Below are 72,089 nucleotides of genomic sequence, written 5' to 3'. Positions count from 1 at the left end.
AGTTTGTCAGTTTAATAAACTCTGGGCTTAAGTTTCACCAGTTTATCTCCTTATTACAGCAATTAACAACTGAAAAGAAACCTGTTAACCTTTACAAATGGTCTGTCACAACCCCATATGTGGCACTCCTTTTTTTTTAGTAACATATGTAAATTGTGCTACAGGAGGTGGATTATGTGGCAAGCACAGCAAACCCATAATTATGCAGTCAATGAAAAATTGCATAATTCCAGTGTAGTTATGGAGTGGGAAGTTGCAAACCATTTCTCCTACAAACTTCCTGTAACTCTTGCAATAGTGTAGTTTACAAAGCTTTCTGCATTTGTTTTTTTTTCACATTTAAATCAGTGCTTTCATACCCCTTACCAGTTATGAGTCAAAAAAGATTACCAGCGTCCATTTACTTTTAAAGTTGTGCGGAAAACAGATTTACAGTTAACTTGTGAAAAAAACATAATTTCCACGTCCAGCCCGAATTGGCATTAATGAAGAAATATGCCACTTTACGGACAATTATGCCAGGATGTGAACAATGGAAGTTGAGGAAACGCTGAGATTTAGATGCAGGTCAGTAATCAGGAACTATGCAAGACTGTCCTTGCGTAAGAAATACTTCACACCGCCCTGATTGTAATAAGTGTTTTACAGCTTGTGCAGTAAGTGCTTTCCAGAGGCTCCTTCGGGGATCAATCAACTGGACCTTGCAACTGGTACAATGTGAAGTACTTAGGGGCCTTTTAAACTGGAGAAGGTCATTGGTCTGCCTCAGGCTACAATGGAGCCCATTCCTCAATCTAGCACTCCAGATCCAAATGGAAAGCCCTCCCGAACCTTGCATGGGGCTGTTTGATTCTGGACATCTTGCAAGTGACAGCTCCTTCAAACCACAAACAAAATGCAGACTTATGCCCTGGTGTCCCAGAGGCACTTAGGTCCTATCCCATTAGCTCCGTTGGGGGCAATTGATAGGACTGTGAGCTGGACTCGTACCTTGACTGTAGCCAACCAGTTAGGGCTTTAATAAGCCTGCAAAATGTGTGGTGGTCACTAAAAGAAGCCTAACTAGGATTTTTTCCCTGTGGCTTGGTCTATGTAAGTAAGGGTGTGGCTTAAATCATTAGAACTAGACTCTTGTACTTCACACAGTATACTACCTGGCACGTGTGTGGGTGTGTGTGTGTGTTGGTTTTCAGTTGTTGCGTTCAGATACATCACACAACAACAACAATACGCTTAAAAGAAGCCAGACCTATTGGTTTTGCAAGTACTTGTAAGCAGTATCAGATAAATGAGTAACAACAATGGCAATGCTGTCAATAATTAGAATGTAAAATGCTTACATTCTAAATACATGAGACTGTAAATGGAAAATTAGAAATGAGTGTTGGGGTGTTGTCTTCTGAGAGTGTTGATGGCCTCCTATTTTCCACTCCACGCCACTTTCCTTTGTTAGCTCTCACTCTGTTGGATACTTGTGCCACTTTTCTCATCACTTATTTCTGAAATCTTCCAAGTGCACGGTGCTTAATTTGAGTTGGTGGTTGCAGGTGAAGCCTACCAGCAATCATTTTTTGGTGACAGATACGTATTTTTCCTTGAACCAGAAAAAGAGAGGGAAAACTCACAAGGATGAAAGACGGAGGAAGCAAAAGTCAGAAAAGCTGTGACAAAGGGGGAACCTGCAAGAGTAAGATAAGGGGCAGAGAGTGTCTGGTGGTGGATTAAAGAGGCATGAGGTGGAAATAAGACCCTATGCTTGGTATTCAGCACACTGACGTACAATAGTGTAGGCCATGGGTATCTGAACAAAACATTGGGCCCAGTTTTGCTAAAAAAGTTTTTACAAATTAACCACTTCACTTGCATGCCGCACACATGATGTCCCTGCTCTTCATCAATGTTTTCATTTTGCCCATCCGCATATTCTTCCATATGTCACCTTCCCTTCGCTAATTTTTCTCCCCCCACTTGTAAACACAACATTTTATTTTCCTTTGGTACTATCAATATTTCAACAGCTGTGCATACTTACGTAACATACTTTCAGATAGAATGGTAAATACAATTGGCACAGACATGACCATCGTTCTTGTGTGCTCTGGAGAGAGGCATGGGTTAGAAGCTCATTTAGTCTGAACACCTTTATAACCCACAAACAGGCAATGTAAGAAACGTGCACTGCCCTCAGCCTGAACTCCAGAGCATTCAGTTGTGCCCTTCATGAACACACCATCCACTACCGGTACTTACCCAGACACTAACTGGTGACAATATACGGTATGCACTATACACAGTGCTTGAAATGGAAAAATTAAAGTGCAGGTACTCTGTGCCAGAGTACCTGCTTGTTTCTGAGAAGTGTCGGTACTCTCCAATTAAAAGTATTACGTTTTTCTTGAGATCTGCCGGTACTCTCCCTCTCAAAATAAAAAAGTGCCGGTACTCAGTCCCGGACAGTACTGGCCCATTTAAAGCACTGACTATACAAGAGTAATAGGTTGCTTGAAAATTAAGCATTTGAAGAGCCAAAAGGTCTCGTGTTTGGGGCCTTTTGGCTTTGGCATTGCCATTTGGTGATGCTGTGCAGCATTGCAAGATGCCACCGAAGCATGATTAAAAAATCTATGATGCAACTGCATCCTTTTTTAGGGACATGCATGCCTAATGGCAATTTCGCACCTACAAAATGATGTGGTGCCACTTATTTACTGATCTGAGATGGATTAGTACATTTAAGAAGATGAAAAATTAGTAGCACAAAACTATTTTTTTGTTTTTTAAGCAGAAGGGCTGGCAGCAATTTTCTGCCTGGTCCTCCCCACTTCAGAGAAAATATATTTTTTTTAAAGATAGTGGGCATGGGGGAAACGGCCAAAAGCAGCACCCGAGGGAGTGAAACAAAGGGCCAGAGACACACGAGCATGAAAACAACAAATAAGCACAGGTGAGGGAGTGAACTTGAATGGGAAGACGCACAATGGGGAGGCAGTTGGAAAACACATGCACACCTATGGAGTGTTTAAGCAAAAAGAAAAAAGTAGCTCTCTAAAGGTGAGCAGTGGAAGGACAGAAGCCAGCTAATCAGCAAAATGGTAAGGAAGATTTGCTTCAGGGGACAAACATGAACTGGGCAACCCAGGACAAACAATGCCATCAGTTAAGAAGCAAGCAAATAAAAGTGACAATAAAGCCAACCAACTGTAAGCATGAGTGAGCTGTAAACCCCCTGTAAGTTCTTGGTAAGTCCACAATAGGTCTGTTGCAACAAGACAGTTTGCGCTGTCTGGTAGGCTGGACCTGAAAACCTACAGAAACACATCTGGAAAAAGCTAATTCTTCTACGGAATGCAAGATAAAGTAAAATGTGAAATGTAAACAAGAGCTTCGAGGCTGATGTGAATTAATTACCTTAACAGTTTTAATAATTATGGAGAAATTGATCATTGAATTTGTATGTACAGTTAAGAACACAAATATAGGGACCTGTTTCGTTGTTTTTATTCATTTAGTGCTGGGTCTGAACCCTGTCACAACCCGCTCCACTTACGGCCCTGCAGCTAATAAAGACTGGCCTTGACTGGCAGTGACTGGCAGTGACTGGCCTTGCCTGGCAGCCAGTGAAGCCGGGTCACGTCTGTTCTGTCAGACACACACAATCTAATGGGAGGAATTGGTTTGGATGCTACCCTGGTGGTTAGACAAACCGAAAGCATTCCTCTCATTGTGTTGTGCCTTTCACTGTAGTGGCCATGTGCAAGTTCCTAGTTCTCCATTCTGAAATGAACAGCATAGTACAGGGCTCCCCCCACCCAGGTCTCAGAGCCTTATTGATTAGAGTGTAAAGAAGGTTAAGATAATTCATGTCGTTCCTGCTTATATTTCACATGTTTTACTTAATCTTGCGTTCCCTGTGTCCCAAGATGTGGGACGGTTTTTTCAGGCTGCAAATTAGACTGCCAAGTGCATAATCTGAATTGAGTCGAGCCCAGGTATTTATAACGATGCACCAGTGAGTTGTGGCTGAAGGCAGTGCACGTTTCTCTCAGTGCCTGTCAGTGGGGCTAAAAGATGTCCAGGATACATGGACATCCAATCCTTGGCCTATCTGCAAAGTGCACAGAGCAGCAGTCATGTGTGCCAGTTGAGATTCTATGCAAATGAGTGCGTAGGGTGGTACTCTCTGAGAATTGTAGTGTTTATGTTTGTCACACCGGTAGTGATACAGGCCCCCACCCTTTTCAGGGACCTACCTCACCCTTTTTTCATCCCATTCGCAGTACGAATTGTTATGGCGCGCAGTACCTCAAAGAACAGAGAGAGTAGAGACGTTTATTTTCGTTTGGAATGCACGTTTGGTTCAAAGGTGATGGGTCGTCACCTTCTGCAAACAAGCACGTGCTGTATTCATCACGAGCAGCACCAGTGTGCGTGCAGCAACATTCTTTCCACTTTTACCAATACTGTGAGAAGGTCACATTTTCTAGTATGTACATCGCCTCAGGGGCGTAGGAGACACTAAATTTCTGGGGGGGACAGGGACAACCTTGAGGTGGGCCCCCTGCACAAAGTTTGCACCCAGAAGGGTTGCCGTGGTGGGGGGAGATGGGGAAGACGGTCATTTCCAGTCGAGTCCTGTGTGGCCTGCAATACCCTGTCTGCTGGGCCCTTTGCTGCCTGTTAGGCAGCGACAGGCTCTGTGATGCTGTTCGCCTGTGTGAAGTCCTAAGAGGCCTGTACTGCCTGCTGGGCGCAGTGCTTCCTGATGATTCCTGTGCTGCCTGCCATGCACTTTGCTGCCTGTTGGGAGCTTTCTTACTAGTCAGGCTGTGTCAGTCTCTGCGCCTTCGCCTGCCTATGAAGGCCAGTGAGGCCTATGATTGCTGCTAGGTCCTTGTCTGACTGTCAAGTGGCAGTCTCTGTGCTGCTGCGTTCCTGTGAACTGCTGTGCTGTCTGACAGGGCTGTCCTTAGTGCTGGTGACGCCCTGTGCAACATTGTTTGTTGGTGCCCCCCAGTGACCACCTCTGCCACGGATTCCCTCACTACTATCCATCCCCACTCTCTCTCAGATGCATTTCATTCGTTTTATAGCACCACTCATACCGGGAAATATCCCTTACAAAGCAATCAATGCAATGCAATGCATTTACCACGCTGCCATTACCACAAATATGGGTCTAGCACACATGCCTTTACCACACATATCTTTACCACACATATGCGTGGTTACAGCATAGAGAGTGGTCTAGCTGTCCGGGTGGAACAGGAAGAAGCAGAGGAGAGAGAGGTAAGTAGGGCTGTGGTCGGGTTTAGAGTAGGAGGTTGGGGTCATTTTTAGGGCAGGGTAGGGTTGGGGTAGTTTTTAGGACAGGGTGGGGTAGGTTTTAGGGGTCAGGGGGAGTGCATGGAGTTCAAGTAGTTTTAGGACAGTGTGGGGTAGGTTTTAGGGTACAGGGTGGGGGTCATGTAGTATTTAGGACAGAGCAGGTAGGTTTTAGGGTTCGGGGTGGGGGCAGGGGCATCAAGGTAGTTTTTAGAGCAGTTCAGGGTAGGTTTTAGGGTTCAGAGTGGGGGTCGGGTAGTTTTTAGGACAGGGCAGGGTTACTTTTAGGGCTCAGGGCAGGGGGGTTTAGGGCTCAGGGCAGGGGCAGTTTTAAGTGCTTGGATGGGTGGAGTATGGTATCAGGTGTAAGGGGGCAGGGTAGGGAGAATTTACCACGCATGTTCCTTTACCAAACATGCTTTTACAATGAAATTCGTTGTAAAGGCATGCGTAGTAAAGACACGGTCATTGTTGAGACCGCAATGTTAAGGCATGCATGATATACGCATGTGTTGTTCCATCATTCATCACTCATACCAGTCTATGGTGTCAAAGCACTTTACATCACACAGACATTACGCAGAGACAATCATCATATATGTGTAAATCAGTGTATATGAAATGTTACATAAGACAGAGGACTACAAGGTGTAGGTGTCACAGGTCATCCATACTGGTAGCAGGTATAGTTTCAGAGTGCTTTAACTGGAGAAGCGCAAACTCAGAATTTAAAACATAACACCATGGTTGGGGGCTCTCTTTAATAATAAGAACAGATTTGCGCTCAAATCAACTTGTTTTGCAACATTAAGTTAATGAAAAAGTGGGGGGAAATCATAACGCTCTAATCTATACCTTGATGTTTGCATGTAGCTCTTTGATGAGTTCATTGCTCACTGTTCTATATTCAGTTTTCATTTATAAATTGCAGGGGACAAAAAAGGAGCTCTCTGGTGTAGGAAGCTGGCCTTGTGTGTGGTGAGTACCTATGGTATTATCACCTTATACCAGGTCCAGGTATCCCCTTATTAGTGAAGTGTAGGCAGTGTCTAGAAGCCAGGCTCTCTAGAGGTAGCTGTGGATGAGCAGCCAAGACTTATCTAGGACACATGCAAAAATCATGCAATACCACTGTAGTCACACAGCACTTACACACATGAAAGAAACACGTGTTACGAAAATAAAGGTTCTTTATTACAGTAACACAAACACTAAAACACTAGATAGGCAATACTCCAATAGGATGTAAGTAACACACTATTGTATGTACAGCAGCAATCACAAATTGGCATAAAAAGCAATAGAAAACAGTGAAAAGCAGTAGGCAATACTGAAGGCCTAGAGGGGACCAGACCATATATAAGAAAGTGAAATGCAAAAGCTGGGTCCCCACCGAAGGACGTGGAAATGGTAGAGGGGAGCTGGAGGAACTAGGAAATCCCAAAGGTAAGTACCAGAGTGCCCCCCAGCGGCCAGGAGAAAAGAGGTAAGTTACTGTTTTTTCCCTGACCCACCAAAAGGACTACAGAGAAGGATATTGCAAAACGCAGACAAGACTGCAAGAAACTAGAGGTGGATCCTGGAAGAGTAAGACCTGGAAAAGAAGGGCACCAAGTCCAGTTTACGTAGGATGGTCCGGTCATGGCAGGAGCCACTACCCACCCATCTGTGGATGCAGGAGTTGGTCGACGGGGAGACTAAGATGGTCAGCAATGCAGCACTGGAGCAGATGAAGAGTTCCTAGGTGATGCAGTTGACAACCCATGCCAGATGAAGAACTGCAGTCAGTCTGTGGTGTGGAAAACCCACCAACAAGCCTTGGCAAAAGCAAATGTCGCAGTAGGAGAAAAGTGGAGCTGCCGGGGACCAGCAAGGTCCAGGTGACTATCAGCAAGGCAGAGAGTCTGGAGGAGGAGAGGCAGCCCCCACAGAAGACCTACAGGCAAGGAGCCCAGGAGCCCAGGAGCTGTAGAGAGGCCCACAGCACACATGAACAGAGGTCCCACTTCACAGATGAAGCACGTTGAGGGCTGGGCTTCACAGAGAAGAGTGCCAGGTGCTGAGGCTACACCGAGCCTGAAGATCCCTTGGAGGAGGTAACAACAAGCCTTGGTAGCTGCAAGAGATGCGGTGCATGGGGGTACTGTCCTGCATGGGAAGGCAAGGACCTACCTACCCCAAAGTTGGGCAGCTGGTAGAGAGGACCAAGGAGACCACTCCAGACTACCACCCCTGATGCAGGATCCACGCAGCTCAGGAGGAGAGGAGATCCACGCAGCCGGTTGTTGTTGCAGTTGGTGCCTGCGGATGCAGGTAAGTGACTCCTTCACTCCAAGGAATTTTCCTTCTTTCTTCTCATGCAGACCGAAGACTTGCTGCCCTCAGAGGAAGCACAGCTGGGCAAATGTTGCAGTTGCTGGAAGGAGTCAGAGAAACAATGTTGCGTGGCGAAGTCGTCACTGGAGCTGCAGATTGTAGGTTTCTGTGAAGTCCAGTTGCGGTTCCAGTGGCCAGAAGTCAAAGTAAACATTGCAGAGGAGTCCTGCTGGAATCTTGCACGTCAAATCTGAGGACCCACCCAAGAGGGAAACCCAAAATAGCCCAGAAAGGGGGATTGGTCACCTAGCCTGGTGACCACCTAGGAAGGGGCTGTGATGTCACCTCCCTGACCTGGCCACTCAGATTCTCACAGAGGCCTCTGCCAACCTTGGATTCAAGATGTAAGAATCAAGTGGCCACCTGGAGGAGCTCTGGGCACCACCCCTGGGGTGGTGATGGACAGGGGAGTGGTTACGCCATTTCCATTGTCCAGTTTCACGTCAGAGTAGGGGCTGAGGTCCCTGAACTGGTACAGACTGGTTTATGCAAGGAGGGCACCAAATGTGCCCTTCAGAGCATACTAGTAGCTTGGCGAGGCTACCTCTCCCAAGCCTTGTAACGGAGAAGGTGTTGCCTCCCTCTTCCAAAGGAAATCCTTTGTTCTGCCTTCCTGGGCATGATCTGCTCAAGCAGCAGAAGGAGGGCAGAAATCTGTCTGAGGGGTGGAAGCAGCGTGGGCTGTCCGGAAGACCCCATAAAGCTGGTAGGAGCAATGCTGGGGATCCTCTAAGGAGCCCCCAAAGTGCATGGAATCATACAATCAATACTGACAATAGTATTGGGGTATGATTCTGACATGTTTGTTACCAAACATGCCCAGGTTCGGAGTTACCATTATGTAGCTGGACATAGGTGGTGACCTATGTCCAGTACAAGCGTAAAATGGCGTCTCCGCACTCACGAGGTCCAGGAAAATGGAGCTGGAGTTCGTGGGGGCACCTCTGCTCCTGCAGAGGTGACCTCACACACAGGTACTTGCACCCTGCCCTCTGGGCTAGGAGGGCCTGCCATAGGGGTGACATACAGTGACCTGGTGCAGTGACCTGAAGTGAAAGGGTGCATGCACCTTTTTCACGCAGGCTGCAATGGCAGGCCTGCAGACACAGTTTACATGGGCTCCTATGGATGGCATAATACATAATAAATGCTGCAGCCCATGGGGAACCTCTGATCCCCCAATGCCCTGGGTACCTGGGTACCATATACTAGGGACTTATAAGGGGCGCCAGTATGCCAAGTGTGGGGTGTGTGTGGTCCAAGCAACCAAATTTAATGGGAGAGAGCACTGGGGTCCTGGTTAGCAGGATCCCAGTGAACACAGTCAAAACATACTGACAACAGGCAAAAAGTGGGGTAACCATGCCAAAAAGAGGGTACTTTTCTGCATCTGACAAAAGCAGTAACCCACTAACCTATTCACATTATATACACTTTGTGATCTGCATGTAGACGGCCTTTGTAGCAGGCATAGTAACCCTGTACGGTATGATGAGTCAAAACTTCCACTAGACAAAACTTCAATCTCTCTCCAGAATGACCATTAATCACCGGAATTATCTTAAGATTTTTATTGTTGCCTGAAAACTGTTGGTGGCAAGGAACATCCAGCAGGTGCTTTTAAAGTCACAATATACTTGCAAACACAGCACCCCCATCCTAAGTCAGCACCCAGTGTGGCAGCACCGGTCGCATCGCCCTAGCTGCCTTACCTAGTCCTGTGCATCTCTCAGGCCATACGGTTCTTTCTGGGACCCATGCTGTGTGCTGGTCTCTCCGCTGTCCATCCAGCAGTGTCAGGCTCTGTTCCACCACAGCCTGTGAAGTCCTGTAAAGCCTGTGAGCTGCACAGTGCTGGCTTCGCATGCACAGGCCATTGGCAGGAAATGAGGTTTACAGACAGCCCTTGGCCTTCAGAGCAGGCTTTCACAAATACCAGGAAGGCTGAGGGAGAGACAGGGGACCAAAATGTTGGGGGGGGCAGGATGTCAATTTAGGGGACAATAATTAGCACTGGGGCAGGCAAGCTGGAGACAGAGGAGGGAACAGAGTGAGAGAGAGGCAAAAAAAAGGGGAGCCCTAACAAACATTGGCGCACAGGGTGCCACTAGCACGCTAAAGCCTGCCCTGCTCATATCTCACAGTAACTCAACAATACTGTTTTAAGAAAGGGAGATACTCTGCAACACAACACTGTATTTAAAAAGAAAGGGAGTTACTTGGCAATACTTTATTTAATTACACAAACCTCCTTACCTTCTTCAAATCCTGCTGCTGTCTTCAGGGTTCGATCTTCAAGGGAAGGGAAGGGTAGAGCTCAGGAGGGACGGGATTCAGACAGCAATCAACAAAGGGCCTCTCTTCTCCCTTTGTTCTCAGAAGTGCAGACTGCTGAGGGGCAAGGTGAGAAAGAATCCCTTGTGTGCTGCAGCACAACAAAAGGGCAGAGGGCGAGTGTCCTGGAGCCAGGTCACAGGTCAAGTGTAGGGCCAGTATAGGTAGCGCTTTCATGCGCTAATGGCCCTGCGAATTACAGGAGAAGGGAAAATTCTTCTGTCCCCTCGTCCCCCCCACCCTTGTAACCCGTGTCCCCCCCACTCCAAAATCTGGGGGGGACATATCCCCCGCGTCCCCCACACTTCCTACGCCCATGCATCGCCTCGTTGGGCGTCATCACCGTCGTGCAGTTTATATCTTTGGAACTGGTCGGTTTTGTTATTCCCTTACAAGCACCGCTTACCTGCGGTGAAGGGACCATCACGCACCTTGGCACATATTCCATTACGACCTTGCGTAGCTTGTTCGGCTGCACCTCGCCTTAGGCGATCACTGGATGAGGGGGGGTGTAGGATAGAGAGATCGGGCGGCCAAGCTGTGGGATGGACATCTGCGGTGGGGGAGCCTCACTTGCATAAGCCTGGTCCTTGCGTAGAACGCATCATGTCGGAGAGTTGTAATGTTTAAGTAAAGTCACCTTTTCTTATTCAGTTCAGGAGGCAGTAATTTGTAACTCTAGGCCTAGGGTAACCAGATTTTGAGGAGCAAAAACCGGGACAGGTCAGACATAAAAGAAGTACTAAAGACTTACTCTCACTTTTATATCTGGCCTGTCCCGTTTTTTTGCATTGATTTGTGAATGTGTGTCTATACATGTGTATATATGTATATATATATATATATATATATATATATATATATATATATATATATATACATATATACACACACACACACACATTTACAAGACTACATATATAAAATTAGCTATGGCTTGACCTCCCACCCTGCATCCCCAACCTGCCCCCACCCACCCTTCACTGCTCCCCACTCGTCTTTCTGTTGGGAGCAGACAAGGGACTGGGTTCCCTGACAGTAACAGATAAAATACTTTAATTATTTCATACTTTTAGGCCTCTATCTTATGCTTCCCTAGATGATCTGACCTTTGTCCCAAAAACTGGGACACTTATATAATAATATAACCTTTGTCCCAAAAACCGGGACATTTGTTTAAAATTAGAAGAAGCGTCGGGACACCGAGACAGTCCAAGGAAATCCGGGACATCTGGTCACCCTATCTAGGCCCCCTCACTCCCTGTGCCGAGGTAACTTCGTTTCGCAGGTACCCAGGACGCTTCAGCTGAAAACATCTGGGCGGTGATGGAGGATTGCTTGTTTTAGATTCCCTGATGGGCGCATCATCAAGGGATCAGTGCTATCTTCGGGGTACGGGAGTGAGATGTCACTCTGCATCGAAATCCTATAAATACTAATACCCTGTCTATGAACGGATAGCCTCTGTACATTTGCCAGTGAGGCAAGATCTCATAGTGCCACCTCTATAGACACCGAGGGTGAGCAACCGCTTGTATCAAACTGATAAATACACATTGTACAATGATGAATCAGACGAACCATCACAAAGGTGACATATCACACTGTATCATCCTCATACACTCAATCCCATAAATACATTGGGCGTCAATGGATACAATTTATCACAGGGGAGCTGAGGATGTGAGATGCCACTCTGCACTGAACCCCTAGAAATACACTGCCCATGAATGGATAACATGGGCACATTGTCCATGAATGGATGGACAATGGATGTCCCACAAGATGAGCATCAATCACACATGCATTCTGCATCAGTGGGTAAGAGATATCTATCACCTGATGCAAGATGTCACATAGTGTCAACTTCATATGCACCTTCTTCATCAGTGCAGAAGAGCCATGCCAACGGTGTGCTACGCTTCTATCAAACTCATATAACACATTGTACATCAATGGATGAGACGAATCCCCAGAAAGGTGGAATATCACACTGTATTGACCTCGTACCTGTAGAGCACTTCAATGGATGCACTCCATTTCTGGAGTGATATAACCTATGAGGGATCTCATGCACACATTGTGTCTCAATGGATGATAGCCAACACTCAGGTGAGCTGTCACACTTGATCGACTTAAATTGTGACTCAATGGATAAGAGTCACCACAGAAGTAAGATAGTACACTAGTCAAACTCATACACTCATTGTACATCAGTGGATAAGACCCATTGCCGAGGTGGGATATCACACAACATCAACTTCGTACACACATTGTGCGTCTGTGGAAGAGAGGTGACACTGACGTGGCACATCACACAGCATCAAACTTACAGATAGATGTATTTGGTACAATGTTAGGTTATGGCTTCTGTAAATATCATAGGAACACCTTGAATGGTTACTTGGTGCTAAAGGCCATGGGTACTGTAGGAGTAAAGACAGCGGCTTGGGATTGATCTCAATGTTCATTCTACTGTAGGTTATCTTTTCAGTTGATATGGCTCGTGTTCAATCATTGGGCATCAGTGGATGACACTAGCCCATGCATCAGATGTTACATAGTTCAATCTCTTAGAAACGTGCTCTTTGAAGGACATAACCACTCCCCGGGGTGAACAATCACACTATATTGATAGATCATATGACCATGTGTGAGATATCACTTCATATCTACCTCAAACAAAAACATAATATATTGATGGATATCACCTGCTCATTGATCAGGTTATCACTACTTACCATATATAAATTGTACATCAATGCGTAGGTCAAGCCCAGGTGTGGGGATATCACCTTTAACCCATCTTATCAAAGAACATTTACAATGGCTCACACTAGTCCACAAGTAAACACTCATGTGTAAACCTCATTTTTACAGACCAAGATTGGCCAACACCAACTGAGGTGGAATATCACTCCATTTCGACCTCATACATACAGAGTTGCCAAAAAAAGGTGATAATATTTCTGGAAAAGTGAATTAACTTAATTATCTAGGAGCTACCTCTTCCCACTCTCTGGCCACAATGAACCGGTGTAACAGCAACGTATTTTTCCACCTAAAAAACTCCATTGTTAGGAGGGGCAAGTCAACCTTAGTATGGAGCCAAAAAGGATGACCATGCACAATTATAACTGGCCCGCCCGATTATCACTGTTGGTACCTTCTAAAGGATATCTCCTTTAAAATCTACCAATAACATAAAAAGTCAATACCTTCTTTTAGTTCTGGCACCGTACCCATCTTTTACATTGTCCAGCTCTCTAGAAGGTGTTGGGGTTACCTACTTCTAAAAACGCCATTCCTGGATCGGGCAGACTTTCCCACATGCTGTCCATTCTCAATCATCCAATTCATGGTCAAACACTCTGGGCAAGCAGTGGGTACTCATTACCCAACCAAGTGGTCACCTTGACTTTAATAATATTTTAGATGACCTCTGTCTTGGCTTTATCACTCCAAATTGCTGAGAGCGCAGACACAGGCCACCTGCTCTACCACGGGTCTACTGCCCCCAGCATGGTCACTTACAATCTGTAGAAGTTCATGAGACCTCCAAAGGACCATCAAAGGGTACAAGTCATCTATTTATCACAGGCCTTCTTGAAGTATGATGATACTTTTTTAACATATACCCGCCCTTGACATTCCTGAATGCCATCTATGATCTGGCGCCTATGAGTATGCTTGTAGTGGTGAACCTCACGGCTGTATGCTACAGTTGTTGCACTCTGTGTTTTTTGATCCCCTCTGCATCCCATACTTTCCCTGTCTTTGGGTATTAATTGACCCCAAATCCGAGGGATACCAACTCCAGTGGTCCCCCGGAGAGCACAGGGTTGCTTTTGTTCGGAGAAGAGGGGCAGAGATGTCCTCGCTGCAGCCCATATAAGGCGACCGCCTGGTTAGTGGGCGGCATTTTGGATAGCCTGAGCGAACATCACGAATCCCCTCATAATCTAGGCTGCTGCGCCCCACTTCTGGTGAAGGGGAGGATGGTATTAAGACGGTGAAAAGGGCTTTTTGTAATAGAGGATGTAGGTGGTGTGAAATCACTACCTTCCTTTCCCCTCCCCCATAAATCACGTGGGTGGGGGAATCCACGTTACTTCCCGTCCAGCCATTTCTCTTCAAAAAATCCGGGAAGGGCCTATGATTTTGGCCAGGAAGGAACTCCTCCTTACAGGGTGCTAAATTGGGCAGCGTCCAGACCTCAGTGCATGTCCCACGAGGGTTTTGTGACTTAGTCCAGCCAGGTCTGAGTCCTCAGGATTACTACATCCTCTCCAGGAGCCTGACTTTGACCTCAAGGTCACAGGCTCAAATTCTGACGCGTCCACCCAGCATTTCCGAGTTTGATAAAAATGAACCTAAAGGAAGATGGTGTGCTTTCCAGTCGAATTACTGAACTAGCAGGAAATAGTCCCACAGTCTCTTATACTAGGGACTAGAAGATATTTTTATACAAGTAATTTACGAGGAAATCTTAAATTGAACCACGTTCAGCTTTACGAGCACAATTCCAACCGTGTTTTACAGAAAGAAACTGCAAATTCCAGGTAAGACCGAAGTTAAGACATTGAATATTGTACTGAAGCATCAATATTTAAAATGAAAAACATCTGATCCCAGAGGTCTCCCGCACAGGCTTTGATTTTCCCTCATATACTCTACATTTATTCCATGTATTAAAAAGTTTCATGTGGTGCCCCTTCACTGACTAAAACAGGATGTTTTACACTTGAACACAGTGCTTAATTTGTAAATAAAAACGTGTTGGTGCCCAAAGCCCTCCTCTGAAACACGTAGCTGCTGCATTTAAATGTGCGAGCACAGAATATTGAGGCAGCGTAGTCCTGAAGCCATCTCGGGCCTCTTTAATACATTTATAGCCACTCCCTGCCCCTTCAACCCAGTCTTGCAGCTTTCTGCTTTCTCCCTTTGTGACGCTTTTTTTGTTTTTTATTTCCTCCGTCTTTCCCATATGTGCCTTTTGCTCGCAGTAAATGCTTAAGGCAGAAAAATAAGTGCAGGCCCTCAAAAATAAGTGTCGGTGCCCCGCACCGGAAACCACAGACTCAAATTAAGCACTGCTTGAACAGTAGATACTTAAATTCATGCCAACAGCAGCAAGAATATGGAATGGTAAGAATAACCGAAGACAGACATATTTCTTTATTTGTGTGTATTTGTTTATGTAAAGCCCCAATAAGAGACAAATAAGGAGATGGTACGAAGGGGTTTTAAATGGCACTAATCAAGAAATTATCTTCGCTCCATTCGAAATGGAGAAGTTCCAAGGTGTGCACCTTCAGCTTAGACGTCTCGGCCTCCCATTCGCGCATTCTTACCTATTGCACTGAGCAGAACTCGAGATCTTTTCTCTGATGGAGAACCTAGGCCGGGTGCGTAACACTAGTGATATGTGATTTCTGTACTAGGGCCAAAAGGACAAGCTCTGCACATTCTGTACTCCCTTGAAGTTATTCAGCTGGCAGCAGAGTATGGTCAGATATGCCCCATTGTCATAAGGTAGTCTAGAACACATAACTGCCTTAAGCATTTAGTCTCTAGAGGGAAAGGACAGCATTGAGAGAGCTGTATTTGAAGGTAAACAGATGGAAGAATCTTTAAAGAGCCTAACCCTTTTAGTGGCAAGTCCACCTTTAAAAATAATCTTAAGACCTTTCTTTTTATCTAATTCTTGTAACTTGGATTCTTCCACTCTGTAATTACTGGACTATCTGCTTGTCGCAGGCATTGGGGCTCTTCTTTGGAAGCAGCTGTGCACTCTACAAATTGGATTGGATTGGAAGTGATAATTCTATGTCAATCATAAGCCCCAGTCTGTCACCTGTGATGGGCTTAAGTGAATACCCAACTCCTTTAGTTGGATGTCTTGAAACTAGAATTTGTATGGAGCTCCCTGAAGTGAAATTCACATCTGTCTAATTGCATGAGAACTGTTTTGCCCCATGCAGCAATCTATGGAACGGAGTCAATTATGAAGTTCTGGGTTCCTATCTGCTACTCCGCTACAACTTTAAGATCAGTTGCATATCATCAAAGTGGTTATAAAAACATGTCAACAGAGTTAATTAGTCTGATTAGAGGCACAAGCAAGAGATTAAGACAAGTGGTAGATATTCATATCTCTAAGCCGCTGGGGATTTCATTGGATGTGGTGGTGAGAGATATGATGCCAAACTAACGGAGTGGACTGGATTCTGCAAAAATGCTGACTTTAAGTTCCTTGTCCCCAGTGATGATCTCATTCAGTGTAGAATGGAGAATTTGAGTGGCATATGGTGTTAAAAGACCTGGCCTAGCAGTTCGGGCTGGACTGTTCCCATGGGGAACAGGGTCAAGACTGATTTGCATACGGCTGGGTCCAAACTGGAATGGCATGGGCAGCAAATAAAAGGATGGATTTAGGCCCAGATCACTGTACTGGGGGTGAATGTTTGACAATGTTCAGCATTCCGTCCATCACTTGTTGTTTTTGCTTTGTCGCCCTAAGTGGGAAGGGTATGCCCAGACGTGGGTCCCGTGCTTCCCCATGCCACTGGATTCAAGCTAGCCTGGCTGATGAGGGGTGATACCCCGAAACCGGTCCCAGGATGCTTGTTTCCGGTCAAGGAAAGACCTGGCCTAGCAGTTCAGGCTGGACTGTTCCCATGGGGAACAGGGTCAAGACTGATTTGCATACGGCTGGGTCCAAACTGGAATGGCATGGGCAGCAAAAAAATGATGGATTTAGGCCCAGATCACTGTACTGGGGGTGAATGTTTGACAATGTTCAGCATTCCGTCCATCACTTGTTGTTTTTGCTTTGTCGCCCTAAGTGGGAAGGGTATGCCCAGACGTGGGTCCCGTGCTTCCCATGCCACTGGATTCAAGCTAGCCTGGATGATGAGGGGTGAAACCCCGAAACCGGTCCCAGGATGCTTGTTTCCAGTCCAGGAAAGACCTGGCCTAGCAGTTCGGGCTGGACTGTTCCCATGGGGAACAGGGTCAAGACTGATTTGCATATGGCTGGGTCCAAACTGGAATGGCATGGCAGCAAAAAAATGATGGATTTAGGCCCAGATCACTGTACTGGGGGTGAATGTTTGACAATGTTCAGCATTCCGTCCAACACTTGTTGTTTTTGCTTTGTCGCCCTAAGTGGGAAGGTTATGCCCAGACGTGGGTCCCGTGCTTCCCATGCCACTGGATTCAAGCTAGCTTGGCTGATGAGGGGTGAAACCCCGAAACCGGTCCCAGGATGCTTGTTTCCAGTCCAGGAAAGACCTGGCCTAGCAGTCCGGGCTGGACTGTTCCCATGGGGAAGAGGGTCAAGACTGATTTGCATACGGCTGGGTCCAAACTGGAATGGCATGGGCAGCAAAAAAATGATGGATTTAGGCCCAGATCACTGTACTGGGGGTGAATGTTTTACAATGTTCAGCATTCCGTCCATCACTTGTTGTTTTTGCGTTAAAAGATGCCAACAGATCTTACAAGATCAGGGTCCAACATGGTAGTGTTTCACTCCAGATCCTCCAGGATAGAGATAGTTACTTACATGGTGCTTTGTACTAGTCTATAAGCAGACTTCAACCACATCCAGAAATCAGTTTTCCTCAAAATGTAATCAGTTGGCTCACTGCATTTTGCTCCAATAGCTTTAGGGGAGACAGTACATTTATTACTCGTCTGTATTTAGCTAGGTTGTCAATATCTGAACCTGTCTTTTTCTACCAAGGGATAATGGAGCTGATTTCACTTTTACCGGCATCACTCCCCCCTTCAGCATTTGTGCATCACTTACCAAATTGTATCTGCTGGACATGATAAAAAAAGCCATTCTTTGAAAGCAGTGAGGAATACATAGTGTGGAGTAGAATCGTTGCAATTTGTTACCAAATTCAAAAATGTTTTCAATTACTTTGATGAAAGGGAGGTTGAGAATTATTATTTGTAACTTCATCACTGACACACCACCAACTCGTATCTTGTTTTTGGATTCTTCTCGTTTTGTCTCAATTGCATACCCACATTTATGGTCACTATTTTCTCATTAGAGGAACATGGGATACCACTGTAAAGGTCCTATCATTTTTCAGAATTATTTTGGAGTGAAAGAAAGCCTTCTTGTCTTGTTAGACAATCAAGACATATTAACTTATAAAGTGAGAGCCTTAGCTGTCTGCTTCAGCTCTATTGTAAAATAAACAGAGAGCGGCTTTGGGTCAGCCCCATTAAGTGCTAGTTTGATTAGATCTGCCCTGTCAGGAGTCAGCTTTGTCCATCCGCCCCACCTTTCTAATTTTCCCCTCTGTGGTTCCTCAGAACTCTGAACTCTTTGCCTATTATAAGTGGTGCTGGAACAATTATCAGGATGGGTATACTGGCCATCAACATCACCTGACTTAAGGCCCTCTGTTGTGTTTCCCTATGACTTCTTTGATCCAGAACTGTTCCATGCTACTGAGGGTTGGGTTTCATCACCCAGGAGGAGTACCCGTTTTTGAGAACTGATCATCCATTTTTGCCGATTTTTTTACCTCATCCCGAAAGTACACAAAGATCTTACCAATCCCCCAGGGCATCCCATTATCTATGCTCAGGGTGGGACTTTTTAACATAGCTCAAGGTTCATTGATTATTTTTTACAACCATTAGTGAAAAATCTGCCCTTTTACATCCAAGATGCAGGGGATTTCTTGAGGAGAATCTATGACATCGGGTTGGAGAATGATTTTGTGTTAATGAATCTTGATGTGACCTCCCTGTGCTCCAGCTTTAGGGATGAAGATGGGTTGAGGGCACTTTCTGAATATTAGATATATCTCCCTACACAAGCACACCCAGATTGTGTTAGAGATGGTACACTGCTGCATAGACAATATTTTTGTTTCTATTTGGCAAGAAGGTTTACAAGCTGCTGAGAGGTGCCACAATGGGCACCTGCTTTGCCTGCAGCTATGCTAATTTGCATATGGGCTGGTGGGAGGAGCAGGTGCTCGCGGTTGAGTATGAGTCTGAAAGTACGGATAATATTGTCTTACGGACGTGCTTCATCAACAACATTTTTGTCATATGGAAGGGGACTGAGCAGTCAGCTCATTGTTTCATAGAGCAAATCAATCAGAACAATTTGAATCTTCAATTTTCTGCCCGTTTGAGTAAAGAAACTGTATGTTTTTTAAACCTCACTATTTTTGTGAGGCAGGGTAAGATACATACTAAAACATACTACAAGGCAACAGTGGGAAGTACCATATTACACGCAAGCAGCTTTTGTCCGAATAAATTGAAACACAGCATTTCATATGCTGAGAACCTACGAATGCGTAGGAATTGCAGTGATGCAGAGCAACTCAAGATTTCTCAGGATAAGCTGGCTTTTAGATTCGCTGAGAGAATATACAATGAAACAGTGATTGCAGGAGCTAAAGTAAGAGCTAACCAGAAACCAAGAGAGGAGCTCCTGTTTGGCAGAAGGCATACAGAGCAGACAGAAAACCAACCTCTGCGGATGATCACGGGGTAGAGTATGCAACAGAATCAATTGAGAGCCATCCTTAATAGAAATTGATATTTGATTAAGAATGAATCAGTGATAGGAGACACCTAATAGACCATGATTGACTTTTCTCAAAGCCAAGTCCATGAGACAGGACCTAGTAGTGAGAAGTCCTAGAGAGGGTACTTGGTTTGCTCCCAGTCCAGGGTTTAAGAAATGACACATGCACAAGGCTTGTGAGTTTGGTGTCAATACTGCGTTTGTGTCTTCACCATTATTAGACTATCCCATATGCTTTAATAATAGTCTGCAATGTAAGACTGAATTTGCCATTTATGTATTCAGATGCCCTTGTCCTAAGTTGTATGTAGAAAGAACGATGCTGAAAGTCCACCTTTGCATCCTACAACACATTAGAGCAATCAGTAATAGGGACTCCAAATATCCTGTAGCCCGTCATTTTGAAGAAGTCCACAATGGATGAGAGATTGAGCTTAGGTACTTTGTGCTCTACACTGTTCCCAAAAGAAGGCGAGGAGGTAACAGAGAACAGCAGTTGAGGAGGATAGAATCCAAGTACATCCTCATGTGGGAAACAAAGGGCCCGAGGGGACTCAATATTGATGAAGATCTGTATGTTCATTTGTAGTGAGAGTTTCAATTTTAAACATCCTTGGATACTGACCGTGTGTCAGGCAATTTTGTTGTAGTATTGCATAACTGTGTCCCACTTTCGTATTTCTCAAATTTAGATTTACCGTCCGACCAAGCAATCACCCACTGATGTGCAAAACAGAGAATTTTATTTTTAATCTGTGTTGTAACTTTATTTTATTATTATTTCTATATATTTTTTGTCTTAGATTCCTTTGTTTGTTTATTGTGATACATGAGTTATTGTACAGGAAGTACACATTTGTTGCACTTTAGCACTGCAGTAGTCATTGAAGCACCTCCGGTGATTGACTCATCAGGTAATTACCCACTGGGGCTGTTGGTTTCAGGGAAGAGGGGTGCTGTGGATGAAATTGCATTACAGTATTGGACAACTTCAATTGGATGTTTGTTTCTATTTATAAGACGTTTTGTTAATAATTCTTCCAATAAAGGACAATGGCAAGTGTTATAAATATTGTGATGATTTCGAGTCAATACAAATCAGTTTTTGTTTTCATGTACAGCAGCAGTACCGGGCTGAGCCTGGATATGTATACTTTGTTTATGTTCATTGGTCAGGCAGAAGTCAGGCAAAACATCATCCAGGTGGGACACAGCTGGTCAATATAATGAATTGATTGTTAACTATGGTGGTATTGAGAAAGTCTGTATTGTCGTCTGAAACGTGTCACCCCTTTACTGTTTGCACCATGAACTGGAATAAAGACTGAGCTGTTATGACCTCGAGCGTGCCAGTGCTTGTCTGTTATTGTCAAGAATGAGTGCTTTGATGCATATATATATATATATATATATATATATATATATATATATATATATATATATATATATATATAAGTAAAGATATATAGATATAATTTGAGATACATGTTCATAACTTTGCAAAGCAAGCATGCATATTTATTCGTATATGACTCTGGAAAACCCATAGAATATTTTCATCTGTAGCTCAGCAATAGTTTAATTAGCTAAAATTATAAGATGCGCTGAATTCACAATCAGAAAAAGCATCAGAAACACAAATCTCCATGTTCAAGGAATCATTTATAGAATCTCATTGGTGCACTCTCATATGTTGATAGACATACAGAGCAGTACAATGTTTCTTCCGCTGAACTTGTAATCACTATATTTATATGATTCAAATTAGCGTTTTAATAGAATAGTTATATGCCGTGTATCACATACTTCAGTTTCGTAAAAACACATGTCGACATTCATATAGTTCATTCTCATTCAACATGAAGTCTGTTGTTACACTTTCATATCTTTATCATTTGGAACTACAACTCCTAATATTTGTGACAAAGAGTGAGTTTGGTGCATACCTTGATTTTCTGCTCAAGGATGGTTGATATTTTCACAGTGTGTCATTGGAGACGATAACTAGCCTTTGTAACAAACAATACGCGTGTCTCACACTTTGATTTCCTTGTGAAGGATGGTTGGTATTATGACATCAGGTTGTGGGAGAAGAGAAGCAGCTAATATGTCTTTGGTCCATCGACCTTTGTCGAGACTATTAAACTACTCCGTAGACTGGAACGCAGTGAGGTTGGAAATTCAGGTGTGGGGGTTGTTCTGTTGTTGTTCAGTTCTGTGTAAATCCGATAGATTATATATTCTATTTGTTGACAAACACGACTGAGAAGCAGGCAGCTACTTTTGATAAGTTTTCAGTTTCCATACACTGGGGCCATATCGATCACAAAGAACTGTGATTGAACCAACTAGAGTTATACTTTATACACGTGCCACCTACCAACGCTACATATTGGGAATGGCTGTGTACACAACCACTCCAACCACATCTACGCGTGGCAAGATACACTGGTGGGAGAGCACCACACACTTACCAATGGTGGAAACAGTCATATACAATAGCTGAACTATTTCTGTTACCTCAGGGAACAATTGCCTGGGTGTGCAGCGTTTGTGTCATAAGCCACCTCTGTGATAGTTGACATATTCGAAGAATTAGAAGCCCTTTGTCAAATGAAGTGCCTGGACCTGAGTGCACAGTGAACGCTCCAAGACTGATGAACAGTGGCCTCTTTACAGGTAACCCCTACCACCATCGCCACTGAATGTTCTGCTGACTTTGCTCGGGGTTCTGCTTTGGATTTGTGGTACTGCTGTGTTTCCCCTTTCCTATTGCCTGCTAAGAAGAGCCCTGACCCGCTTCTTGCGCTTTGGGCCAACCGGGTTCGCTCTCACTTGGCTGACATTCACTGTGTCTCCCTTTTCCAAAGCCAGTGACTATACATGCTCATTGTGTGTTTATTGTGAATATTACGTGCTCTTCATTAATACCAAAACGCTGCATGCACTTTTCCTGATTCGTGCGTAGTTCTGTTGCTGGAGAGTCTCTGTGCACACTGGGGCTGCAACTAGAGACAAAACACCAGAGAAAGTTGTCCTGAAGAGTATCTAAACATCCTGTGTCTCTTTCTCAAACTGAGTCCCCCTCTGGTGTTGACTCTGTCTGGTACACCCTCCTTGGTAGGGACAGACACCACACTCTGGGAAGAGATGCTGACTGTCCTCAGGACTTGTTGGATACCATTCCCAAAACTTGACAGCCCTCCACTCTTTGCATCAATACAGCGCCTTGAATCAGCCCAGAAGGGTATTTGTCTCACCATCATGCCGTTGGTTATTGGGCATGTTATTCCACCTCGTGTTAATAAGCTTGTAAGAGGCGTATGTTTGTTCTGTTTTATCATTTTCAAGAAAGTCATTTTTGAGCACTACAGAACTCCACATACAAAATCTGAAAACCAATCATTGGTTTTCTAAAATAACATATGGCAATCCGTATGCACCATCAATCTTGTATTAAAACCCCTGTTTTGCTTGTGTTGCCCTAAACACGCCCCTTCCAAATACTGAATCGGTATTTGGTTGCAAACACAAATTGCATTCGGTAACGTTTGACCGAATTGTAATTTGTGTTTTGCACATACCCAAGTGCCTCTTTGTGATTGCAAACGGCCTGATTGTATGAAGTGGGCAATTTGCAAATGCAAAAACGCTTGATACCTCTGGCTCATAATTCTGTATTCAGGCTCTGTCATTTGCCAGAGGATTTCTGTCAGTGTATATTTTTCTCCATGGCTTTCCTTGGTTCTGTTTATTTGGGTCAGCAGTTTGGGGTTCGCTGTCCTTCCATCATCCGCAGTGGTATTTCGGCTCCGCACTATATTCATCAATTCGGTTCACAAATGGAACTAGCACACAAGTTAGGTATGTTGTTAATACCTTGGAACCTTGCTAAGATTATGGAAACCCTATGCTCAATAAAGTAAGCCTGAGTTGGTCATGGTGACAACTCAATGATTAAATATATCAGATTCAATTGGTCTGATATGATAACTATGAAGTTATAACAATGGCTGTAGACTGGACCTATTGTGAAAAGCATATGGTAAAGCCAATAGGCATTCAAAAATGGATTGTGATTATACTGTGTTAAAACTTGTATACAGTTTTACAAGCGTTTCACATGGTCTCTCCCAGATTATTGTAGTAGGCTAGAGTTTTGGTGTTAGTTACCTCCTATGACAAGCCTTGAGAGTATAAGATTTGCACTTCGATAGTCCTTTTGGGGGGGGGGGGTTGTATATTGTTTTGCTAGTGTAATTTTTGTACATATTTGTGATTATGCATAGTATCCAGCAGTGTGTGTACTGAAGACATTTTTAGATCTGACCTGACACTTTAGCTGTCTGTCAGGCTTTTTAAATAGAAAAAGTCATAAAAACACATGCTTACCTAAAAATACATAGAGGGGCTTTCAGTCAAACCTCTTCGATCATTGGTCTGTTCGTGTGTCATTTGAAGCCTGATTTAAAGTCTGGTGGGCTTACTTCCTTGCTCCTTTGAAAGAGCCTTATCAATTTCTACAACTGCACCACCACACCCACCACCTTGATTAGCATGGGGAGTAGGCGGCTAGCCTAACTTTAAGCAAAGGGAATCTAGTAGGCCAATGTCTTTTTTACAACCATGACAAATAAATATTTTAAGTCTGTAATTCCCTTAACCCAAGTCAAGGGCCACTCCAGTCGTTTCATCTCAACCGACTCCTATTGTCTACTGCAAGTTCCTAGACGACCCTAACAGTCCCTCAGGGCACCATACGTTTTTGCCCCATCCATGTGAAAATAAGATATGTCCATTTTTATTTATTTTTGGTTTCAAGGGTAAAGCCTTGGCTTAGTCCATACAATAAAATGAAAACCAAAATAAACCAAAATGATGGAGGACATAAAAACACCATGCAGTCAGAATCCTTCTCCCCCTAACTTTGTGACTGTGAACAACCTTATCTACATAGAATTCCCACCCGTTAAAATTGTTGAGTACTGTGGATAATTTTAGAGTTATCCATATTACTGAACTCTCATAGAGTAACATTGACAAACTACACCCTCTTAGAGGTATTGCGCGAAGCCAGGATCAAAACCAAGTCAGACTGGCCAGCGAACTTAAAGTGTGGCTATACATTCATTCTAAGGTGTTTATTGTAGCATTATTTCTGACAACATTCAAGTTTATCACACCTTAGGAAGAGGCAACGAGAACTAACCGACCTCCCTCTTTGTGTGCTAAAAATGTCTAAACTTATAAACCAAATCCGGCTGTGCCTATTTTCAATAAAATAATTTATATATGCTGGAGCCCCCTCTTATTGTATGATCTCCTGGCCTTGGCTTCCTGCCTCCCTGATCCCCAACAATGTTGTACCAAAACCTGAGCATCAACCCTTGAATTGCCCAATCATGAAACCTAAAATGAGCTCAATGAGCACAACTATCATCTTGAAAGTGTCACGGTATGGTCTGAGCAGTCGGGGTGCAGGCATTGTCCTGCACAATCATGAACTTTAATATCTCAGAAAAAGTAGTCAACAAGATACAGATGACAATGATCTACGCTGCCCACATGGTGCCCGCGCGCTGCTTACCTCCAAGTGCCCCAGGAGGCTATTCACTGTCGCCACCCTTCACCTTGATCTATTGGACCACAAAGTTCCTCCTGCTGCTGCCCAGTAAACTGGCCCCCAAGGTCAAACAGCGACCTCACTCAATGGCACTCATGCTATTATGCCAACCCAACAACCACACCGACCAGTTCAAAGCCCTGACCTTCCACCAGAAGTGATGTACCAACCTGGAGGAGCTGCACTCCAAACCCCTAAAGATAATCTAATAGAGACCAAACATATTCACCGTTCTCCATCCTTGCAATTCAGAAATAACCAGCATATCAGAGGAATTCTGGCTACTCTGAACCAGGCAACTCACCTCTGTGCCCCACTGTGCGCGACTCTAGTACATCCTCAGTCAGGTCAGAGCCGCAAGTAGTTACATATCTCTTAGGTCGCCTGAGGATCAGATCAGCCTTGCAATCAGTCATCCTGCCAAACTCTTAAGCACAAGCGGGGACAGTATGATCCTTCCTGCTTAGGGTGCAGGCCTAGCTCATTGAGTTGAACCTTGGCCCGGCTACCAGGTCTTGACCGGCAGCTCAAGAGTTCAAATCCCAGCAAGGTGGGCTCACCCTTCCATCATCCGGATGGATCTCCTTCTACACCCCGACCCAGCATCTCCGCTCTGCCGACCTCACCCTCGCAACCGTCCCACGCGCCCATAAAACTACAACTGGCAGCAGATCATTCTCGCACCTCGCCTCCAAGACGTGGAACGCTCTTCCCACCCATCTGCGTCAGACCAAAGACCTCCTTACCTTCAGGAAACTTCTCAAGACCTGGCTGTTCGAGCAGTAGCAGCACCTATCCCCGCCACGTCAGCGCCTTGAGACCCTCACGGGTGAGTAGTGCGCTTTACAAATTTCTAAATGATTGGTTGATTGATCCTGAAGACTGGTGAACTGAGTATCCTCAAACAGCATCTGTGTATCTATAGCAGTGGCATATGAGGCGCTGTATATATTGATATTATGCAGTCATCCAGCATCATCCTCTGTTGAGACATGCAGGAAATTCCTTTGAGCATTTCTTAAGAACCACTCACATTGCATATGATAACTCTCCTACAGTTAACTCTTTCACCAGGACTAATCTGGAGTCAGCACAGCAGGGCTTAATTTGTAAGTGAATGAGTGCCGGAGCCCAAAGCTCTGCTCAGCAGCCCAGGCTGGTGCAATTAAATGTCTGCCCGCCGAATTCCAACGCTCTGTAGCCTTCAGTGCACTTTCGTTCTCTTTAATGTACTAACAGTCACTACCTCCCCCTTAACTCTATCTAGCAGGTCCCTGCTTTTCCTCTTGTGACCGTTTTTGCGTCTTTTCCCTCCTTCTTTCCCATGTGTGTGTTTTTCCTGCTCTTGCTATCGGTAAATGTTTGATGCCCAAAAATAAATGCCGGTGACCCCTGTCGGCAATCACCTGCTCAAATTAAGCACTGCGATAGCGTCGCAGTGATGATTCTTAAGGACCACTACAGCTCATCGCATGTGCACCTTTAATTTATCACAAATACGGGGCTATTTAAAGTCACGTCGCATTTGTGATGCATTACAGGCACTTATGGATAGTCCTTCGCAGCCCGTGTGTCCAAATTTTCAATGAACGCAACTTTAAGGCACGCCCCGCTCCGGAAGCGTGAGCACAGAGACCATTAAAAATATCACAATTAAACATCAGGCCTCTGACGCCCTTTGTGGCCAAATTTGGAATTACAAAAATGCACTCGTTCATTTGGTGCTGAACAGCGACACAGCTGTTGCCAGGGACTTGGTGCTGAGACACAGGGCGGCACAACGGATAGTGGAGGATAGGAGGTCCAGGGGGTAACAAAGGCCCCCGCAACCCCCGGGGTGCACCCCTCCCCCCAAGCTCCGGGGCGGCCTCTCAGCGCATAACACTGTGCACGGGCGGCAGGCCTCTCACTGCGTCCAGGTGGAAGGGGGAGGGAGAGGGGGTCACATATAGGTATTTTGCAGGGGGGTCCTTTAAGTTTTGTTACGCTACTAAGGAGCTCAGCCTGTCCACAACATGTGTTCACGGCACCCAAAATGCTATCCAGATATAAAACACACACCAAGGCCCATGGTGCTCAGCTCGAGGCCTGAAAGTCTGCCTGAGGCAAGATGGGACCCACTATAAGACCTCTTTCCGCTCTTGTGTTTCTGCATTCAAAAGATACCCATACTGCAGGAAAATTCTAAAATGTCTAAAAGCGGCTGTAAATATAAAAAATGTTAAAAAGCTGCGCTTGATTTTCAAAATGTCTCACATTTGGTGGTAATTAAGAAATCTAGGATTTCAGAAAAAAAAATAGTGTACTGCACATTTGGACTATCCCTGGTTATAGCGTTGGCAGCCTGCAGGACTCGCTTTTGGGAGCTGTCCCACTGAATATCAACCTCCAGAATATTGTGGTCCAATAACCCCAAGGACAGAATATCGAGGAACAAACTATCGAAAGTTATGTTCATACGGGGGAAATATAGATTTACTATTCCGAACTCCATATCTACCTACTTCAAAGATATGTGTACTGCATAGGTACCTATATATTATGTTATATAATTGGTGTTTTTATAGCGCACCAATAACCTGTGAGGCTGTCTAGCTGCTCAGAATAGTACTTAATTTGTAAATTAAGATAAGTGGCAGGGCCCTTGTCAGGAGGCCCCTGCAACTTGCACCACCCATTGCCCCCACTTCCGCTGCCAGTGACAGCCCGTCACAACCAGGGTTGGATTGGGATGAAAAATAGGCCGGGGCCCAAAACTGCAGATTATGCCTTTTCAGATAGCACTGCTTCAAGTGTTTGAAGTAGTATCAAAATAAGGAGTTGGGTTCGATAAGAGGCATGTCCAAAAAACAGAATGATCTCAGTTTAGCTGTTAAGATCTCTGAGTATAACTTTTGTTTGCTTAACTCCACTGATATTTTAAAAAAATAGCAAACATTGCAAGCACTCCTTGTGCATGGATTAGCTCACACTAGTGAACCAGAGCTGAATATCAGTAAGGCCACTCCAGTCCAGGCCCCCCGCCCGGCTTAATCTACATTCATTAATGTGCCCGCCCAAGTTAGCTTTTTTTTATCCATGGGCCGGCCCAGCGGGGGGCTGGGATTGTGACTCCTGTCCTGTTTATAAAGGAGAGGTAACAAACACCCATCTACCTTCTGATACAGACGTCCAGAAAGGCTGCTTAGGCCTACACTGGGCCGCTGGTAGCATCTGAACAGCACAGGTCTATCTCAAATCAGCCACCACTAAACAGGGTCCAACAGCTGCATCTCAGACACTGGCCCATCGGCCATTGCCCAAGTGCCCGCCTTACCAATCCGACCCTGGTCACAAGTAGCCATCACACTCACAGGAGTGTGGCAATTCAGACTTTAAATGTACCTTAAAATTACTACAATGCCTACCAAGCTATTCTTATAGCTTTGGGTGGCAGTTATTAGTGATTTTAATGTGTATTTAATTACTAAACAACTGTTGTGTTCCTGACAAAATCACATAAACAGCATCACCATGTGGCAGGCTGTTATAAGACCCAGTGTTAAAAAATAAAGTGCTGGTGCACCAGAAACCACCGGCTCAAATAATGAGCTGTCTCTGAAGCAGATGTTTAAGGCAAGCCCTACGGGCTTATTTGAAAAGCATGATAGCTTCTTGCAAAGTTCAAGAAGGGAGGAGGAGGCTCTGATGTGTAGTGGGAATGCCCGGCCCGTGTTCTGCTTTTGTGTATGCGTAGGGTGTGTGCTAGGAGATCCGCAGAGCAGAGCTCTCTGGAAGGTCGGTTGAAGTGATTGCGTCCGTTCAGGCAGGCAGGGCCAGTGTTGTGGAGAGTTTGTAGTTGTGGGTGAAGAGCTTAAAGTGTGTGCACTTGTGTATTGGGAGTCAGTGGAGTTCCCCAAGGGGTGGTGTGAAATCAGCTTGACATGGGAGATTGAGAACTAGTCTGGCGTCTGTGTTTTTTATGGTCTGAAGTATTCTTGTAATCTGGCTCTAATCTCTGCATACAGGGTATTTCCATAGTCTAGTCTGTTGCTGATGAGGACTTGGGTGATTATTTTCCTGGTGTTGTCTAGTAGCCAATTGAAGATTGTCTTTAGCATCCTTAGTCTGTTGGAGCAGGCTGAGACCACCGTGTTGACTTGAATGGTCAGGCCCAGTTTGTTGTCAGTGATGATTCAGAGGTTTATTGGTTGTGAGCAGGGCATGGGGTGGGTCCAAGGTCTGTGGACCACCAGGTGGAGTCCCATGGCAAGGCATTCTTCTCAAACACTACCTTGGTCTTCTCTGAGTTCAAGTTGAGGCAACTAGATTTCATCCAGATAACTACTTCTGTCATGCATGTGGTGAACTTGTTCCTGGTGTTGGGTGTTTTGTCCAAGAGGGGCAGTATCAGTTCTGTGTTGTCAGTGTGAGGATGTTTTTGTTGTGCACTCGTATGATGTTGGTAAGCAAGATCCTGTAGATGTTGAAGAGCGTTGGGCTGAGCGAGGAGCTCTGCACGGCTCCACAAATAAGATCCTGTGCATCAGAAGCATAGTGGTTCATGTTGACGGTTTGGGTTCTTGCTGTGAGAAAGGAGCAGATCTATTTGAGGGCGAGTCCCTGGATGCCTCCTTCATGGAAATGTTGGAATAGGATAGGGTGGGAGATGGTGTTGAAGGCTACTGACAGGTCTAAAAGGATGAGGGCTGTGGTTTCACTTCTGTAGAGGATCATCCGGGTGTCATCTGCTCCTGCTATAAGGGCGGGTTCCGTGCTGTGGTTGGGTCTGAATCCTGAATGTGTAGTGTTGAGAAGCTGGTGTTTGGCGAGATGGTCGGAGAGGCACTTGTTGATGGCTTTTTCCAGGACTTTGGCTGGGTAGTGAAGGAGGGATATTGGTGAGTAATTGGCGAATTTGTTCGGATCAGTCGAGGATTTCTTTAGTAGGGGGTTGAAGGCTATGTGATCCATAATTTTAGGAAGGTGGCTGTACTGATGGAGGTGTTGGGAATAAGGATGAGGGCCTCGCTGATAGGAATTGCTCCTTTGTCAAAGGAATAGTGGGAGCAGAGGTCCGCTGGGGGTCCCATAGCGAATTATATAGAAAATCTATATCTACTTACCTGTCAATATTTTATTTTTGATATTTTGGCTTCAATATTGTGTGCCATTGATAGTCTGGTGTCGATACTCAGGATGCTCATCCTTTTGGGGATATTGCTGGATAGGCGGGTAGCGCTTGGGTGCATGCGCATATGCTACCTTTATGTTACATTTTGTAGTGCTTAGAATCATTTTAATACTTTGTCCAGTTGCTTTACTTTAAATACATTGTTAAATATTTGTATAATTGTATAATAATTCAGCTTTAGTGCCTGCTGCAGAGGACAATAATTAAAAGCCCCAAGCTCAAGTTAGAGGCCCAAGCCACAGGCAAGGATCTATTACAAAGGTGAGGGCCTTTAACAACTTTTTCAGCCTGACGCAGAAGGGCTGTAAACCTGTTAGAACGCTCCAGCCACTGAGGGTAGAATGTTCTAAATTTAAAAAAGGAAGAAACAGATACACAAACATTGGAATGCTGAAGCAAAATGTTTGTCCCAGCCATTGCTGGCTCTGAGCCACTCCATTGTCTTGAATGCACTTCTCAACATTCCAATGTTCTAATTTTGTTTTGTTATCAAGCATCCTTAAGTGCAGCAAGCAATGTCAGGATAAAATCAACACTTTGGTCATCAAGCATGACACCAAAACACTTCCCACCAAGGCCTCGCTTCAACTCACCAGTCCTCCAACTAAGTACCCTTTAGGGTGTAGCCATGTGCCAGTCAGCTAATGTGCTTTGGCACATCGTCAGGGATTAGAAGTGCAATCTAAATGCAAATACAATACAGTGCTAAAGTAGGGAGTTTTCTAAGCACAAATCCAAAAAGACACAACAGCTTAGATGTAGTAAAGTTTTGCCTGGGTATTCATGTGACACAAAGCGACATGCACAATATTGTTGATTGACTTTTGGGCACCAGTTGTTTTTTTGCCCTAAATTCTCCACAAGTGCATTATTAAATGACATTAGTCACATAGGAAGAATCCCTTGACAATGTATGCAGAGTAGGATTTACAGAGCAGTAGGCTCAAACAATAAGCCGAAGTTTGGGTGGGCGACACTGCATGTTTTTTCAATGTGTAACTATCATGAAAACAACTAAAATTTCTTGATGTACCCTTGAACAGCCATCTGCGTGAAGATACTTGTAGGGGTGGGCAAAAAAATCTGCTTAGCCGGCAGACTTCGCAGAGTTCTGCCCACTCTTCATTCTGATTGGAGCATGGAGTTCTGGCAAAAATCCCCCAACCGCCATGTGGTGGAGTTTTTTTCTCACGCATAGCTTGCCAACGATAAGTGCGCAAATGAGAATTTGTGTTCCCTTGCTCGATTTTCAGGCAGTAGACTGGCTCCCAGTAAGGTTTCTCAATGCAGGCAATTGCGCAGCTCGCGACCGTTTTTATTAAGAAAGCTGCTACTCAAGTGACAAAAAGAAGCCGCACTCTGTATTGCCCCGTGTGGTGCAGTTCACTCTGATTTTACAGCGCGGAACAAGCATCCTGTGCTAAAAATCATTGTGAGCAGTGGAACGGGCCCCAATTCCATCGCTTACGGAACGCCACGGAATCTCACAGAGTTTTTTTATGTAACTCCACAGAATTCCATAGAGTGAAACTCCGTGAATTCCCCCCAGGCCCACAATATACCATTTAATATCCTTTGCGCAGTGCTGCAGCGCTAATCTCTTTTTGCATTGCATGGGCATGGCATTTTTTGCATTAGTGAAGTCGTGAACATCACATAACACGTGATAAATATGACGCTCTAAATTTGTCAGTTCCCACGAAGCAATGCATTGAGTTTACACGCAGCGTTCTAACTGCAAATCTTGGTAAATCTCCCCCTCAGATTTTGAATAGCACAGAGATTGTCTGCGTTTCTTAAAGCATATCCCCGGATTCCTACATGAATTATATGATTTCCTCACAGTATTAGCCCTAACATACATGCCACCGGGTCCTATTCAGGCGGGAGACTGCCAATTTGTGAAACCCAAATTAGCTTTATTTCTCAGAACGCTGAAGAACGAAAGACTCCCCCCTACTGGTGAAATGTGGAATGGGACACCAAATAAGGCTGCTGGGCCTCAGATCTCTCAGCTTATTCCCTCCTTATTATTCTGTTTACCCTCCAGGTACACTCCTCAATGCCTTCTTCAAAGGAAATAGAAACTTGCATTGATGCTTCTAGTTGACATTATTTGATGTCATAAATACTGCAGAGCTCCAAAAAGAAGGTATATAGATAAATAAAATAGAGGCCTAACTAGACTGTTTTCTGCCCTCTGTTGGTCGGTGGACCAATATTCTAAATATTTTTGTTGGCCCTGGGTTAACGAGCCAAACTTCACTCATTTGCAATTTTAATTTCCCCTGGAGATTAAGAGGGTCATCCTGACCCGACCACGGGAGCACCGCCAACAGGCTGGCGGTGCTCCAACGAGCATTCTGACCGCGGCGGTGCAGCCGCGGTCAGAAGCGGAAAGTCAGCGGTCTCCCGCTGACTTTCCGCTGCTCGTGTGAATCCTCCATGGCTGCGGAGCGCGCTCCGCAGCCATGAGGATTCTGACCCCCCTACCGCCATCCTGTTCATGGCGGGAAAGCCGCCATGAACAGGATGGCGGTAGGGGGGGTCGCGGGGCCCCTGGGGGCCCCTGCCGTGCCCATGCCAATGGCATGGGCACGGCAGGGGCCCCCGTAAGAGGGCCCCGCAAAGTATTTCAGTGTCTGCCTTGCAGACACTGAAATACGCGACGGGTGCCACTGCACCCGTCGCACCTTCCCACTCCGCCGGCTCGATTACGAGCCGGCATCCTCGTGGGAAGGTCGTTTTCCCCTGGGCTGGCGGGCGGTTTTTCAGCAACCGCCCGCCAGCCCAGGGGAAAACTTGTAATACCCGCCGCGGTCTTTTGACCGCGGCGCGGTATTTTGGAGGGCGGCATCCGGGCGGGCGGCCTCCGCCGCCCGCCAGGGTCATAATGAGGCCCTAAGTGTCATTTAAGTTTAAGTTAATTTTATTAAAACTTCTCAGGAAAATTGGATTTAAAATGCTGCAGTTTCCTTGATCGAACGTGGAATAACGTTGAACAAATCTTCTGTGTCTTGTTAACACGCCACATATTTGGGACAAAAGTGATTTTCCAGTACTTCAAAGGAGGCTGCTGGTGTAATGAGCAAGCAAGAGCCGAGTGAAGGTTTCTACCGATGAAGTGGTTTCTTCAAGACATCTGTTACATTGTACAATAAAACAAATACATCTCCCGGTCTTGCAAGAGCAATAGGCAAATTGTGCTGCTCAATGTTGCACCTTTGGTGAGATTACTTCATTTTTTGTTAGTTTTACACATGTTAACACTGCCCATTAATACCAGTTTAACACCCTTGCACTGCCCAGCAACATGTGTTGATGTGTTTTTATTAACTTTTGATCCATTTGAACTAGAATCATTTTTTGTTAAAATCTGCAGCTTATACAAGAGATAATGCATTATGTGGCAAACAGTGGTGGCTGCCACTCAACGGGTGGGGGGGCGGGACAGGGCAGGGGGGGGTGAAAGAAAAAAAAAAGTTTAAAAAACGCTTACCTTAGGGTGAGACACGTTCCTCTGCCCTCCATCTTCGTCCTCTTCCCAGCTGCATACAGGCTCTCAGCCAATCATACCGCTGCTGTCACAAGCATGACTGATCTGAGCGGCCTGCTTCACCGCTCAGACCTTGAGTGGGAGCCTGCGCATGTTTTACACTCAGCTGTTCAATACAGCCGGGTAGAAAACATGCAAACTGCGCATGTCTGTTTGACAGGCCCAAAATGGCCGGCCAAACAGATATGCGCACTTTGTGCTGCAAAACCCCTCCGACAGCCTCCTCCGGCCCCCTCCCTCCAGCCCAACCCTGCTCCGCTCCTTACTCCCAGGAAAAATAAAATTGATAATAACATCGCGTTATTATCATTTTATTTTTCCTTTCCCCACAATCCAGTGGGGTGATGCTCCTCCACCATAAGTATGCAGAAAAAATTCCAGTGACCCTGCTCATAATCCAATGTTGAGTGGCAGAAAAAGAACATGCAACTCATTTAGAAAACTTCAGAAAAATGTGTGGAAAAAGCATTTTAATAATTACGTTTCTCCACTTGTTAATTGTGGTATTATACGAATGTTTTAAATAGGGATTAACACATGAAAGCAATGTAAACTGATGGCAATGACCACACCTTTTCTGTGCAGTAAAGTGATATTACCACATCTGTAAGGTGGTAATATCACATTGTTTTAAATAGGAGAATCGTGTTAAATGAGTCGGAATCCATTCACTGCAAATTTAAAACACTTTGTTTCCTTCCAACCTTCTGTAAATTAGGTTCTCAGCCGTATTAAATTGGGAATAACATGCAGAATTGTGTTTGTATTTATTTTGCATTTAAACCTGCGGAGTCAATGCCAGTATAATATTTATGATAGTGAGCAAAGCTCTTCTGTACAGTAAAGGGGTATTACCATGTCTATAATATATTAAACAACAGAATGCAGTTCAACGCATGGTAATCACATCACTGCAAATTTAACATAACTGTTCATCCTACCACCCTTCCCTAATGAAGGGTCTATACTGCAATAAATGGCCAGTTATCTGCAGAAACTCTGTCCCTGTGTGTTTTATGCATTTAAAGTTGTAGAGCCAGCTTCAGCTTTTTGTTGGGAGCAATAACTGCAACTTTAGTATGAAGTAAATTGGTTTTACTGCACATATGAAATGGTAATACAGGTTGTCTTCAACAGCAGAATGGGTGGCAATCCGCGTACCGCAAATTTAAAACAACTACTTGCCCTGGTGCGTATATGTTGCCTTATATGTCTCTTAGGAACCTGCTATATCATGAATTTGCTTAGTTGCTCACTGAGGCCTTAGTTGTTACTCATTTGCAAGATCTTATTTATTATTTTCATTACTGTGCGGAGTGTATATTTCATTTATTGTGTAATTTGATTGTGGCTTCTAGCTCATATATTCATTTGAATAGCTGCTGCTTAGGAAGGTTTCGTTTTTTTCTCAATATAAATGTTTCAGGTGGTATAACTGAGCTCTTCACATCCCTCTCCGTGAAACACAGTGGGCTCCAATATTCCGAGACATCAGTGAGCAGAGTGGTTTCTCGTAGAGATGCGCCGAGGCAGTTGTTCCACAAACAGTTCTTCTACAAAGGAGGACTGGCCAACAGAGTAAAAAAATCAGATGGAGTTCAGAAAGGCATGTGGGATGTCTTTATTGGGATACTGAACCCTGGTGTCAGTGTACCTTTGATGCTCAATGATTAGGCATGCAGTGGTCCTTCGAAGTTAGGGTGACCAGGCGTCCCGGATTTGCCCGGACAGTCCCGGTTTCCTGATGACAGTCCCGGTGTCCCGACACCTGTTTCAAAAAGACACAAATGTCCTGGTTTTGAGAGAGGGTCGGGTGAGCAGGCACATTTATCACTGTGTTCACACTGGTCCTCTCATGACACCACTAGCAGAGTATTGTTAAAAAAAACTCTCCTGGTGTGCTGCCTGGCTTACTGGCACAATGACTTCCTTGACCATGGCGTGGTGTGTTCTATATGGTTGCCCTGATACACACACACACACACACATATATAAATATAAATATATATATATATATATATTTGACATAGAAGTAGGACTAAATGTTGGAACTGGTCAGTGCAGTGTCAACATTTAGTCCTATTTCTATGTCAATGGTTGTCCCAGTTTTTTGTTCAGAACATCTGGTCACCCTATTCAAAGTGCACTGCATATTATGTTTCTACTTTTATAACATTTACATTCTGTGCTTTCATGTTAGCTGTGATATTATTGATTTCTGCAATTATACTCTTGCATTTCATCTTCACTAAATTAGCTTAAAATAAAGCGTTTAAAAATATCAGCGGAGATTTTTTGTGTGTGTGCACTGGTGGTGAAAGCTTTCCAGAATCTGCAACAACCATAAGTCATAATGGCTGGCAGACTCAGGCAGGTTGCTACACGCCCAGTGCGGATTATCTCCTCTTGTGTTGAGCGAGATGCGTGGTTCTTGACTTCTTCCGCTTAAACTGGCAAGTTGGTCTAAACCTGCGCTTGCCAGTGCCTGAAGGCAAAGAAGGATGACTAGATTGTGTTCACAAAATACTTGTGACATCACAACACCCCTCCCACCCTTCTCTAAATGATGCCCGTGCTACCTTGAGTAGAGAAAACTTGCAGAAACAGTGTCCCCAAGGGCTTTCTGCATTTAAATTCGTGAAATCAGCAATAGCTTTTTGCTCATGGTAATGATCACAGCTTTCCCGTGCAGTAAAGTGTTATCACTACATTTGTAGTATAGTAATATGGCATTGGTTAAAATAGCAGAATTGTGCTGAATGAGTGGCAGTCAGCTTACCACAAATTACCTTTTTACACTTCTGAACTTCTCTCAGTTTGGGACTGAGATGCCATCAACTTATCTTAGCTAAGCTAAGACTACATTTAGGCCATATGAACTTCTTGTCCCACACTTTTGAACATCTTGAATCAATTTATGCCGATTAATCGAAGGTTGGCGGGGGCGACGGATGCAAAGAACATTTCTTTCCACTTCTCTCTTTTTCCCTTTTATTTGTATTAGTTTCTTCCCTCTTCTCCTCCATTCTACATGTCCTCTTGTTGGGGTGCCTACGAGTTATGTTTCCGTCACTGGGCTGGAGAGTTCTACTTAACCAAATCTTTTGTGGTTAATTTACTGCTTGCTATCATCTAGTTGACTGCTGAATGAACATACCTTTACATAACAAAACATGTATGCTGCACTGTATGTTTGCTGTTATCACCGATGTTTTGCAAGAGCGTCCAATTCTTTACATTCCCTTAAAAAACCTCAGAACGACAAGTGATAGAAAGTGACTACATGAAGAGATTGAGGTGCGCTGGGTATGGGCACCCACTGTCGGTCGAGGTGGGCTTGGTCAGAGTTTTAGAACAAGCACTGTTCAAATGATGTCCTGTGAAATTGATTGTACAGAAATGTGTCTTATGAGGATATCCTGAGCTTGTGGCCTGGTCCGGTTCTCCTTGGATACTTACTCAAGCCCTTACTGGGTAAATAGTGGAGACTGTGGACAGAATCTATTAGCAGTGAATCTAACAGATGATCTTTCACTTATATAAAGACAAAGAAAAAAGTCTTAAAGATGCACCAGATGCTGCTCAAATGCATCACTCGTTTCATAGGATGAGCTGGCACCTTTCTCAAAAACGAGGACTATTTTTACATAGCACTTCTGTCGTTCAAGGTGGTATAAAGAACAGATTATGAGATCACCCATTTCATGGAACTCAATTTACTGGCCTCGGACGGATGGAAGTCTCGCACCCTGATTAAAAGTTGTGTGGCATAGGATGAGATATTGCCACATCCTGTAAACACCATTACCCCAGGGTGGGAATTTACCAGATGAGGTAAGGACCTCCTATTCTGAGTTTTGAAATTAAAAATGAGGAATAGATTGCTGAATCTGTGTGTTTTTTTCTGTACATTGAATTATGCATGTGTTCCATTTTTCGGGGTCATTTCAGCAGGTTCGACCTGTTGAAATCTACTAGGAGAAAACTGAGGTTGTGATAATTATCATACAAATCAGAATTCCGATAATTATGCAAACTTCTGTCTGCACAGGGAATAGAATTAATCAACAGATTGCAGTTGGGGCCTTAATTCTGCCTTGCTAGGGGGCTTATTAAGGCTCCCACTACAAGTCTGACAGAATTGGGCGGGGTATTTACTACATATCATTATTTATGACAAGTGGTAAAGACCTCCTATTCCAAGTTCTCTGAAAATAAGGCTCAACCTGCAGAAATGTGATTAACACGCCACATTCTGCATGTTTTTTCTGGGCCTGCGCTCCTCCCAGCCCTCACCCGGGTACATGTTGGCAGGTTTGACCTCCTGTAAACTATCAGGGGAAACCTGCGGGGGGTTTATAATTATTACACAACTCGTAACTCCAATTCCTTTGCATGGTATGGGAATTTAGCCCTCATCCTGTAATGAGGGCTTAAGTAGTACTCTGCCCCCCTCACCCAGTCCAATAAATCTCCTTCTTATGAAGCGCATCGTTTAGGCAAATCCATGCTGCACAAAATAATTATTTTTATTTAAGAAACATGATTTATTAGAAGTTGGAGAAGGGATTATAAACGTCACAAACTGAATGGAATAAGATTCTGTCAAGCATTCGAAGGTTCACATCGATATGCCTGCGAGGTTGAAGAAACAAATAAGCCTTCCAGTGCATTGGATGGACGCCACCCACCACAAAAGCCCGATAACGTTTTGAAAGTGGCATGTGTTGGGGGTTTCTTAAAAGAAAGGATCACGATCTCATCGGGATTTTTAAATCCAGTATTTTCAGAAATGTGAGCATTTGGAGTTGATATTTCTAGCAGTGGGGCTGGGCACGAGGAATGATGCTCAATTCCTTATCATCAAAGGAATTCCTGCAAAAAACACGGCTGTGGATTCAAACCACAGTTGGAGAATATTTCTGCACAACTAAAATATCAAGAAGCTGAAAGGTGGAATTAACTTTAAAAAGTGTCAGCCTCGTGATTTTTTATATGGAGGATGGCTACCATCAGGTGAAAGTTCCTTGACATGTGTGTTTACTGAACATGTGTGTTGCTGTGACGGATGCCCATTGTATAGTGATTACAATGGCTCAGCATGTCCCTGACAGGTCGTTGTAACACTTTACGCAGGACTGGGGGCTGCTGCAGGGCCCCAGCTTGGTGGTTAAATCACTGGTTTTTGGTGAACAGAGGTGAAGGCGCGCACGCATGTGAGTGAGAGGTGACTGATCTCTGATGCCTGCAGAGTTGCACGTTTGCTGGTATTTCTCTTCAGCTCTCGGTGCCACCTCTCGGTGTGCACCTGGGGGGTTCCCAGCCCGCGGGGTCCTCGGGTGTCCCCGCAGCGGGGGTCAGTAGGTGCCCAGGCGGCAGGCGGATGCCCGTTTTCCCGCTCCCTCCAGTGAGTCAGCCTTTTGTGAGTGAGTGAGTGAGCGCCGGCCACGGGATCCTCCGGTGACGCCATCACACGCCCCTCCCCGCCGGTGACCCATAAAAGGAGCCGGGCTGCAGGGGCGGGAAAGGACTGAGACCCGGCGAGCAGCGGCTGACAGCGGGCACGGCACCTGAGAGTGGCACCGACCGACTCAGAGTGGCACCGACTGGAGAGAGGACGGAGCACCTGAGAGTGGCACCGGCCCCTGAGAGTGAACAGAGCACCTGAGAGTGGCACCGGCCCCTGAGTGGCATAATACCCTGAGGGTGGCACCGGCCTCCTGAGAGTGGACAGACCACCTAAACGTGGTACGGGCTCCTGAGAGTGGCACCGACCCCCCTGGGAGCGGCACCGGCCCACTGAGTGGCACAGGTCTTCGGAGACTCCTACATACCCCACAGGCACCCAGAGGTCGAAGGAGGTCAGAGAAAGCCCGGGGAATCGGCAGCAAGAGACAGACCCCAGCAGAGGCGACTACCGCTGCCTGGCAGATACAGGTGGGTGAGACAGTGTCTGCGTCCCTGCCCTCCGCTCTGTGCCAGTTCTGCCCACACTCCCTTGGGAGGCACGGCCACTGAAGCAACCCTGTACTTCAACCATGCGCCTGGGGTCACTGCCGGAAAGGGCGCGTACAAACGCTTTGGGAGGTTATAGCTCACAAGTTCACAGGAAGAGTGTTTTGATGACACAACTGGAAATGGGCAGATAGACCCTTAAGACAGGCACAGATAGAACACTTGCATTGCAGCGCTAACTCGCTGTGTGATCCTGAGCAGTTCATTGCCTCTGCCATGGTCTCAGATTGCTACTGTGGTGGGCCTGAAATGTTTGGCGTCCATACTCTGCGTCCGAAGCGTTCCACTGGGAACCCTGTTGTAGAACCGACCCCGTGCTGCCTTCCAGTGCGGTGTGACGTGTCTGAGCTGTGTATGACGTAGGAATGGGTGAAGGATGCGCTGAGACCCCCGTGCATGTGAGAGATCGCCTGTGGCCTCTCCCTTAGGTGTATGCGCGTCTGTGTAACCCCTCCCCCATTCACACCCCACCCTACAGGGGCATCTCTGCAAGGCCCTGCTTGTACTTTACATGCGGGGGCCATTCTTGTTAAAAGAAGCCCCCCAACCCCGTCAGCCGATCCTCCATCTGTATATGTCCCTCGCCCCACAAGCAAGCTTCACATGGTGCCCTGCTCCTCCCTGCCAGGGCTGGTGCCCCTGCAGACGGGGGGCGCATCTGTGCCGAAGTTTACCCTTTATAGTAGTGACATCCAGAAATGTTCTGGTTCCCTCCTGCGCCGCGTCCTGCCCATGCCTGTCTGTACCACGGCTATGTGCCCGGGTCCACGCCTGCTGGTTGCACAAGTGCATAGATGCACGCCGCACCGACCTGCCTGCTACATGCAGGAAGCCCGGACAGGACCTTTCCCTTCACCACACGTGTCTGCAGCCATCCTGTGCACTCCTGATTCACCACTGCTGCCTGCCACTGCCTGCCTGCACCATTAATGCGTACAGCACACGTGCCTGCAAACTATTCACCCCATAACAGCTCGCTCCCATCACTTGGTATTTCTGCCCCCAGCCATGACTTTCTGGATCATGACAGCTTCTTTCAAGCCTGCCTGTACCCACCGCATGGCTGCACCGCAAACTCTTGCATCTTGACTACCTCTTGAAAACTAAGACTCACTGTCTGTGCCGTAATTGCCTGTGGTGGCACCCATTGCATGCCACGGCACAGCTGCCTGCACCAACCCACCTGCACATTAGCCGCTTGCGATATATCTTCACACATATCTGCACAGAGCCTGCTTGTAGGCACATATCATCTGCAACTTGACTATACCTGCATACGTCTGTGCCTGTTATAGGTATACCTGCTCAATCCTGCAGCATGCACGCCTTCTCCGTGTCCTCTGGCTGCGCCTTGATGCCCCTGAATGCCGTCCTTCCCCTCAGTGCCTGCCTGCTCGAGTAGCGTCCCCTTGCTGCGCCTTGATGCCCTGCCTGCTTTCCTTCCCGTCAGTGCCTGCGCGCTCGAGGAGCGCCCCCTAGTTGTGCCTTGCTTCTTCCCCCGCAGTGCCTGCTCGAGGAGCGTCTCCTGGCTGCCCTGCATGACTTTCTTCCCCGCAGTGCCTGCCTACTGGAGGAGCATCCCCTGGCTGCACCTTGAAGCGCCTGCATGCCTCCCCCCCCCCCTCTCAAAGTGCCTGCCTGCTGGTGTAGAGTCCCCTGGCTGCGCTTTGATGCCACTGAATGCACCTGCATGCCTTCTTCCCTCGCAGTGCCTGCCTGCTCGAGGAGCGTCCCCTGGCTGCGCTTTGATGCCACTTTATTCACCTGCATGCCTTCTTCCCCCGCAGTGCCTGCCTGCTCGAGGAGCGTCCCGTGGCTGCGCCTTGATGGCACTGCATGCACCTGCATGACTTCCTTCCCCGCAGTGCCTGCCTGATGGCGGAGCGTCTCCTGACTGCGCCTTGATGCGCCTGCATGCACCTGCATGACTTCTTTCCCCGAAGTGCCTGCCTGATGGCGGAGCGTCCCTGACTGTGCCTTGATGGCACTGCATGCACCTCCATGACTTCTTTCCCCGCAGTGCCTGCCTGATGGCGGAGCGTCTCCTGGCTGCGCCTTGATGCGCCTGCATGCACCTCCATGACTTCTTTCCCCGCAGTGCCTGCCTGATGGCGGAGCGTCCCTGACTGTGCCTTGATGGCACTGCATGCACCTGCATGACTTCTTTCCCCGCAGTGCCTGCCTGATGGCGGAGCGTCTCCTGGCTGCGCCTTGATGCGCCTGCATGCCTTCCTCCCCCGCAGTGCCTGCCCGGGGCTGCAGTGTGCAGCAGGTGCTCACGTCAAGCTGATGCAATGTTTTATCAGCCAAGCTCTGCCCTCCCGCCGGTAGATGGCGGGCATCCCACGCTGTCCCAGGGCAGGCGGGAGCCGCTCCCTCACTCACTCACTCACTGAGTGTCTTCACCGCAGTAACGCGAGCTACGCTGCCCGGACAGGCCGAGTGCCGTGTCTGACACCGGGACATGTATGGTCTCCGGGGAGGGCGTGGAGGGTAGAGGGGGGTCTCCCCACCGGGTCACGAGCACTAAAAACTGCAAACGTATCACTCCCTTCCCTTGGGAGGGCTACCTGGTGTATAAATACCCCGCAGGAGACACCGATCCGCAGACTGTCGCAGGGACAGATTTACAGCCTCAGCTCTAAATACAACCTCCCCCCACCCATCCCAAAGAAGCACCGGCCCCCAAGAGTGCCGAGTTGGCGCGCGGACTCCTCTTTATGAAAGTGCAAACTGAGATGTGAAGTTGGTCGTTGGGCGCTATGTTGGGTCTGGGGGTAGCGAGCGGCGCTCTAAGTCTCCCACTCCCCCTCCGGCGCATGTCAGTGCTGCCATACAGCACTAGACGTACCCCATCTGAGTCCATTCTCCCTGAAAAAACACACCGTAACTAGCTGTGCACATGTGAGCAGAGAGGCCAAGGACTGCATGTGTACGGCTTCTGAGCAGATGTCAGGCCCGCTGATGGGCAATGCGAGAAGCTGCCACCGCTCTGGGGGCAAGGGGGCATTAACTCTGCTCTCAAAGAGACATGGCTGACCACCCCATACATATGAAACTCCCTGCAGATAGTTAGTTATGCGGCACGCGCCATATGAAACTCCCTGCAGATAGTTAGTTATGCGGCACGCGCCATATGAAACTCCCTGCAGATAGTTAGTTATGCGGCACGCGCCATATGAAACTCCCTGCAGATAGTTAGTTATGCGGCACGCGCCATATGAAACTCCCTGCAGATAGTTAGTTATGCGGCACGCGCCAGGCACGCTAGCATTCACAGACGAGACTATCAAGTGACCGACTTTCAAAGTCGAGTCTAACACGGGCCCGACTGTGGTGATGAGACGTCTTTGTTTAGTTTGAGGTCCGCCACTCCCAGGAGAGGGGAAGAGAGGCCACGCTGTGCACAGTTCTCATTCATTCATATTAGTCGAGTGCCAACGCGCTTAGACGCGACGAAGCAAGCTCTACGTGACGTGTTTAGTCACAGCAGCGGCCCCAGTCTGCTCAGGGACCGGGCAAGGGTGATAGACTGGAGCAGGGTAGGGAGGCCCAGGGTGGGACAAGGCCCGAGTGTGATAAGGCTCCGTCTGGGCTTCTGCGTATTTGGGCGGGATGGCTTCACAGCACTGGTTCTGCTGCCCTGTGGACTTTTGTATTTGTCTGTCACCTCTCGGATGCAAGAGAGTTCCATCAATAATAATAGCGTGTCACGGTGGTAAAGTCAGGAGGATAATGGACTTTCTTTTCCTTCACAGGTCAGTGAGACAGGACATGGCTCCCTTCTGCCTGCTCCTTGCCCTGATATGCGGAACGGTGGCATCGCTCAGCGACGCCGAGTGGGACGAAGGCAGTGACCGGTAAGTAGCAGGATAGTTGACATTCAGTGCGTGATGGGACGCGGGGATGTAGTGGGGCTTAGGGGTTGGCAGCTGCCACGGTGTAGTAGTGGCATCTAGTGGCCAGTTACAGTATTGCATCATGCCGAGTGCAGCTAAACATTGGCGATGTAGCATGTGTAATAGTATGGTATTAACTGAGGGGCTGGAGAGGAAGAGAAGGGTGCAGCAGCGACCCCCAGTGGTCTTTCAGAGTATGGCACTGACCCAGGTAGAGATAATAACTTTATATTAACTGGAGACTGATGGTTTGCACGTTGAAGTGAAGCATTGATAAAGGTACAGGGGTCCAATGTGGGTCCACGAGGGTAAGAACCGATGCCGCAATTCCAGGATGTATATAGGAGATCAGTTAATATACCGCCACTCAAAATGGATACATTTACATGGTCTGTCGTTCTGAAAATCTGAATCTGTGGTGACCCCCAGTGGCCATTCAGAACATGGCATTACATGGTCTATCGTTCTGAAAATCTGGATCTGTGGTGTCCCCCCCAGTGGTCATTCAGAACATGGCATTGATTGGTATCACTGGGATGGTTTACAGGCCTGCCTCAGCCACAAGGATTTCTGTTGCATTGCTGCACCTTTCTTAATCACGGTATATAATGTACTTAGTCTTCAGTAAAACGGCAGTAGACGTATTTGGCCCTCACATCTTATACACTTAGGCTATTCGTTAACCAGACTATTGCAGTAATCGATACTGACTTTCATTTTGCTTCTTGTGTCATCTGCAGACATTCCAGACACAATCCACCGCCAGTGGCATCATTCCTGGAGAGATTAAAGACTCTACGGACACGGAGGTCAGAGGGAGAGCTCGTGCACCCGGCTGCAGCCCTTCAGCCCCAGGGAGACTCACTGTATGTGCGGCCCGAGGAGACCGGAGGTGTCTTCAGCTCTCACCACGGGTAAGGATCTGTCTCTTCTTCCTCGCTGTTTGCCTCAGCCCCTTTTCTCTCTCTCTCCCCTGCTTTCACTCCACTTCTTCCGTCGTTTCATCCCCCCCATTTTCTTTTGCTCCTCCTCCAGCTCTTTGTCTCTCTCAGGCGAGCGTGAGTGCACTGGCCCCGCTGAGGTGTTCAAACATGGCGCGCTGTACTATTTGCTCTTCATTCCCATGGCCTGTTCTGAATCTTGTGAATGTTCTCCTCCCACAGCTCCGTGCCTTACCAAAGAGAGAAGCGCCATGTCCCGCCGGCCGTTGCCATGCGAGGCTGCCACCTGGGCACCTGCCAGACGCAGAATCTTGCCAGCATGCTTTACCGCCTGGGCTACAAGTACGGCAAGGACGACTCCAACAAAAACACGCGGGACCCCCAGGGCTACGGACGGCGCCGACGCTCCCTGCGCGTCCGCCATGCGGCCCTCAGGACTACCTGGGCCCAGCACCCGCTGAACACCTAAACCGGACTTCTGACCCCCGAGATCTTATCCTGCACTGCAGCTCTGACTTTTATCAAGCACCAGGCCCCAGGCAGTACCGCCTGAAAAGGCCAAACGCTTTGAAATGCGGACTTTTAAAGCCCGGACACTACCTCAGAAGTCGCCTTTAGTGAAACTCAGGGGCCAGTGGGCGCCGAGCCCGGGTTACTGTGGGACGTCTTGTGCTTGTTGGAATCTAACAAACGCTGTGCTGAAAACAGAAAGTGAAACTAAATGTAACTATGACCTTTCTGAGGGTGCAACCGTTCATTGGTGGTGAAGAGGAAATCGCCAATGTTGCCATAGTGACAGCTCAGCACCAATCCTCTTCCAGGAGGTGGTGATGAAGAGGCAGTGCCATGGCTTCTGGGACGTTCTGACATCAAGAGAGAGGGAGCTGTCGTTTTCAAGTCTCTAGAAGGAACAATGGCGTTTTATTGTACTGTTATTTCTGCTGTTACCTGGGGAGTATTGCACTGGGAGCAAGGCATCCATTGTTCAGCCAGTGCAATCAAATCTCTGTACCTCCTTCAATCTTCAATGATAAAAGAGGCTGGAGAGGAACCATTAATGCTAAACAGTGCCAAGGCACTGAGCAGCACAGGTTGCCCAACAGCAGGCAGACCAAAAAGACTGATTAGTTTTGCACTTGTATTGTCAGAAGTACTTGCTGGAAGGACTAAAGGGGCATGTATCCCATCATCACTAAAGGGCCTGATGACCTGGAAGCTTGCAACCCGTAAAATACTCAACCCATCCTGTCGAGTACATCCCTGCGCTGGGAGATCTAGCGTCTCGCTTTGTAGGGATTGCTTCTGTTATTTGCCTTCTGCCACACTTTCCAAGCGATTGAAAGCAGGACATCTTCTGGGCTGGTGTGGTTGTTCCTGCACCTGTAGCATGCCTGATGCAGAGCTATGGTTGAGTGGTCACCAATATTCAGCCTTTCCCCAAAACCAATATGGCCGCCCAACCCTGATAGTCACAAAGACCCAGAAAGCCTTTTATGCAAGCTGAAGTGAATCAATCCTTGCCCCTTGTCCACCCTGAGCACTTTAAAAATGGAAACAGTCAGTGGCTTCTGTACCACATTCCGATACCCCTAAGAGCCCTGAGACAACCCTGGCTATGGACACTGCAGCAGCTTCAGTGCACTAGACTTAACAAACTCACCATCTATCCATTCCAAACGTCAGTGAATAGAGAACCCCTAATATGCACCACTTAAGGTTGTCTTTCTATCTTTCCCGCTCTTATCTAGCCCATGAGGTTGTTAGCCCCAAAATACCACAGTTCTCCTATACATTTGGAATTATGCTACTCTTCCCCTACTTTACTCAATTTTCAAAACTGGTCATCTTTCACAAACAGGCCAAGGATGCTCTGTAAGAGGACTCCTCCTAACACCCAGCTAAAGTTCATGGGAAGTGTAAACCCCAAACATCACAGGGCAGTCTGCTAAGCTCCTAAAGGGTCCATCTATTCCCCTCCCACCAGAAATCCAGCTCTGTGAATCCCTAACCCTATGAGCCACTGAGTGGGTTCCTCCTTATCAATTACCTATAGCCCTATGCCATAGCAAGATAATGTTTGTATATATAGGGTATATAAAGACTATTAATGTATATATATATAATGCACTGTTAATGTATATATGAATGCATATCTATATAATATACATATCTATTTATCATTATTATTGTTCTGTACACACTTGAGCACTGGAAGATATTTTGTGTAAGATTTAAGTTGGCAGTTCAGCGACGTTGAATGTTTTATGTGGATCAGGGATTATTGAGAATGTATTGCGTGCAATACGCTGGGGACCGAGAGTGATGTGGAATAACCACACTATGTTTTTTCATGACAAACAATTAAACAGTTCTTCAACTCTACTGGAACGTGTTGGCATTATTGTCTTAGAATTGTGGTTCTTCAAAAAGACATCCATCATACAAACTTGCATGCTCAAGAATCAGATCAGATCACTTTGAAACTTTGAATCTTTTGACTTTCAATGTGCATTATTTGGCAGTGGAGATACATGGAGTGGAGAAACACGGTGAACAGATGTTTTAAATATTTATTCGATTTTACATTTTAAGTTTTTGTTAGGTGGTGTGCACGTCTATTTTGCCACTCATCGTGAGGAAAGAAACCATAACTCCTCCAAAGTACTGCACATAACCTCAACAAGTGTGGGAGGGTGGTGAGATAGAGCCCACATCAATGGTAACTAGCTTGGACTGGGGCCAGCCCTTGGACTGAACACTTACCTAAAAAGATGAATGACTTTCAGTTGCTAAAGGCCACGCCCATTTTAGTGGAAGAGGGTGGTCTGGCCTTTGGTTGGCCCTTCACACCTTCCTTGAGTGCACCAGCCCCCTCTGGGGTCAAAGCCTTCCAGGTTCCTGGTGAGGTGACCTACTGAAATCCACACTGTCCCCGAACCTCCACGCGAATAAGCAATAGGAACCTGGTGTAGAAACCTGGGAATTGTATGGGGGTGGTGGTGAGAGAGAGACATACTGAGCTGCAGTTCACTCTTGCATGGTTTCTGTGCAGGCAGGGAGGGGTACAGGAGTCTTCCCTGGCGCGGATATGGTAAGACCAGCTGAAGTAAGTGGAAGCCACAAGTGAAAATTGGCTTCAAACAGTGGGAACGTGGATCCGGTTCTCCAGAGTTTCCAAACCTACCTCGCCCTATACCCTAATCCCATGTCTATGTCGAGACAGAACCCTGATAGTTCCTGACCTGTAGCCACTCCCTGAAATCAGCTCCCCCCTGCCCCCAGCAGAAGGACATGCCCATTCAGCTTTGGGTGCAGAGAGTGGCTTTTGGGGAGGCCCCAACCTTCAATACAGTGCCCCAAAGCGGCTTTATTGATGTTATTCATGTTATTTGCAGTGTTGTTTGTGACTTCATATGTAAGATCATGAGCAGTGCATGGGGGGAGGGGCTTATGTTTGCATTTCTCACAATAACCAGTGAATAACATGGTTTTAAGGTTTTGTACCATACTACAACATTCCTTAAACTCTGCTTTGGAGTTTGCATCGCCAACAGACTGGCGGTGCAAACCAGCGGGACCAGCGGTTTCTGCCACGTTGGTCCCGGCGGATTTAATCTCAAGCAGCGCTGCCCAGGGGATTACGAGTCCCCCTCCACCAGCCTTTTCCTGGCGGTAGGAACTGCCATGAAAAGGCAGGCGGAAAGGGGAGTCGCGGGGGCCCCCTGCCACAGCCCCATGGAGCTTTTCACTGTCTCCATAGCAGACAGTGAAAAGCGCGATGGGTGCAACTGCACCAGTCGCACCGCCGCAACACCGCCAGCTCCATTTGGAGCCGGTTCCCGTGTTGCAGCCGCCGGCCCAGCGGGGATTTTGTGATGGCCACCGCAGAAGTGCGGCCGCATTGGCGGCCGCACATCGGTTACAACTTGGCGGGTGGCGTTTGTGGCCCACCAAAGTTGTAATGAGGGCCTATATCTCTTTTGAGTAAAGAGTCATAATTTCCCTTTAGCAATGCTTTTATCAGTGACTTTGTTTTAGTTTTGTAATTATACTTCAGCCCCTGGCTAAAGCAAGGGCCGTGCACCGGAGGGGGTGGACTTTGGCCTTGTCCTGCACCATTTCCCAGTGCCCAGAACATCCTGCACACAGCTGCATGCAGCGCGGTCTGGGTGCAGCACATGACATTTGGCCACGGCGTGCACCCAGAACCTAAAGCCACTCTCTTCACCCAATCGTTGCGCGCCCCAGAATCCACCCTGTGTGGCCTTTAGGCATGCACAGCAGTCTGATAAAAAGGCGTGGCCTTTGGCCACACTGTGCATCCCGAATCTTCTTTGAATGGTATTCAGCCAATCACAGCCGACTGTGGGCCAGGGCGCGGCCTATCACCACACGTTACACTTTTTCTCCATGACCACAGAACCTTTAGTCACACCCTGTTTTTTCACATGTGAAAGACATTTCCCAGGCTCTTGTAATGTATTTGATTCCCCCTATGTGCTAGGTGTGCCCCTTGCCCCCAACTTGCCCCTGTTTGATTTGCTCCATGATGCCAAGAAACACTCACAGTAGCCTTAGAAAAACTTTCAATCCATGATAGCCAATCAGAATGTAGCATTTTTCAAACCATTCAAGGATTGCAAGTATGATGGGAAAACAGCTAATTCTGACAGATTTGTTTTTATCGAATTAAAAATTGGTTCATGAACCAGAGTGCTACCTATGCAAAAATAACCCCAGCACCTTTTCATAATGTAAACCTCTGTAAAAATGTATAGAATTGATTCACACCAAACAACAACAAGCACTGTCAAAGACAGTATTTCTAATTTGATGGGCTAATGCAGACAAACACAGAGGTTGTACATTGAAGCCAGGCATATGTAATTAATGGAAGCTGAACTATCTTGAAAGCTCCCTTGCCTTTATTACAGCCTAGTTTTTGTCCATATGTGTAACAAAGGCTGGATGTCAGACACTGCTTCGTTACAGCCCTCCTTGTGTTTCTATGGCACATAAGTAACAAAGGAGCACCCGAGCTCTCTTGCCATGGTTTCTTCAGTTTCCATAGAAATGAAAGCTGGTCTATTTTGAGGGCAGTAAGGTTGAGAACCTGCAGATGCCTTCACTGAACATACCAGGGGAATGTGGAAGTGGGGGAAAGGAACCATGAGAGGCAGGGATGGGTAAGGGGAACGTGGAGCAACAGAGGACATAAGAGGGAGTTTGGGAGTGAGTAGAGACTGAGGGGCAGCCGCAAGGAATTAGGAGCAGGCACACAAGTGGAAAGAGTAGGAACAAGCAACAGGTATCTGACACAAGGAGAGGGTGGTAGTTGTAAAATAGCCCCTGATGTTTTGCACTACTAGGATTCCTTTGAAGGTGGAAGAATCTTCCAACTAGCCAATGGCATGAGGCGGGAGAGATATACGTCTCTGGACGAAGCCAAAGCCCACTCTATATTTTAAGGAATTTGTAACAATAGATTGTGTTCTATTGTATTTTACTGCAGCATTTACATAGTGCTTACTACCCCTCTACGGGGGCTAAAGCAATTGCCTACATGGGTAGCAAACTACACCTTGTAGAGTATGTGGTTGGAAGGATATTAGCTTTGTTTAGATCTTATGTGGGAAGTGTTTCCATGTTGTGCATGATGACCAATGAGGTGCGGTTAGGGTGTTATGGGAAGCAGTCCATTGTAGTGTGTTGCATGATGAAATGTGAGACAGACATAGGGGGTCATTCCAACCCTGGCGGTCATCGACCGCCAGGGTGGAGGACCACGGAAGCACCGCCAACAGGCTGGCGGTGCTTCCCTGCCCATTCTGACCGCGGCTTTCAGAAAAGGCGATCCGGGCGGTTTCCTGCCGGATTTCCCCTGTCTGGGCTGAATCTCCATGGCGGCGCTGCAAGCAGCGCCGCCACGGAGATTCCGACCCCCTTCCCGCCACCCTGTTTCTGGCGGTTTTTCAGAATGACCGCCATAATGTCTTGTTTTTCAGTTTGCTGGTAGCTTTGTACAGCCCTGCAGGTCCTTTTATGGTATTTCAAACGATCTAGTCTCCTTTAGAGGTTACTGCACTGGATTGGCCAAGCTGAGATTTTGTGTATAGCTGTGGTCCTGAGCTGGCACGGTTGGAGGAACAGAGAAGTGGAGAGATCTGTAGGGATGGTCATTTTTATTATCATCCCATATGTGAGTGTTCGTTTTGTGAGAGCTGAAGAAGCAGTCACACCGTATAGATATTTGGGACTTGCAGTGGTAGACTACATTAAAGCCCTACAAATTATCCAGCAATGTGTGACAGATCAGTTATTCCATGGCTGTTAATATGGTGGTTTGGCTTTTTAGCTGTACATAACCTGTGATGGACAATCCTCATAGCAGATATGTCTTATGTGAATTTAAGAGGTATATTCATGCTGACTGTTATGGTTTTACTTTTATTGCTTGCAATACTGTTATTTATGCAGGTACATTTTGTCCTATCTCTTTTCTGTTTCTTTTTTTCTGTGCTTTCTTTCTTGCATTCTCTTCTTCTTTCCTTATTTACCTCCTTTCTTTCAATGTTATTTTTTCTCACCTTTTTCTTTCCTCCAGCTATTCTTTCTCAGCCTTTCTTTCTTGTGGTATTAACTTACTGTGGTTTTCTTCCTCTATAGCTGTATTTTTACCCATGTCTCTCCTTTCTAATTATTTCTTATTTTCTCTTTCGTACCTTTTTTCTAATTTTTCCCTTTCTTACTTTCCATCCTTTTCTTGTTCTTGTTCTCTTTCTTTTTGCTGATTCTTTCTTTTCTATCTCTGTCATGCTCCTCCTTTCTTTTTATGCTTCTTCCTCTGTCATTCTTTCTTTATCTTCTTACATTTACTCCTTCCCCTGTTTCTTTGTTCTTTCTTTCATACTCGTCTTAATTTCTTTTTCTTTCTTTATCTCAATTCTTCCTTTCGCTTCTTTCTGTTTATTTTTCCCCATTCCTTTTGTCCTTTCTTTCTGTCTTTCCCTGCTTCTTCATATTCCTTTCTTTCTTGCTTCCCTTTTTCTCATATTCTGTCATTGTTTCATTCCTGTCTATCTCTATTCCCCTTATCTTTTCCTCTCATGTTCTCTGTCTCTCTTTCCCTCTCTCAATCTCTCTTTTTAGTTCTCCATTTTGCTGTCTCAAGAGCAAATGGACAATACATATCCATAGGGACTAGAAATGTAAACCTTTTGCTGTACAGTTTCTGTGCCATTAATACTGTATAATCCCTGAAGCAGGATTGGGGTATTTTAGGGTCAGTTTTTTATTTAGCGTCTGAGTACACTTATCAAATCCCTATATTAGGCAGGAGTTCACAACAGTTTTCAATAATCAGAAGTAGCTCACAGAAGGATGAATGCCCTGGTATATGCTGTTGGCAAAGTTAACTTTGAGATTACGAGGGAGAGGATGGATTGCAGTTTATGTTGCTGTGTAGGGTAGGGGAATATGCGATTTAGGGCCTCATTATGACCCTGGCGGCCGGCGGTAAGATGGCGGTAACACCGCCAACAGGCTGGCGGTGTTCCACCAGCTATTATGACTGTGGCGCAATAGCCACGGCCATACCGCCGGCCCCTCCAACATACTGCCAGGCTCCTGCCTGGCAGTCATAATCCCCAGGGCAGCAGTGCAAGCACCTCTGCCCTGGGGATTATGAGTCCCCAAATGCCAGCCTGTCCACGGTGGTAAACACTGCCATGGAAAGGCTGGCGGTAAGGGGGACTTGGGGTTCCCCTGGGGGCGCCTGCACTGCCCATGCACTTGGCATGGGCAGTGCAGGGGCCCCCAGTCACAGCCCCATCGTGCATTTCACTGCCCGAATTTCGGGCAGTGAAATGCGTGACGGGTGCTACTTCACCCACTGCACATCAACATTGCCGCCGGCTCTATTACGAGCCGGCTGCAATGTTGATGTGACTTTTCTGCTAGGCCACGACCGGAAACACTGTTACCATCTGCTGGCCCAGCGGAAAAGTCATAATAGGGAGCCAGATATACAGCCAGCACTGGCGGTATACTGGCGCCTGCAGCTTCGGCGGCCTTTGTGAAAGACCGCCGAAGTTGTAATGAGGGCCTTGATGTTTTCATGGTGTAGAAGGCACTGTTTGTGACAGTTTTAGCATGCAGTATCAAGGACAGGTCTGAATCCATAGTTACTCCTAGGTTTCTAACTTCTCTTGATGTTGTTGGAGGGACTTGAAGTTCCTTGAGCAATGTGGCGGTAGGCTGGTACTTTTTCCATTATATGTAGATCATAATCACTGTCTGTTGTACTGAACTTTAGATAGTAATTCATCAGCAACGTTGAACATCTAGGGCATGATGGCACTAATCGAGATGTGAATTATAGAGGTCTTCAGGGTTACCCATTTTTAAAGTAAAGGATTTGTAGATCTTGCAGACAGCTACACTGTCAAGTCCGACCTATCGAATTAAGGGAATACTGTGTAATTTCAGCCCAAACTGTTTATGAATTTGTAATTTTTTAGGAGGGCACATAGAGCTTTCCTTCTTAATTGACATGTTACAGCTATATATGGGTGTAGGAAGCTGGCTCTGTATATACTATATCAAATGAGATATAGGCCCTCATTACAACCGGCATTACACTGGCGGTCAGTGTTAAAGTGGTGGTAATACCGCCAACGGGCCGGAGGTAAAAAAAATGGGATCACGACCACGGCGGAAACCGCCATCATAGACAGCCACTTTAACACTCTGACCGCCACGACGATAGCAACAAACACCGCGGCAGTCACCGCCAACAGACAGACGGAAGATAATGTACCGCCCACCCTATCACAACCCGCCAATCCGCCAGCTTTTCTGGGGCGGTACCAATGCCATCAAAAACACGGTGGAAACAGTGTTCTGAAGGGAAATCACTCACCTTTCGACACTCAACAAAGAACCAGGATGCCACGGAGCCCAAACTGCAGGTCCTGCCAATGCTGGTGTATCTGCTAATATACCCTGGAAGAACGCAAGGACAAAAGGAATTGAGTGCAAATAGTGATATTTAGAAATATGCAGATAAAGTTAACGATTGGAAAAAACAGTATATACAAATATTTACAATATGTACAGAAGGCCGTACACTGTCCTTTGCAAATGTTTATGGCCCAGTGGGCAAAGAAATAATGGGCGAAGCCCACACTTGACTCCTTCCTCAAAGCGGAGAGAACACTGCAGGGGCATCAGGTCGAAAACACACAGGCACCTCAGGGGGAAGGGGAGGGGAGGGGAGGGCACCTCAGCCGAAAGATGGTACTACGCCACTGCTCCTGGAGGAGCGATGTCCTTGGAAGTGCAAAGCCACAGTCTCTCAAGTAGGTGGTTTGCCCACTGCTTGGTCCTGGGGAGTGCAAAGCCACAGTCTCTCTAGTGGGTGGTTTGCCCACTGCTTGGTCCTGGGGAGTGCAAAGCCACAGTCTCTCAAATGGATGCCTTCCTCCACTGGTTCTGGAGGGGGGCTTGTGCCCAGTCTGCTTCATCCTTCCAAGGAAAGTGATAGTGGATGCATATCTCCATGGTCCTGGAGGGGGCCTTGTGCCCAGTCTGCTTCATCCTGCCAAGGACAGTGATAGTGGATGTATATCTCCACTGGTTCTGGCTGGGGCCTTGTGCCCAGTCTGCTTCATCCTGCCATGTAAAGTGATAGTGGATGCATATCTCCACTGGTTCTGGAGGGGGCCTTGTGCCCAGTCTGCTTCATCCTGCCAAGGACAGTGATAGTGGATGCATATCTTCACTGGTTCTGGAGGGGGCCTTGTGCCCAGTGATGCTGCACCTGGGGTGTGGCAGTTCCCATTCCCTCACCTGGGTGTCTGAGGCACGAGATGTGCAGGGAACAGGTAGCATGATACTCCCATGGAGGCAGAGCCAGACTCCATCCTGCGGCGATTAAGGCTGCAAACTGCTGGTAGTGTCGGTGCTGGTGCTTCAAGTGGTGAGTGGAGGGTCCTGGCCGCCTCCTGCATCCCCGGACGGCTGCCCACTGGGGATACTGCTGATGACAGATGTAGTGGCACCGGCTGGGCATGTGGCGGTGCAGATGGCAGTGCTTGCGGCGGGGTCTGCGGCAGAGATGATGCCGGTGCTGGCTGTGGTGCAGATGCTGGTAGTGGTGGAGGGAGACACCAGGCCATCTTCTGCAGCCTCGGATGGCTGCCCACTGGGGATGATGCTGCTGACAGTTGTTGTGGCAGCGGCGGTGCAGATGGCGGTGCAGGGGGTGGTGCAGATGGCAGTGCAGGTGGCGGTGCCTGCAGCGGTGCTTTCCGCGCTACAGGTTGCGGGGCTGTCGGTACTGATGGTGGGCACCAGTCCCTCACCTGGAGGCTCCGAGGCCTGAAGAGCCTTGCCTTGGGTTTTCATGCAGTTTTGGAGGAGGCCTTGTTGGGTGGGTCGTGCTTCTTGGCCGTGCTACATGCTGGCACCTTCTTCACCTTGGCAGGTGGTGGAATGGGTTGGTCCTTTGCAGGGGTCGGTGGCACACTGGCAGCCCTGACGGGTGCCCTCTTTAATCCCCTGGGACTTGCAGGTACCACAGCGAGCGCCGACTTGGTGGCTGAGGTGCTGGCCCGAGATCTGGACACCCTGGCCCGAGGGGAAGGACGGGGGGGGTGGGGGGAGGCATAGGGAAGAGGTCAACGTTTTCAAGGAAATGTTTTTTAGCACACTGGGATGGGAAGATGGAGAGGGTTTGGGAGTGGAGGAAGTGGGAGTGGTTGTAGGAGATGTACATCTGCTGAGTTTGGGTGAAGGTGCATGGGTTGGATGCTGTTGTAAGGTGGATGGCTGTTGGGTGGGTGGGTGCTTGCGTTTGTGTACTTTGGGAGGAGGGGTTACAGACACACTGGGAGAGGACACAGGGGACGTGTGCATGGTTGTGGGGGTGGCGACTGCTTGTGAGGGGTGTGTTGTGATGGGGGTGCTGGTGATGGGCGTAGTGGATGAGGATGTAGTGCATGCAGGTGTGAGTGGAGATGCTACTGGGAGGGGGGTGGACGAGGAGGAGGAGGGAGACACAGTGGAGGCAGTGGATGTTGGGTTGTCTGCATTGGGATGGTGCTTGTGTAAGTGCCTGTGTGATGAAGTGTGGTGCATGTGTTTGCCTGAGCCACTTCTGTGTGTTGATTTGGGTGATTGCTGGTCTGAAGGTGTGCTTGGGATAGGCTGGGGTTGAGGGGATTGGGACTGGGTAGAGGAAGTTGGAGGGGGGAGGCTGGACACAGGGACAATGGCTGCCATCAGAGCTGAGGCCAAAGCCTGAAATGCTATCCATTGGGCCGCCACACCAGAATGAATGGCCTCCGGGTATGCATTTGTTTGTTGCAAATGCCTCTCGACACCCTGGATGGCATTCAGAATGGTTGACTGCCCAACAGTGAGGGATCTCAGGAGGTCAATAGCCTCCTCACTGAGGGTAGCAGGGCTGACTGGGGCAGGGCCTGAGGTGCCGGGGGGGAGGAGATGCCCACCCTGCTGGGTGAGCGGGCACAGGAAACACGCTAAGGGGCTGCTGGGAGGGCAGTGCTGGTAGGGGTGTGGCGGCTGTACCTGTTGTTGGGGTGGGCACAGAGGTGTCTGCCACCGCCAGGGAGCTTCCATCGGAGGAGGAATCGCTGTCACTGGTCTCCCCTCCTCTCCCCATTGTGGTGCTCCCCTCGCCCTCCGTACCACTGGTGCCTTCACCCTCGGTGGATTCGGCCTCCAGGCCCATGCGGGATGCAGCTCCCTCCGTCACCGATGCCTCTGCTCCTCCGCCAGATGATGCTAATGCACACAAGGACAGGGTGACAAAACAAAAAGGGGGGGAGAGGCAGAGGATACACTTGGTCAATGCCAGCAACAACACTACCGTTGGTGTACACAACACACAGGGAGCTGCCCTATGCACTAGGCCATGCCCAACCAGTCACTAAGATAGTCACAAGCTCATGGGGTACAATGCCTTACACCAGCGTCTGCACCCCTGACACCCACAGGACCCTGCTCAGTAGTATATGCCCTCTAAAACCATTGGGTTTGGAGTGCTTCAGAGCCTGCACACAAGGAACATACTCTTCCATGATTGCCCTGGCCTAGGGGCACCCACAGCCCACATCCCCCACCCAGCTAGCTCCTAAGGCTTGCAAAGTCAGGATTCAGAATCTGTTTTTACCACCTTGTGGCTGCTGTGATGCCCTCAAATGCCCATCCAACTCCGGATAGGCCACCGCCAGGATACAGAACAAGGGGGGTCATGGTGCGATGGGCACCCCTTCCACTTTGGGAGGCCAGCCCCAGCTGGGCCTTCGCCGTTTTCTTGGTCCAGCAGCGCAAGTCCTCCCATCTCTTGTGGCAGTGGGTGCTCTGCCTGTGATAGATCCCCAGGGTCCGCACCTCCTTGGCAATGGCACGCCAAATACCCTTTTTCTGGTGGGCGCTGACCTAGAGGGAAAAGGCAGCAGAAAAGGAAATTACTCACCCGTCCGGACCGGCATACTCATTGCCCCCCAGTTCCCACCCATGCCCTGACGCACATACACTGACCACCTCTCATGCAGCACTCAGGCCAGGACGCATCAGCACCCCCAACATGTGGCTTACATCCACACCACTCCAAACATGCATTGCCCACACATCATCCTCACAGTGTACTCACCTGTCTGTCTGGAGGACAGTAGAGTAATGTGTACTGGGGTAGGACCCCATCCACCAGTTTCTCCAACTCCTCCGCAGCGAAGGCAGGGGCCCTTTCCCCAGACACTCTAGCCATTGTTGCTTTCAGACTCAGGTCACAGCAGCACTTGCAGTGTAGGTCCTCTTCTGTTGATGGTCAGGTAGCAAGTGAGTGAATAGTTAGAAAATGGCGGTGACGTCTGCGGCGGTGCGTACCGTCACCGCCGGCGGACATTGCCATTGGCTCCTGGAACCCATAGGGCCCAATGATAATCAATGCGAAGTTGCGCAGCTGTCATCGACCACCTACCGCGACGGCCCACAATGCCAGCGCACTTACCTCATTTCCACTTGTCCCTCCTCACAGGTCAGGCAGCCGCCATTTCAGGGGGGCACATGGCATGGCACCTAACTGCGTCACAGCAGACATTGTACCATCAACTGACTCTCGACTTTACATACTGCGTCTGTGACCTAAATTCAGCAACAGTTGTGCATTCTATGTGGAAATATGACCTTCTGCTCACCGTTCTCCTCCATAGGCTACAACCGCTGAGGCAGATGATGAGATGGCATCCTCCGGTGTACAGACCCCTGGTGGACCTGTTGACAATGAAGGACAGATACATTATCATCACATACGGACTTGATCGTGCCACAATCGAAGAACTGTGTGCCCAATTGGAGCCAGACCTGATGTCAGCTATCCGCCAGCCCGTAGGAATCCCCCCTCTAGTGCAGGTTCTGTCAGTGCTGCATTTCCTGGCTAGTGGCTCCTTTCAAACTACAGTGGTCAGGGCATCAGGAATGTCTAAGCCAATGTTCTCCAACGTGTTGTCCAGAGTGTTGTCTGCCCTGCTGAAACACGTGTGCAGCTACATCGTGTTCCCCCAGGTGGATGATTTGGCCACAGTGGAAGCTGACTTCTATGCCATGGGACATATCCCCAATATCATTGGTTCTATTGATGGTACACATGGGGCATTTGGTCCCCCCGGAGAAATGAACAGGTTTACAGGAATAGAAAAAGCTAGCACTCGATGAATGTGCAGATGGTGTGTTTGGCGGACCAGTACATCTCCCATGTGAATGCCAAATATCCTGGGTATGTGCATGACGCGCTATCTTGAGTAATAGCAGCATCCCTTATGTGATGGGTCAACTCCAGAGGCACCGGGTGTGGCTAATAGGTGAGCCTAAGGTCCCCACACAGTATAAGTAGGTGTCTGGGTATGGGGTTGCCCATAGGGGTTAGTGTGTGTTTAACAGTTGTCCCTCGATATTTACAGGTGACTCTGGTTACCCCAACTTCTCATGGCTACTGACCCCAGTGAGGAATGCCAGGACAAGGGCAGAAGAACGTTACAATGAGGCACATGGGCGTACAAAGAGGATTATTGAGAGAACCTTCGGCCTCCTAAAAGCCAGGTTCCGGTGCCTCAATCTGACAGGTGGATCCCTGTACTACTCACCGACGAAGGTGTGCCAGATCATCGTAGCATGCTGTATGTTGCACAACCTGGGCTTGAAACGCCGGGTGCCTTTTCTGCAGGAGGATGAGCCTGGAGATGGTCTTGTGGCAGTGGTGGAGCCTGTGGACAGTAAAGAAGAGGAGGCAGAGGAAGAAGATGTGGACAATAGAACAAACATTATACAGCAGTACTTCCAGTGACACACAGGTAAGAGACTGTAACTCAACTTTACTTTTCAGTAATCTTTTGGACATTGTACATGGCAGCCTCTTACCCTCTGTCTATGGACACTGACTGTACCCTTTGGATTCTCTATTTTGAGATCTGTGTGCCCCATTCTGGCTCCTGCTTTATGTACTGCTGCCCACCAAAGGTCATTCTGTAGTATATTTCACTTGACATATACGTTGCAATGCTTTGATAATGTTGTACTAATACATTTTTTGATTCATGACACTGACTCCAGTATGGTATTTGTTTCAAGGGTGTTTATTTTTGTGCCAATAAGTATTGGGGTATGTGCAAGGGGCTGGGGTGATGGTGGAGGAATGTCCAGTTAGAGTCCAGTCTATTGGTATCGCAAGTGCATTGTCTAAGGGGACATAGGAAGTGGAGCAAAGGCAGTTCAAGGTGGACAGGGTGATATAGCAGGACAGAAGGGTGACAATCAGGAGAGTCTTATTTCCTGGTGGGGGTCTTGGCTATGTTGTCTGTCTTCTGCCTGGATCGAAGGGACCGTTTGCGGGGTGGTTCTCCTTCTGCAGGGGGTGGGGTGCTGGTGGCCTGTTGATCCTTTGGCGGGGCCTCCTGTCCACTAGCACCGGCAGAGGTGGAAGGCTGTTCCTCTGTTTGGCTAGTGTCAGGCGCCCTTTGTTGTGCCACTGCCTACCTCATGGTCTTGCCCATGTCATCCAGCACTCCTGCTATGGTGACCAGGATGGTGTATGTTTTTGTTAGGTCCTCCCTGATCCCCAGGTACTGCCTCTCCTGCAGCCGCTGGGTCTCCTGTAACTTGGCCAGTACCTTGCCCATAGTCTCCTGGGAATGGTGGTAAGCCCCCATGATGTTTGAGAGTGCCTCCTGGAGGGTCGGTTTCCTGGGCCTGTCCTCCCCCTGTCGCACAGTAGTCCTCCCAGTTTCCTTGTTGTCCTGTGCCTCTGTCCCCTGAACCGTGTGCCCACTGCCACCGACCCCAGGTCCCTGATCGTCCTGTGTTTGTGGGGTTGCCTGGGGTCCCTGAAGTGGTGGACACACTGCTGACTGACGTGTCCTGGGGACAGTGGCATGGGCCCGCTGGGTGGGTGCTATGCTGGTGTTTCCTGAGGGGGGAGTCTCTGTGGTGGTTTGAGACTGTGGCAGGGGAACCGACTGTCCAGAGGTCCCTGATGGGCCAGGCTGGTCATCGTGATCCAGGCATGCAGAGCTGCTGTCATCTCTGTGGTCCTCTTCTGGGGTAGAGGGAGTGGATGTAGCTGGCACCTCCTCTCCGGTGATGTTGGGTAGGGGTCCTGTTGGGATGCAAATGCATTGTCAATGCATCTGTGTGTGCTATCTTGTGCATGGCTGTGTTTACCTCTATGAATGTGATTTGCCTGTCGGCTTGGCCTTGTGTGAGTGGTGATTTTGTGGGCTGGGTAAGTCTCTCTATTGGGCATTCTGGGGTGATGGGTGCCCATGCAGGTCTGTGATGGGTGTCCATGCATTGGGGGTGCATGCAGGCCTTGGTATTGGGATGGGTGGGTTGTGTTAGTGGGGTATATGTGAGTTTTTGGAGTGATGGGGGTGGAGGTAGGAGTTTGTGATGGCATGCAGGTAGGGTAGATAATGTAGTAAAGATTTGACTTACCAGAGTCCAGTCCTCCTGCTACTCCTGCGAGGCCCTCAGGATGCATGATTGCCTAGACTTGCTCCTCCCATCTTGTTAGTTGTGGGGGAGGAGATGGGGGTCCACCGCCAGTCGTCTGTACAGCAATCTGGTGTCTTGTAACCAGGGAACACACCTTCCCCCGTAGGTCGTTCCACCTCTTCCAGATGTCATCCCTTGTTCTTGGATGCTGTCCCACAGCATTGTCCCTGTCCACGATTCTCCGCCATAGCTCCATCTTCCTTGCAATGGATGTCTGCTGCACCTGTGATCCGAATAGCTGTGGCCCTACCCGGATGATTTCCTCTACCATGACCCTTAGTTCCTTCTTAGAAAACCTGGGGTGTCTTTGGGGTGCCATGGATGTGGTGTGAGTGATATGTGTGAGGATGTGTGGGGTGATGTGTTGTGGTGTGTGCTGTGAGGTGCGTGGATGGTGTATGGGTGATGGTGTTCTGCGGCTCAGATTGAGTGGGTGCTCCTGGCTTGTTTCTCACTCTGTTCGCAATCTTTTTTTTCTCGTAAAGGGTGGTGGGTAATGTGGGTGTGTGTTTTATATTTGTGTGGGTGTCTGGGTCTGGTGTGTGTATGTGTGTCAGGTGTGTGTAGTTTGGATTGTCCAATGTGGTGTAGTTTTGTAAATGTGTGTGTATTTTGAGCGCAGCGGTGTGTACCGCCAATGGTTTACCGCGGTTGAAAGACCGATGCGTTGAATCGTGGGTCGTGATACTGTGGGCGTATTGCTGTTGGTGTAACAGTGTGGGTTTTGCTATCGCCAGTTTATCACCGACCTTTGGTCTGGCGGACTTGTGTGGGTGTCTGTATAGTGGTGGTATTCTACGTGTGGGTCATGACACCCATGGCGGATTACCGCCACTGTCACAGTATGTTGGTGGCCGTAAGCATGGTAGTAGGCCGTGTTTACCCCCAGGGTTGTAATGAGGGCAATTGTAATGACAAACTCCCAGACAATATACTCAATATGGCTACCCTGCACTTACAATGCCTAAGAATGGACTTGGACACTGTAGGGGCATATTGCTCATGCAGCTATGCCCTCGCCTGTGGTATAGTGCACCCTGCCTTAGGGATATAAGGCCTGCTAGAGGGGTGACTTACCTATGCCACAGGCAGCGGTTTGTGGGCAAGGCACCCTGCCAGGTGTGTCATGTCGACTTTGTCTTTTTCTCCCCACCAGCACCCACTAGCTGCAAGGGAATTGTGTATGTGCTTGGTGAAGGGTCACCCAGGGTGGCATAGTACATGCTGCAGCCCTTGGTGATCTTCCCTGGTCACAGGGCTCTTGGTACTAGGGGTACCTTTTACAAGGGACATAACTGTGTGCCAGGGTGTGCCAATTGTGGATAATACAAAGGTACAGTTTTGGGAAAGAACACTGTTGCTGGGGCCTGGTTAGCAGGATCCTAGCACACTCTCAGCCAAGTCAGCATCAATATCAGGTAAAAGGTGGGGGGGAGGCAACCGTGCTGAAAAGGGGCACTTTCCTACAATGGGCCAACTGTATTCTATGCACCCAACATCCTATCCACTCAGCCAGATGCAATGCAGCCTTTTGTCTGTGAGTCCCCTATAAGATTATTCATAATTCATTTCAGTATGTGAAAGACATTTCTGTCCATTAGAGTAATCCCATATATTTAAAACATCTATGCATGTGAGTATGTAGCTAGATATGAACATTCTTCCCTGTTTGCAAACTTTCATATCTTCATATACATCTTTTTATAGGTAACAGTAATGCAACATACCTTTAATCACGGAGCAGCAAATAAAGACTGGGATCTGCACTTGCCTTCCAGCCCAATACATTATACAACAGTTTACTGTAAGACAATCATAGGGATCATAAAATTCAAAATGACAAATCCATTTTAGGAATCCAGTTCCGCAGCCTTTTAACCATTTTTGGGCGAAAGCCTATATTCTGCAGGATTCCATAAGCGCCAATGCTCAGTCCACTGCCGACTTTTTAGGTCTCGGCTAGACGCTATCTCTTTGAAGTATTTTGTCAAGCTATGCCTGCGTCACATTCTCTTCTTGTGTTTGGCCCTCCCCTGGAGCATGAACATAGTACTTGTGTCCTTCCACTGCTCCTGTTTTTGGAGCTAGTTTCTTGTGTTCCCGCACTCCACATGAGTGCTCGTGTTTTTTCCTTTCTGCCCCTGGCCGCTTCTTCTCCACCCCTCATGGCCCACGCCCTGTTTCATATACTTACCCACACACTGTTGTTTGTATTTTGTCTATGATCTGGAAGCATTTTTCCTTGTTGCTGAGTGCGTGTCTTTGAAATCACTTCCACTCCACATTTTTGCTTGTCCCATCGTCAATCCCCCTTTCCCCGCTTTCTCCCTCCCGTGCCCTGTGGCTGTTTGCCCCATCCCTCTCCCACCATCATTGAGTGTTGCTTCATCCTTCCTTCCCTCCTCCTGCTGCCTGCCATCTTGTTTGCCCTCTCCTCTGTTCCTCATGTTTCCTGGTTTAAACCGTGTTTCTCTGCCCATGTTGCTTTATCCTTTGGCTTTGCAAAATCCCTCATGCCCTCCTCCCGTGCTGCACTAGACGTCCCAAGTGAGCTCACCAGCCAGGTTGTGTTTGGATTAGATACACCCACCCCTTCTTTCCTAGTTAACAGGACAGCCCAGAGCAACCACTGGGCAGCAAAGGTTGCATCTTCACCATGAACGTGGGACACATTTATGGCAGCCTAAAACCATCATCTTCCGAAAGGCTACTTCACTACTTCCACCACAACACTGCCATCTTTTCTCGAGACCTCCGTCATCGAGGAGCTGAAATGGCCTAGCAGAGTTTGAACAGACACTCCTGGCATTTTGGGGGGTGAAGGAGTTGAGGGGGGACGGACAGCGACCCAAGAGGTCCAATGATGCTGTTTTCAGCTTTGGAGAAAACCAAAAATGCTTGAGTGTGAACTACGTCTTTATGTCTCTTAAGGGTTTTCCTCAGTGTTAGTTGTGGGCGTTGCCTATGCTACTCTTGTAGCCACATGCGTTTAAATGTTTAATAAAAGTGCTGCTGCTGTGCTCGGGGCATTTTGGTGATTAAAACGAATGGAAAGGTGGAAAACAGTGTAGGGAAGCATACAAAAAAGGTGTCTAGATCTTATGAAAACATTGTGGATATGAACAATCTTGTGTTTTTTATACAGAAATATTTTCTGCTTCAGTCATGGTAACAGATGAGATTTTTGTGTACTCTAGAACAGTGGTTCCCAACGGGTGGTCCAGGGACCCCCGGGGGTCCACAAAACCTCCTCACGGGGTCCGCGACTGCTTACAAAAAGTTAATAATTTTAACAGATTAGGTCACCAGCTTTCAGTAATTACTCGGTAGGGGGTCCATGTTTCCAATAATGATTCATTCGGTGTCCCCGGGTTTCATTATTGATAAAGTGGGGGTCCACAGAAGTCAAAAGGTTGGGAACCACTGCTTTAGAACTATGACCATCTAGGAAAAGTTGCTGCTGCCAGGTCAGCTATAGTATTTGCAGCAGCGCTTCCCCATGTCCTCAGTTCTTTACTTTGTGTGGTACCAAGGAAAGGAACGGCAACAGCAACAGGTAGGTTAGATCATAGACTTTAGTCATCTTCGGAAGTACAACCTTCCTGCTCTGGGGTCCAAGAGCAACTGCAAAGGGCCATCCCCAGGATTCAATCCCTACGTCCCATTCCCAAGGTCTCATTACCCAGCAATTCCACACATAATAGCACTAAGACATATACAACACAATCCTCCCACCTTTTTTAAGCACGCTAAAGCAACAAGATATGGAATGAAAACAGAAAATTAGATAATACATAATATACAATGAATATTCATAAGAACATAATAATACGTACCGTAATAAAGTTCCTAACATATAAATAAATGAATAGTTCTGATAACATTGCTAAACATTTCATAAAGATAACATTACATAACATACTCTTTAAAATTTTCAGGCATTCTCTTATTTCTTACATTTGTAGGGTGCCCACATACCACCAGACGCATCAGTCTCTGAAACCTGACCTTCGCCATTTGCGTCTTCCAGCACTATAGCATTCCCAACTCCCTCACCTGACCCTTCACTCCTTAAGTCCAAAAACACATTGCTTTCACTACCATCATGTACCAATCATTCACTACTCTTCAAATTCCCTTTGAATACAGAAATTCTCTTAACGTTCTAAATTTTCCCACCTTCCATGCACACAGCCTTACTGAAAACCTCAACCACTCTCATGGGATTTGACCATTTGGCCAAAACCTTACTCACCATCGTAGGAATCTTTAGTCTCACCAAATCACCAATTCTCAACTCACAACATGCTGGAGCACCTCTCAGAGAAATGCATCATTGTTCTTTGGTTAGCCTTTACGCTATCTTTAATCTTGTGAAAAACAACTGTGACATCATGTCCATTTTTTTAATAAGTCACTCACTATGGAATAAGCTTGATTCTGGGATTCCAGACGGAGACATACAGATAACTGAATTAGGAAAAGTTTGTATGACAACAACATGGCTTGTAATGCCTACCTCCAAAGTAACCCACTTTTAGTTGCTAACTGAATAGACCCCTTTACTACTCTATTAAACATCTCCCCTTTACCATATGCCTGGGGATGATAATTGGACACCGTCTTGTTGTGCACAACCCTGCACCTGGCCCAGAAATTCTCAAAATCCTTATTAATGAACTGCAAACGATTGCCTAACACGAATTCTTCAGGCAATCCTTCTCTGCAAAAAATGTGATCCAAAAACTCACTGACACAACCAGAATTCACTTTCTCATACATCCTAACCTCCAGCCATTTTGAGAAATAGTCTATTAATACAACAGCGAAAGCTGATTTCCTCCACAGACCACCAGCACACTCTACAGGTTCCATTTCCACAACAAAAGGTTTAGCCGACTTGTCACTACCAACACAAGGGAAATCCCTCACCCAACCATCAATCATGTCATCAATATCTGCCCACCAATAAAATTCTCAAACTCTTCATTTAGTAGAAGGCATACCAGGATGACCTTCAGGAGCCAAAGAAAATATTTCCCTCCACAAATTCTAGTCACCCTTCACCACAATGCCATTGCAGATCATCAATGAATTCCTTATCTTGTGATATGAAGCTAAATCCTTGTTTAATTTGCGTTCTCTTGGCCAACAGCAACAAGTAGGTTGGATCATAGATTTTAAGATTTTACTCATAGTCAGAAGTACAACCTTCCTGCTCTTCAGTCCCACAGCAACCGCCAACTGTCAACCCTCAAGATTACAACATTATATTCCATTCCCAAGGTTCGATTAACCAGGTTTTCCTACACAATAGTACTAATACATACACAAAACTTTGACAAACAGCCAAAGCCACCAGGGAAAGTCTGCAGCTTTCTGTACTGTGATTGATCAAACGCTGTTGATCCTTATTCTGTGGCATTGTGTGTTGTCCCTTGTGCTGATGGACAGTTGTCTGATTTTGCTTGTTGCCCTGTTGCTCCTGCTTTCTCCCTCCCACGTTGTTGCTGCTCGCCTTCCCATCCCTCCCACTCTGTTGCTACTTGACCCTGTCTCTCACCCGTCCTGCCCCATTGCTTGTTGCTTTTTACCAGGGCCTAGAGGAAAAGGTGCACAGACCCTCTTTTTGCAGCTTTTCCAAATGGCATTGTAGACAGGTCCACACTGCTGCCGTATGTGTAAAGTTATTTTTTGGTGCATGTTGTGTAGCACCTACATGTCACCTTTTGGCTTCTGCTGAGCATTCAAAGCCACAAATCAAGTTGTTGCTTATAGTGAGGTAGCTTAGCTTTAGAATTATGTCAAATGTAATACAAACATGAAACTTTGCACAGGGCTTAATAATAAGGTAAAAAATGAGTGATGATTTAGACCCCAAAAATTGTTTGGCTACTTTGTCTGTATAATGTCACAAAAGATAATGGCCACTGCTATTATTTGTATAGCGATTATGAATCTAACGTTAGGCATCCATCACATCATTTCACATGTTTTTCTGGTCGGCAATGCCAAAAGTGGTACAAATTCTGCATTTTAGTTGACCCCTGATGAAGTATGAGACATTTTTAATGGATCCAGTATGTAAATACCTTATGATGTAAATAAAAACGTATGTTGTACTGCTCTTGTAAACCAACAATTTTTTTTTTTGTTGCAGGTTTCTGAAATTGTGAAATGATTAGCTGCTGTCAATGAGTTCAAATGTCTACCAAAAGAAGATGTGAATTTGTACATATTAATGGAGAGTTTCTATCTAATACACAAAATGTTGGAACTGAGATTGATTGGGATCTGTGTGTATTGCGTCAACAAGATTTACTAGACGTTTTAGTGTTTCCAGCTGATAGTAAAAGTTCTGATAAAGGAATTGGTACAAAAGTTTGCTTGACGATCTGCTAGGTTTTGACAAAATAAAAAGACTTCCATCAATCACCATGACAAAATTGTAAAAAAAATCATAATGTAGTTAAACACCTGTTAAATAAAAACTGTGGAAAATTCCATGAAACATGTAGAAACAAATTTGACAAACAGAAACTTACAGGATTATCAAAAAAACCTAAACTAGTTCAAGACAGTTTTCAAGAGAGTACTTCAAGGTGTATGTGTGCTTCATGTATAGTTGGTGAATTGAAAGATACGTGTTTCTTCTGTGACAAAGATTCAGGGGCAGAGCTTATAAATGTGCGTACACTTGAATTGAGTAATCCAGTTTGAGATGCTGCAGTTGCATTAAGTGACTCAAAAGTACTTGCCAAGTTAAATGGTGGTGATATGGTTGCAACCAAAGTGTAGTACCACAAAAAGTGTCTTATTAGTTTTTATTACTGGCTTCGGCAAATACAGAACAAAGAAAAAAGCATAGACAACAAATTGACATTAATCTATGGCATGGTATAAGGTGAAATTGTAAACTAACTCGAAGATACACTTCAAAATTCTGATTTATCACCAGTATTTACTTTACCTAACATCAAATCACTCATAGTTTGTCCTATGTCTGAATTAGGTGTAGAAAATGCAGACACATATGTACACAGCACACAATTAAAAGAAAAGATTCTTGGGTTCATACAAGAACTTATAGCTGAAACAAAATGTAGAGCTATTCTTCTAAGACACAAAAACGATATAAGGGAGAATATATTCAGTATCTGTAAACAGAATGCTCTTCAGGATGGTGTCTGTCTGGGTAATGCAGCTGCAATTTTTCAAAAAGAAATGTTTCAACTTGAAGTAGATGGATTTAGTGGACAGTTTGAGCAAAATTGCCAAGAAAAGTCAGTAGGGACTGCTATGCTAAATATAATACAAATGATTATGGAAGGTTGTAACATTTCAAATGTCAGCACAGTAAATGATAAGAAGAGTACAGCTTTGTCAGTCTCACAGCTTGTTCATTATCATGCCAGTAAGTGTAAGAAGGTAAATGCTAAAGGAAACATCCAACACAAAAAAGATAATGAAACACCACTACCTCTTTATATTGGATGAAACTCAAAAACGGAAATTAGTTGACAAACTGCACATATTGGGCATATACGTGTCATATGAGCATGTTGGAGAAGTGTCAGCAACAATAACTAACAAACAATGTAAGCATTTCCGCAATGACAGGGTTGTGTGTCCAACAGACCTTTAACTCTCCACTTTCACTTGGGCTGCAATGGACAATATTGATCACAATCCCTTGTCATCTTCATCCACTCAGCCATTCCACAGAAGATCCATATCTCTGATATAGAGAAACCCAGATGCACAGGGTGTGTCAGTGGTTTTAGAAATTTAAGAAAAGGAGTGGACCAAGAAATGTACTTCATCCCTTCTAGGTTAGTATTTGTAGTTCCCATGTACAACCACAAAAAACAGCCCAATGTACCTGTAAGTAATATCAATGCCTTCCAACCTCCTCCGATTCATAATGAACCTATGTCAGGCGAATAGCTGCAGATGATTCAAGCTCCTAATCTCCATAATGCAACAAATATAACCCACACCAGTTGGGATGCTTTCCACTCCAACATAAGTGGTTCTGTCAGAAAAGCCATAATGTGTATTGCTACCTTTATTAAATGAGTCAATAAATTCTCCTTCTATGTACGGCACTGCTTTGATATACTAAAGCGTACACTGGCCAGAATTAATCCTAATCATACTCCTGTGGTGATATGTGATCAACCAGTCCATGGAACAGCTAAACAATTACAGTGGCTACATTTTCAAAATTCTAAGAGGAAGAAAAAATGGTAGTCATGATGGGAGCATTACACATTGAAATGTAATTCCTCGCATTTTTAGGAGATTGGCTTGATGGTAGTAGCTGGGCTGATATTTTAGTTGAAGCCAATCTTACAAGTGAGGGCAAAGTTGGACAGTGTCTAAAAATGTTTTATGTAAAACGATCCCACTACATACACGAAGTTTGTGTTGCATCACTGTATATACTTTTGAAGAAGGCCTATGATGTATCTACTGATGGGTAAATATCCATGAAAGAATGGATTATGTGAAGAGTTGCAGATTCTGTTCATTTCAAATATTGGTATATTACACTTCAACTCAAATTACAGCTATTCCAATTTCTTGATACCATTCCATAAGCAAATTTTGAGAAGTTTATTGTAGCCCCACAAATGATCTGTCCTTGGATGTTTGCTATGGACCACACCCACTATGCCAGGTGGATGCCAGTGTTCATTAAAATGCTTGACGAGCTGAAAACAAGAATTCCAGATGTTTATGAAGAATTTTCAAATGGATCTTTTGTTGCTTGCAAAAGTGGTAGACCTTATTCCTGCATATATCATGACCAGATGCATGAGCAGTATAACAAGGATACAAAATCAGATGGCGGGGCAGTTGGTATTCTTGGTAATCCTGGTACACTGATTAAATGGATAGTGTCTGGACCTGTAATTGGCAACTTACTGGAACAATTCGATGAAGAAATGGGATTCAGTGAAAACGAAAATAACTCTGTTCACCACAAAGACAACGTCTCTTGCAACACTCAATTTGTAAATGATGTTAAGGAACTTACACAAGTGTTTTCGCATGATAACAGAGATCATTTTGCCTTTGGTATGGGTGAAAATCTTATGAATATTGCATCCAACTTAATCATGAGTGATACTACAAATAGATCTGTGTGCTTTGCTGACGACATGGGGATAACTCTGGGGCATATTTATACTCTATTTGCGCCAGATTTGCATAATTTTTTTTACACAAATCCGGTGCAAACCTAACTCCATATTTATATTTTGACGCTATACATGTCTAGCACCAAAATATTGGAGTTAAAGTCATTTTTTGCCTGTGGAAAACTCCCTTGCATCATTGAGATGCAGGGAAGGTGCTCCCTGACAAAAGATGAATCAAAGCCCCTAGCGCCTTATTTATCCTTCCGTGCACAAATCACCACGGGAGGGAGAGGTCCTTAAATAATGGTGCTAAGCCTGCTTAGCACCATTATTTTTAACGACTGGGTCAGGGCCGGCGTTATGGGACTTGTGGGCCTTTTTCCATGGTCAGAGACCATGGAAACAGCCCCCAGGTGCCCGTCCCTGCCCCCAGGGACACCCCACCCACCACCCGCACCAACACCTGGAGGACACCTAAGGATGGGGGGACAAATCCCAGGTAAGTCCAGGTAAGTATTTTTTATTTTTTTTGCAAAGTGCCATAGGGGGGCCTAACTTGGGCTTCCCTTTATGGCATTGTGCCCAATGGCCATGCCCATTGGTCCGGGGGGCATGGCTTCTGTCTTTACTTAGACAGGAGTCATGTCCATGGGGGTTGTGTGTGGAAATAATGGCTCTAATCAGGTTAGAGTCATTTTTTACTCTAACCTGACTAGTGCCATTCTTTCACGCACAACCTCCAGTTTCCACTACGCCTCCCCCACCTGGTTAGCGTCAATAATTTTGACGCTAACTGGGCATTACCGCCAGCTAGTGTCATAGGAATGGCGCTAGCGAGCTGCATACTTTTTGATGCAAACCTCCGCTAGCGCAGGTTTGCTTCAAAAAGTATAAATCAAGGCCTCAATATGGAACGTTTGCTTAAGAACTCCTGGTACACTGCGAAAAATCATTTTTTGAACCTATTCCTAGAAATAAGCTATGTTTATTTCAGAAGGTAGTCCCAAAATCAGTGAACCACAAACTATCCATCTTAAAAAGTGACTGCTCACTTTTCACTAGACTGTATATTGCTTGCCAAGATATATAAGGGGATTTTAAGTAATTATTTGCCCATGAGAAGCTTGATTATTCCCCATCATATTCTGAGGGAGAATTGCTAAGAAAAGGGACAAAGTCTGACATCTTCTAATTAACGTTGCTTTAGATAACATGAATAACATTCCAGGCACTACCAGTTGTGTTATTATGGATGGATCGGCAATAATCCATTTCTTCAGACCTGACAAAGTACGCAATTTTCAAGACTACAGCACCTATATATTCAAGCCTTATGTAATGAACATACTTAACAAATTGAAACGAGTAGACATAGTATTTGACCGTTACATAGAGAGCTCTCTGAAAAAGGAAAAAAGAAATAGGCAAGGTTTTGGTCCACGCTATTGTGTAAAAGTTTCAACAAAGATACAAAAAACTGGGTGACTTTTTTACAAAATGAAGATAACAAAAATGATTTGTTCCAATTCTTGGTTTCTAACTTTTTGAGTCCTGAGATACCAGAGGGGAAAATTGTAGTACTGACAAAGGATGATAACGTGGTGAATATTCCCAAAAAATCTGAATGTATCTGAACTCAGACCTTGTCATCAAGAAGAAGCTGATACCAGAATTCTATTACGTGCAAAACATGCTTGTGAAAGTGGCCAGAAGTCTATAACTATACGTACTGTTGATTCCGATGTAGCAGTTATTGCTCTTTATGCATTTAGCAGATTAAGGGGGTTATTCTAACTTTGGAGGAGTGTTAATCCGGCCCAAAAGTGACGGTAAAGTGACGGATATACCACCAGCCGTATTACGAGTTCCATAGGATATAATGGACTCGTAATACGGCTGGTGGTAAATCCGTCACTTTTCCGTCACTTTTGGGACGGATTAACACCTCCTCCAAAGTTAGAATAACCCCCTAAATCTTTCAAATTTGTGGATTGACTTTGGTATTGGGAAACATCAAAGGCTACTGCCTACCCATCAGTAAGCTAATACACTTGGC

General features: G+C 46.4%; 1 protein-coding gene across 1 annotated transcript; it reads left to right on the top strand.

Moving 5' to 3' along the window:
• The first annotated feature begins 39,481 nt into the window (after positions 1-39,481).
• Positions 39,482-47,195, top strand: LOC138246372 (pro-adrenomedullin-like). The gene is made up of 4 exons (XM_069200935.1): positions 39,482-39,895; positions 43,732-43,833; positions 44,613-44,786; positions 45,036-47,195. Exons 2-4 carry the CDS (start codon positions 43,748-43,750, stop codon positions 45,280-45,282), a joined length of 507 nt encoding a protein of 168 aa, XP_069057036.1. The 5' UTR covers positions 39,482-39,895; positions 43,732-43,747; the 3' UTR covers positions 45,283-47,195.
• Positions 47,196-72,089: the final 24,894 nt, after the last annotated feature.

This window comes from Pleurodeles waltl, chromosome 7 (assembly GCF_031143425.1).
Source record: "Pleurodeles waltl isolate 20211129_DDA chromosome 7, aPleWal1.hap1.20221129, whole genome shotgun sequence".
Lineage (NCBI taxonomy): Eukaryota > Metazoa > Chordata > Amphibia > Caudata > Salamandridae > Pleurodeles > Pleurodeles waltl.
The sequence above is the reverse complement of the archived record's forward strand: the minus strand, read 5'-3'. Positions and strand labels throughout refer to the sequence as shown.

Bases quoted from the DNA above. Each gene is read 5' to 3' on its own strand.
- LOC138246372 (XM_069200935.1), top strand. From the start codon at position 43,748: ATGGCTCCCTTCTGCCTGCTCCTTGCCCTGATATGCGGAACGGTGGCA. The intron at 43,834-44,612 runs GTAAGTAGCAGG...TGTCATCTGCAG, and splicing joins TGGGACGAAGGCAGTGACCG to ACATTCCAGACACAATCCAC. The intron at 44,787-45,035 runs GTAAGGATCTGT...CTCCTCCCACAG, and splicing joins GTCTTCAGCTCTCACCACGG to CTCCGTGCCTTACCAAAGAG.